The 69,839-nt window shown below is 40.4% G+C and overlaps 7 protein-coding genes across 9 annotated transcripts in view; 5 read left to right on the top strand and 2 right to left on the bottom strand.

Moving 5' to 3' along the window:
* RpS16 (ribosomal protein S16) overlaps positions 1 to 1,674 on the top strand; it is a 1,909-nt gene extending 235 nt beyond the window's left edge. Inside the window, exons 3-5 of the mRNA XM_064686535.1 lie at positions 186 to 317; positions 494 to 608; positions 1,419 to 1,674. Of these exons, the coding sequence (XP_064542605.1) occupies positions 186 to 317; positions 494 to 608; positions 1,419 to 1,564 (393 nt within the window). The 3' untranslated portion in view covers positions 1,565 to 1,674. The remainder of the gene's footprint in view (positions 1 to 185; positions 318 to 493; positions 609 to 1,418) is intronic.
* A 2,339-nt stretch (positions 1,675 to 4,013) lies between these two features.
* SMC2 (structural maintenance of chromosomes 2) lies at positions 4,014 to 8,203 on the top strand. Its single transcript, XM_064686706.1, has 8 exons — positions 4,014 to 4,269; positions 4,328 to 4,639; positions 4,703 to 5,432; positions 5,494 to 5,921; positions 5,988 to 6,134; positions 6,276 to 6,398; positions 6,457 to 6,650; positions 6,721 to 8,203. Exons 1-8 carry the CDS (start codon positions 4,102 to 4,104, stop codon positions 8,150 to 8,152), a joined length of 3,534 nt encoding a protein of 1,177 aa, XP_064542776.1. The 5' UTR covers positions 4,014 to 4,101; the 3' UTR covers positions 8,153 to 8,203.
* A 754-nt stretch (positions 8,204 to 8,957) lies between these two features.
* LOC135431866 (TPR-containing protein DDB_G0280363) lies at positions 8,958 to 11,875 on the top strand. 2 transcript variants are annotated; one of them, XM_064687213.1, is made up of 3 exons: positions 8,958 to 9,177; positions 9,911 to 10,066; positions 10,122 to 11,875. In XM_064687213.1, the coding sequence occupies exons 1-3, from the start codon at positions 9,175 to 9,177 to the stop codon at positions 11,427 to 11,429; spliced, it is 1,467 nt and encodes a 488-aa protein (XP_064543283.1). In that variant the 5' UTR covers positions 8,958 to 9,174; the 3' UTR covers positions 11,430 to 11,875. The 2 variants fall into 2 exon arrangements, with proteins under 2 accessions (XP_064543283.1, XP_064543282.1); XM_064687212.1 differs by lacking the exon at positions 8,958 to 9,177 and adding an exon at positions 9,462 to 9,613.
* Positions 11,876 to 12,949: 1,074 nt separating this feature from the next.
* NaPi-T (Na[+]-dependent inorganic phosphate cotransporter) lies at positions 12,950 to 16,425 on the top strand. The gene is made up of 7 exons (XM_064687372.1): positions 12,950 to 13,135; positions 13,432 to 13,688; positions 14,212 to 14,457; positions 14,852 to 15,307; positions 15,375 to 15,507; positions 15,565 to 15,806; positions 15,877 to 16,425. The coding sequence occupies exons 1-7, from the start codon at positions 13,129 to 13,131 to the stop codon at positions 16,126 to 16,128; spliced, it is 1,593 nt and encodes a 530-aa protein (XP_064543442.1). The 5' UTR covers positions 12,950 to 13,128; the 3' UTR covers positions 16,129 to 16,425.
* A 15,839-nt stretch (positions 16,426 to 32,264) lies between these two features.
* On the bottom strand, positions 32,265 to 33,352 carry LOC135431617 (uncharacterized). Of its 2 annotated transcripts, XM_064686837.1 has the most exons (3): positions 33,170 to 33,352; positions 32,818 to 33,100; positions 32,557 to 32,752 (listed from the first exon to the last, which is right to left on the bottom strand). In XM_064686837.1, exons 1-3 carry the CDS (start codon positions 33,191 to 33,193, stop codon positions 32,703 to 32,705), a joined length of 357 nt encoding a protein of 118 aa, XP_064542907.1. In that variant the 5' UTR covers positions 33,194 to 33,352; the 3' UTR covers positions 32,557 to 32,702. The 2 variants fall into 2 exon arrangements, with proteins under 2 accessions (XP_064542906.1, XP_064542907.1); XM_064686836.1 differs by having other exon boundaries at positions 32,265 to 33,100; positions 33,170 to 33,350.
* A 20,550-nt stretch (positions 33,353 to 53,902) lies between these two features.
* On the top strand, positions 53,903 to 56,192 carry Pgm2b (Phosphoglucomutase 2b). Its single transcript, XM_064687562.1, has 2 exons — positions 53,903 to 54,893; positions 55,042 to 56,192. Exons 1-2 carry the CDS (start codon positions 53,975 to 53,977, stop codon positions 55,986 to 55,988), a joined length of 1,866 nt encoding a protein of 621 aa, XP_064543632.1. The 5' UTR covers positions 53,903 to 53,974; the 3' UTR covers positions 55,989 to 56,192.
* An 8,999-nt stretch (positions 56,193 to 65,191) lies between these two features.
* Positions 65,192 to 67,775, bottom strand: hui (hase und igel). The gene is made up of 3 exons (XM_064687291.1): positions 67,532 to 67,775; positions 65,583 to 65,826; positions 65,192 to 65,518 (listed from the first exon to the last, which is right to left on the bottom strand). The coding sequence occupies exons 1-3, from the start codon at positions 67,596 to 67,598 to the stop codon at positions 65,269 to 65,271; spliced, it is 561 nt and encodes a 186-aa protein (XP_064543361.1). The 5' UTR covers positions 67,599 to 67,775; the 3' UTR covers positions 65,192 to 65,268.
* Positions 67,776 to 69,839: the final 2,064 nt, after the last annotated feature.

Genomic DNA, 69,839 nt, shown 5'->3' with positions numbered 1-69,839 from the left:
TGTGTAAAAATGACAATTTAAAACATTAAATTCATTGCACGTGTGCAAGAATCACCGACCAACAGAAGCCGACGCTCGTCCGCGCGACATTGCTGAGGTTATGTTTGTGTGATGATTTTTGTGTTGCTCACGTTTGCAAAATAAAAAAAATTGAGAAATTAATTAATTGTGGCATTCTGTTGCAGAAAACCGCCACTGCTGTCGCTTACTGCAAGCGTGGCAGCGGCCTCCTCAAGGTGAACGGACGCCCTCTGGACCAGATTGAGCCCAAAGTGCTGCAGTACAAACTGCAGGAGCCACTCCTGTTGCTCGGCAAGGTGAGAGCCCTCAAATGGCACATCTTTTTTGATATGCTTTACAATGATGATAACAATTATCCCGAACTTGAAGACCAATGAGAATACACTTGTCCCTGATTGCTTTAATGGCCAATCGCTAATATCTTTAGTTGCGTGAACAAATCCAAATAATTATAATATTGTCTATCTTGCAGGAGAAGTTCGCCGGTGTTGACATCCGCGTGCGCGTCAGCGGTGGTGGTCATGTCGCCCAGATCTACGCCATCCGCCAGGCAATTTCCAAGGCCCTAGTTGCCTTCTATCAGAAATGTGAGTATTGCGAACTGCTGAACTGGGAATGGGAATGGGAGTAAGATTGTGTGTGCCCTCAATAGGTTTTTGCTTAAAAGAGTTTTGTCTTTCTTGCAAATAATTCAATGAGGGCCAGAGAAACCAACATTATGAGCATATACCAACCAAGCTGGATGCATTTACAAGCACAGATTGGGTGATGCGGCAAAAACATTAGATACACTTAGTTTATGGCAGCTTTTTAGCAGCACCTTCTACCAGATTTTCGCTGGAATCATCTACCATGTCCAGTGAAAGACAAGTGCAAGGGAGAGCAAGTGAATGTGGCAATCAAATCGAGTGATTTGTGCAATTTATGTTGCCATTGCTATTTGAGGCTTCATCGACAATCCAGTAAATGAATCTGTTTTGCATGTATGGTAATGGGAGTAGGAATGTGTATGCCCCCAATAGGTTTTTGCTTAAAAGACTTTTATCTTTCTTGCAAATAATTCAATGAGGGCCAGAGAAACCTCCATTATGAGCATATACCAACCAAGCTGGATGCGTTTACAAGCACAGATTGGGTGATGCGGCAAAAACATTGGATAAAGTTAGTAATTAGCAGCACCTTCTACCAGATTTTCGCTGGAATCATCTACCATGTCCAGTGAAAGACAAGTGCAAGGGAGAACAAGTGAATGTGGCAATCAAAGCGAGTGATTTGTGCAATTTAAGTTGCCATTGCTATTTGAGGCTTCATCGACAATCCAGCAATTGAATCTGTTTTGCATTTATGTTTAAAATCAACCTTCTAATTATTGTTTGCCTTGTATATTTTCATTTCAGACGTCGATGAGGCCTCCAAGAAGGAGATCAAAGACATTCTGGTCCAGTACGACAGAACCCTTCTGGTTGGCGACCCACGTCGCTGCGAGCCCAAGAAGTTCGGTGGTCCCGGTGCCCGTGCTCGTTACCAGAAGTCGTACCGTTAAGCTTTTTGCTGATTTTCAATTTGGATTAGATATTTTGTACAACTTGAAAATATTTGCGCGTTTTCTCTTCAATTCGAGAAGCATGTGAATAAACGGAATAATTAACTTTATGTACCACAAACGAATAGTTATTTGGGATTGAAATAAATAAAACAAGTTCGTAGGGTTGATAAAACAAAATAAGATCAAATCAAGCTGAAGATCAAATAGAATAGTTAGTTAAACCGAAAAGTCAGTTATTTTACGCTTTCATTGAAATTACAGATAAATGTATACTCTGTTAGTAAATTAACATAATTAGTTAAAATTTAAATATCATGGAGTTTTTTTTTGTTTTTAGGCATGTATTAAGTAAAACCAATGACTCGAGAAAAAACAATTTTGATGTTCTGAGTATTCCACATTCTCTGTTTTACGAATTTCATTCGCTTTAGTTCGTAAAATTGATTTTACTCAATCAAGTAATATATTTAATTTTAAAACTGACAAATAGTTCTGTGTCGGGGATTGGCAGCACCGTCAGCTGATCACCTTGCAAACAGTGAATGGCTAATGGAAGAAGAAGCACGCACATCCATTTAAAGAAATAATATTCGCTGTAGAAGAACATAGTTTTGCCGGTTGGCAGTGCTGTCAGCTGATCACCTCGAAAACAGTGAACGGCTAATGGAAGAAGAAGCACTCTCGTACATTTAAAGAAACAATATTCGCGGCAAGTTTCTAGTTTCTTTAATCGAAATCTATTTGCCAGTGCATGTTACCAGCTGAAAAATCAATTTTGTTAATACAAAATGGACAAATGCAACGAATGTAAAATGTCTGCATGTGCATTTTTAACAATAATACAAGATCAAGAAAAATTAATGTCCTGGTTGGGCGACCACGGACTTATTTTGAAATGCAAAATCTGTCCTGGCTGTGGCGAGCCCTGCAAGTGTGTCCCATATAAGGGCGACCTTTATTTTCGGTGCAGGTTGACGCACACTTTTGAAAAAAACAAGAAAAAAATTACAAAAAAATGTAATTTTTTAGAAAGTGTGCGGGCGAACACGTTCTTCGCGGGATCGCATCTAAGTATCAGGAACATTTGCCTTATTGTATATTTCGAACTCATTGGAGTTGAAGCCATTACTGCGTTTTTAAAAAATGAGCTCTCATTGACATACGAAACAATTGTGAATTGGCGTAATTATTTGCGCGAAGTGTTCCAGGATTGGGCTGCGGAGTTAAGTCTTGGAAAGCTTGGCGGAGAGGGCAAGACAGTAAGAATTGACGAAAGCCTTGTAACTAAAAGGAAAAATAATTGCGGACGCATCATTCAAGGCCAATGGATTTTTAGTGTTTACGAAAGGGATACCAAAAGGATATGCATTGTCCCAGCCGAAAACCGCACTAAAAGCACGCTACTTCAGATAATAAAAGAGAAGATCGAGGATGGCTCAACAATCATTTCCGACTGTTGGTCTTCATACCGCTGTCTAGGCGATGAAGAATTCGAGCACCTGGCTGTTAATCATTCCATGAACTTTATGGACCCAATTACAAAAGGGCGCTCCAAAAAACATTCAACGGGTTACCTAGCAACATCCTTTTTTAAATCGCATTATCCCAACCATATAGAGAGATTTCACAATGCTTTTGCAGCCATTGCAAGGCTTTACAATCCCCATTGTGGCAGCCAAAGCATCAATCTAAACTGCAAATATGGCGAGGTATTAAAATTTATTTTCTAGAAAATACTTATTAAACCATTTTTTTTATCTTACAGTATGAAGACGAACTAGAAGATCTCTGTTAAAAATTAGACCATCATTTTGGTAAGTTCCATTGAAATCTCGCATAGCATCTTAATTACATTTTGTTCAATTTGAGTCTTGACGCCAAGTGATATTTTTTTTTAATTTTATCTTTTATATCCCTCCGCATGCTATCAATATTTTGCGTATGCGCTGTTGTTATATGGGCCAAAAACATTTATTACATTAGTTAATTAATAACATTAATAATGTAAATTTTTTTTATTATTTATTAGTTTTGAAATGTATTATATAGCTACATTTAATGGCTTAAATAAATTGCTAAATATTCCATTTAAAGTTACAATTACACTTATATTTAATAATTGAAAACTAAATACTGCGAATGCAAACAGTATTTTTGTATTTTAGTTTCATACCACCGCTAAATCGGCAACTTTTAATTACTTAAATTTAATAAAATACACAATAAAGTTACGTTTCTCCACCGGAAATGGATTCCTGAGAAGAAAAAAACTACGCGTAAATTTAAAAAATTATGTGTTGTGACCAAAACGAAGAATTTCCGCAATATGAACGTTAATCGAAATAAAAGTCAAATATTATCGATAATACGGTAGTAACGACAAATCGTCCATATTATATCGATAGCATTTGTGCGTTTGTCATCTCTAGCGTCGGCATCGCAATTCAGAAAAAACGGCGGCACAAGCGCCTTTTAATTTTGTATGTGAATCAGAGAGTTAGAAAAAAGCCAATTTAGATTGTAGCATATAAAAAATGTATGTAAAAAAGTTGGTGCTTGATGGATTCAAGTCCTATGGAAGGCGCACTGAAATCGAAGGATTCGATCGAGAGTTTACGGCCATCACAGGTCTAAACGGTTCAGGCAAATCAAACATTCTCGACTCGATATGTTTTGTGCTTGGCATCAGTAATTTGCAAAATGTAAGTCAGTTATGGCTATGAATAGTTTATTTATTTATTCAATGTTTCTGTGATTCAGGTGCGTGCGTCTGCGCTGCAGGATTTGGTGTACAAAAACGGTCAGGCCGGCATAACAAAGGCAACGGTCACAATTGTATTCGACAATACGAATGCGCAGCAGTGCCCGCCAGGATACGAAAAGTGTCGCGAGATCTCCGTGACTCGTCAGGTTGTTGTCGGTGGTAAGAACAAGTTCCTCATCAATGGAAAGCTTGTGCAGAACAAGAAAGTTCAGGACTTTTTCTGCTCGATGCAGTTGAACGTCAACAATCCGAATTTTCTAATTATGCAGGGAAAAATTCAGCAAGTGCTAAACATGAAGCCCAAGGAGGTAAGTAAAAATACCATTTAAACATTAATAAGGTACGTTTACACACACCTTTGGTATTTGCAGGTGTTGTCAATGGTTGAGGAAGCGGCCGGCACAAGCTTATACAAGACGAAACGCGATGCGACCAAGACGTTGATTGAAAAGAAGGAGGGCAAGGTGCGGGAAACCTCTGCCTTACTGGAGGAGGAAGTGCTTCCGAAACTGGACAAGCTGCGTAAGGAGCGCACAGCGTACCAGGAGTACCAGAAAACATGTCGCGATATTGAATTCCTCACGCACATCCACATTTCGGCCAGATATCTGAAACTACGTGACGCCCTCCAGTCAGTAGAGGCCAGCGAGCAAAAGATAGAGAACCGCATTGCCAATTGCCGCGAAACTCACGCCAATAACCTGGAGGAAGTTGAGCGTATTGAAGTTACGGTCAAAGAAATACAACATAAGATAGACGCTGAAATGGGAGGCAGTCTTAAGTCCCTCGAGGCCGAACTTGCAGCCAAGCGTGCCGCCGAGGCAACCGCCTCGGGCAGTCTTAAGGCTGCACAGGGCACAATTGAGCAGGATGAAAAGAAAATACGTATGGCCAGTAAAAACATCTTGGACGATGAGCGCGCGCTGCTCAAGAAACAGGAAGCCATGTCAAAGGTTCAGGGCGAGTTCCAGAGCCTTAAAGACGCCGATGCAACGGACGCTAAAGCCTATGAGGATGCACAGCGGAAATTTGAGGCCGTATCGCAGGGTCTGTCTACCAACGAGGATGGACAAGCCTGTACACTGCAGGAACAGCTAATCGGTAAGTTGCCAAGCAACCCAGTTTGGTAAGTTAGTTGGTTAATTTTGGACTTTACCCATAGCTGCCAAGCAACAACTGAGCGAGGCACAGACCACAATTAAAACATCGGAGATGGAACTGCGCCACACGCGCAGCTTGCTTAATCAAAAGCAGGGCGAGACGCAGACCAACGATGCAGCCTACATCAAGGACAAGCGACTGCACGACCAGCTTGAGGCTGAAATCAAGAACTTGGAGCGTCAGTTGCAGGGCCTCAACTACGAGGGCGGACAGTTCGAACAGCTCAAGGAACGCAGGCAACAATTGCACAACCAGGTGCGCGAACATAAGCGCGAACTTGACCGTCGCAGCGGGTCCCGCTTCGAGCTTCAGTACCATGATCCGGAGCCGAATTTTGAGCGGCACAAGGTGCGCGGAATGGTGGGAAAGCTGTTTAAGGTCTCTGATATGCAAAACTCCATGGCCCTCATGATGGCAGCTGGCGGTCACGTAAGTGCCCAATCACACATTTTTCAAAAGTTGGCTCATTTCTTTTATGCTAACCCATATTTGCAGTTGTATAGCTTTGTAACGGACGATGATGTGACAAGCAAGAAGATCCTTCAGAAAGGAAATTTGCAGCGACGTGTCACAATGATACCTATCAACAAGATCAAGTCCTACCCTCTGAGCCAAAAAGTTGTCGACTACGCCAAGTCAACCGTAAGTTCATCTTAAGAAAACTGATTGCGTTAGATAGCCAGCCTTACATATCGTACTTTTGTCTATGTATTGCTGTTTTAGTGGACTGTTTTGTTAATTAATTTAGTACACATTTTAACTAATCATGCAATTTGCTTGCAGTACGGCGCAGACAATGTGGAATCTGCCTTGTCGCTGATTGAATTCGACCGATACTTCGACCCGGTGATGAAGTTTGTCTTTGGCGGAACACTGATCTGCAAAGATTTGGATGTTGCCAAGGGGGTAAGCGCAATGTTATGCCACAATGTGGACATTAACTGATTATTCTTCCTTCCAATAGCTAAGCGCAGATAGAAACATTGGAGGTCGCTGTGTAACGCTAGAAGGCGATGTGGTAGATTCAAATGGTACCTTGTCTGGTGGCTCAGCACCGAAAGGCGCGAATATACTTGAAGAACTGAACTGCATTAGGAGTTTGGAGAAGGAAGTAAAACAAAAGATGAATGAGCTAACCCAGGTGGAGCAAGAATTGACGTTAGTATTGGGTGTTCATAGAAAATTAATCGAAGATTATTAAGTCATCTTTTGTTTCTCCCATTTATAGTGCTATTGAGAATGTAGCGCACAGCCACAATAAGCTAAAGGAGGCACTTGACCTGCGCCAGCATGAGCTGTCCATGTGCAAGAGCCGTTTGGCGCATACAACATTCCAGCAGAACCAGGAGGAAATCGAAGAAATGAAGGAGAAGGTGAAAAGCTTAGAGCAGCAAAATGCAGAGGCGCGTGAAAAACAAAAGAGCTCACAGGCCAAAGTAAAGGATGTAGAGGCAAAGTTATCCGATGCGAAGGGCTATCGAGAGCGCGAGCTTAAGGCGGTCAGCAACGAAATGAAGGTAGCCAAGCAGAGAGCCGAGAAGTCACGCGCTAACTGGAAAAAGCGTGAGCAGGAGTTTGAGACGCTGCAGCTGGAAATCACAGAGCTACAGAAGAGCATTGACACCGCCAAGCAACAGCACCAAGAGATGGTGGACAATCTTGAAAGGTACAAGGCTGAGCTCGATGCTCTGCAGAAAAATAGCTCGACTGCGGCCACGGATGTCGCCGAGCTAGAGAGAGAAATTAAAAGGCAAAAGGATAATCTGAACACTAAGAATAAGGAAATGCGTACGCTTTTAGGCAAAAAGGATAAAATGCTAAAACACAATCAAGAACTTGAACTGGAGGTGAAGAAGAAGGAAAACGAAAAGAACAAAATAAGTGGAGAGGCAAAAGATGCTAAGAAACGCATGGATGCCCTGGAGGTTAAGTACCCCTGGATACCAGAGGAGAAAAACTGCTTTGGCATGAAGAACACGCGCTATGACTACAGCAAAGAGGATCCCGTTGAGGCCGGCAACAAATTGGTGAAAATGCAGGAAAAGAAGGAGAAAATGGAACGCACGCTCAATATGAATGCAATGCAGACACTGGAACGCGAGGAGGAGAACTATAATGAGACGGTGCGCCGACGTCAAATTGTTGCATTGGACAAGGAGAAAATCAAGAAGATTATTGTTAAAATGGACGAGGAGGAGCAGGACCAGGTAAAACGGGCCTGGGAGGCGGTAACTGAAAACTTTAGCAGTATATTCAGCACCCTGCTGCCAGGCGCCCAAGCTCTACTCAATCCTGTCAAGACAAACGGCGTACTTAGTGGCCTCGAGATAAAGGTCGGCTTCAACGGTGTCTTTAAGGAAAGCCTGGGGGAGTTGTCTGGTGGTCAAAAGTCACTGGTAGCTTTATCACTAGTGCTAGCCATGCTGAAGTTCTCCCCGGCTCCGCTCTATATCCTCGACGAGGTGGATGCTGCGTTGGATATGTCTCACACTCAAAATATTGGCAGCATGCTGAAGCAGCACTTCAGAGACTCACAGTTTCTCATCGTCTCCCTGAAAGATGGCCTCTTCAATCACGCCAATGTGCTGTTCCGTACGCAATTCTTGGAAGGCGTCTCCACCATTACGCGAACTGTTGGCCGATCAGTTGCGAAGCGTTAAATATGTCCACATAGTTATTAGCCTTTACGAATAAAATCATCTACGCAAACATTTAAGGTTACGAACTATTTTATTGTGAACAGTTTTTTCGCACAAAATGGCGATTTAAGTTTTACCCATGTTCTCTAATTAGAGGAAAAGAATTTAAAAATTGATGTTTCGTCATTTGTATAAAATAAATGTAATTATAGTAATTTTTTACTGGGAGTTTTTATTGAAACTTAAAAAAGTGGTGGTACAGGAATTAAGAAATTAAATATTTCTGAATTAAATTGCTGATATTATATATTTTTGCTTAATACATTTTTAATTGTAATGTGTTTTATAATTTTAAATTATAAAACAAGATTTTGTATATCGGTCATGCTGGCAGTTATTTTGTTTTCTAAATTCACAATAGACAAGTTTTTGTTCACTTCATAAATTTGTTGCATCAAATATCTTAATTTTAAATTTTTGCATTGCATTTTCATTATTTATTGGATTTCTTAATACAAATATTGCGTACAGGGTAAGAAAGATTTTTTGTTGTAATTTTTAGCATTTGTCTACATTTGCGATATATTTAATGTTAGGTTATGGGAGACTGTGTCCATTTTTAAGCTGATCTTAACAGAGTAGTTATGTTATGTAGCTTAACAGAGAAACAGTAAATTTCCAATAGGGCTGGTTGGCTGGCCCAAACGTCAAACTGACGTTTGGTCACAGCGACAAAGAGAACGACACTGACAGTCGCTGGCTGTAGGTTGCATGCGCACTGGAGAGACAGAGACAGAACGTTGGTGAGACCGTCGACGAGACGAACGCACCGCGCAAACCCACACAGGCACACACACAGATAGCAACAACACGCACACACACTCAGGCAAGCGAGCAGAGCAGCGACTACGACAATGTTGGAGGAGTGCAGCTGTGAAAAATTAAACAAAAGTGCTAAATTTGATTATTAAATTCTCAGCGGCAGCGGAAACAAAACATTCAACATTTCCACCCAACGCAGATTCCTGAAAAAGCTCGTCAACATGGTAAGAAGGCACCGAGCGGTGCTTGCCTTGGATTCACAATCAAAATCTCAATCAAATCGCTTGTCTGTGCACAGTATCCAGTGTTTGTGTGCGTGTGTGTCAGTGTGTGTGTGTGTGTGTCTATGGTACAAAATTCTATAAATTGTATATGCTGCCGTCTAGCGCCCGACAAGACAGGTGGGGGGTCACCGTCGGGACCCTCGTAACGATTCCCTTGCTTAGTCTTTTTATTTTTTATTTGTTTAATATCAGTTATTCTAGGGAACAAGCACAATTGATTATTGCCAGTTACCAGTTTTAATTTGGTCGTGTTCCCACCATGACAAAATCCCAGTGCCGGCTCCAATGACCTTATCTCGGCCAAGCTGAGGGCTTCACCAACCAGGAACTGCAACAGGGGTTTGGCCTTGCTTAACAAATGCAATTTATTGTTTATGTAATTTAAGCTTTAATAATGTACAATAGCTTGTCTTGATTACTAGAGCAGTATTTGCATATTATTTCAAATTACTTTTGATCAAGAATTGCATTTTGGAACTTGTCGTTACTTCTGTCAATTGCCAGAGTTGCCATATAGCACTTAATAACAACCGTTCTTTTGCTATAATATAAATGTTCCTATAAAATATATCACAATATCTGGAGTAATTGATCAATGGAGTGCAATATATGTGTTCACCTTTTAATATATTTCGTTCCAAATCTCAAGAGGGTCTATATATTTTTCTTTAAGGATCGAGTCACAAAACCGCAGAAGAAAATGCTAATCACATTGCTGCGCGAGACGAAATACATGGAAGGCAAGAAAGAAAAGGAATGGTATTGGGAGAAGATCCAGGCGGCGCTAAACACTATCGGGCCCAAAAAGACCATCATTCAGTGGAAAAAGGTGCGTATCTCTGTGAAGAAAAGCGAGATCGTTTCACTAGTTAAATCTCTTTCAGTGCTGGCGCGACATGCGCTTGACGACGAGAAAGAAACTGGCCGAGCTGAAGCGCTGCCAACTGTCTGGCGGGTCGCCACCACCGGGCATTGAGTTGAACCAGGAGGATAACGATATCATTGACATTGTGGGCACTGAGTACTTTTACGAGGAAATGAACGGCGAGCTTAAGCCGGAAAACTTTATGACCGGCTTCGACTACGTACCGGAGCACTTTTGCGATGCCATACTGACGGCTGCTGCGGGCCAGCAGCAACAGCACATGCAACACCCAAAGGACCCACAGTCGCACAGTGGCCAGCAGCCGCAGGATCATCATACCAATGATGGGGAGACTAACGATGCGCCGGGCTCCTCGAACGGTGGCTCGTACCAGGGTCAGAACGTGAGTCAGCTGCAGTCGCACAACGGTGGCGGCGGAGAACATGGTAATGGCAATAGCACGCAGCCGCATCCCGGCATGCCGCAGCATCCCGCCTTTCATGGGGGCTTGCATCCGCATTTGCTACGACGCCAACACACAAGCGCCGCTCTGCAGCGGGAGACGCCGTTCGAGGAGAAGCTATTGCAGTTCATGCAGGATGCGTTTCCTAAAAAGAGCAAAAAGCGCAAGCAGCGTGATCCGGACAAGCTTTTTCTGCTATCGCTCTATGAGGAGATCAAACGGGTGCCGGAGGAAATACGCCTGGACGTGAAGTCTGAGCTGATGCAGATCTTAAAGAAATACCAGAAGAAGTCACCAGTTAAGGCGGAGAAATCGTCAGCTTCGACGTCCTCGGCCGCCAAACAGAGCAGCAACAGCAGCAGCAGCTCCGCCTCGGCTCATCTCTCACATAGCATGTTTCAGCTTCAGAAGAAATATGAGAAGGGCGAAAAGGAACCGTCGCCGCAGTCGCAGGGAGATCCGGTGCCACTGCATGCGCCGCAGCAGCTACCACTGTTCCAGCTTCACAAAAAGTACGAAGAGACCGAGAAGGTGCATCAGCAGCAAAGCGAACAGCGCAAGCTTGAGGCTGCCCACCAGCAGCAGCACGCCGCCCATCAGCAGCCGCCACCGCCGCCCAATGAGCAGCATTTGCATCATCCGCAGATGGCGCACAATATAATGTTTCCGCTGGCGCAGCTGCGCAACGAGCAACCGCCGGGGCAGCATCATTCTCACAATCCACACCAGCAGCAACAGCAGCATCCCCACCAGCAACAGCAGCAGCCCCAGCAGCATCACCCGCCAACGATCTTTGGCACCGCTGCTAGTGCAGCCGCCATGAGCGCTGACCGCCCACCGATGTCGTACGAGAACGTTGGGTGAATGTTGAGCCGTCTGTGGGAAGCCACTTGTGGAGCGCGCCCTTCGACGGTGTCCCCCACGACGGCAGACGCGCCCAACTGTTAGCAACAAGCAACTAGCAACTGTTAGCCATCCGGCCCAGCTCATTGTGCCGGTTCAGCTCGACGACAGGGTCTGGTCAGGGTGTCTCTCTCGCCACTAAATGCCGGAACTGTGTGCAAAATTGTTTCAAACACTAGGTTTTACTCGTACTTCTAATCCTTACGCTAGCTTACTGTGTAACCATGAAATGATCTTCATGTAAATGCCATTGGGGTCGATCCCAATGGCTTATCATCAATAATTGTGTATATACTTGAAAATATATACACACATATTAGAATTACATATTGAAATTGTGACTTTATTTTCAATTACAACAAATGAATTTAATATATGTATACAAAATGCGAATTCACCAACTTAAATTGTGTTCTAACCAATTAATTTTAATTACTAATATAGGATTAGTTAATTACTGGTCGAGGGCTGATTTATACATTGCTATTACCCTGTAGGTTATCATATTATAAAACTGAGACTGACTTATTGGTGATTAACGCACAACCCAACCCGTTAGAGCTAGGTAGCTGCATTTTTCACATCTATTAAGTTTTTCAATCTCCCCAAGCTTATTTTTAAAGCTCGTCATATAAATAAGTAATTGCCAATCTCAACGATTGTAAGCAAGCAGTATTGGGAATGTTCGGAAAATTCTTTTGTTTTTCATCCCGTTTGCTTCCAGCGCATTTTCAAAGATTTCTGTGAACATTCATTAGAGAACTACTATGACGAATTGTATTTGATATATTTTAGAGTATATAAATGATATATTTTAGAGTATATAAGCTTTTAATCTGTTATCATTTAGGATAATTCAATTGGATGAGAAAATGTTTCCAAGTATTATCGCAACGCTCAGTTGTTTTCAAGATCAAATTATAAGATCTTATAATAAGTATATACATTTAATTAGGAAATTAACAAAATCCAGAAAGACAAACGAATTATTTTTAGGCATACGTAATCCGAGACGTATCTATGCCCTAAGTTAGAAAGAAAGAGTTCTCTCTCTCTCTATAATGTTTCTTTCTAAATGTTTCTATTTTATTTAGCCTGTATTTGTTGCAGTTATACTCTGTTCTTCTGGTCCTCGTTTTTTGTTTACACTTCTTCGGATTGAAAGTACTTCAAAAATACAAACTGATTGTTGACTTACCATCGAACCACACACAACTTCTGTCTGGATGCGTCTTAAGATAATATTGTTTGGATATGTGAATAAGCCGAGCTATAAAAGATTTGTCAAAAAGACACCCAAAGTGGTTAGTCCGAGAATTTATCTGCGCTCTCCGGCACACGAGCGCACGATATGGCATCGCATCGCGTATCTCTGGCTCATATAATAAACGAGATTACGATCGTGATTAGCAGAGCTCGGAGCTGTGGCATACGGCGGCGAGATGTGCACTTATCAGTTGCGTGGAATGTGCGGATGGATGTGCGGGTGGCTGTCTCTTCGAGTTACCTGTGAGGCGACAACTGTTGGCAGTTGGCAGTCTAGTCCGATCGCGGGCCACAGTGAGAGTGAACGTGAGGACACCTTGGCGAACGGACGGATCTCGCAAGGACCTCGAAAGTTATTTTCTGTTGAGTAAATTTGATCAATAAATCTGACAAAATGGCAGGTAAGATACAATTTAAAGCCAAGCGCTTAATGTTGAAGTGTAAATGTTGCCTCGATCAAGTTCAGCGTTTAACCAAAGTTTTGGGATCTGGTTCAAGATCCAACAGCTATAACCACAAATTGCCTTCGCTCTGCCGATTGCAAATGCAGTTCGGTTCACATTACATGTGTTGTCGCAACAACTTGCGGCAGTATAAAGCATAAAGCTATGTCAATGGGCTAATCTGGGCTAATATGAAAGGCGCCTCTTTGTCCGCATCCCAATTGATAATTGATAAGCTTCTTGATCACTTTCAGTCGAGGCGCGCACTGTGCTCTGGTATATGACTTTCATAGGATTCATTGTCAACTATATGCTGCGAATCAATCTGAACATCACCATTGTGGACATGATTGCCGGCGTCGATGGACCACCCGCTGCACTCACCTCCAACCTGACCAATTCCACAAGCAACTCGGACCTGGCTTCCGCCTCACTTGTCGAATCCATTCAGAACGACAGCGCACGCACTCAGCGTTATTCGTGGGAGCGTCAGTTTCTCGATTGGGCAAATGTGAGTACGAGCCGAGCAGCTGCGGGTGAATGTGGCTGGGTGCATGATGCATAAGTGACTCATGCGGCACATGCATGATTTATTTCGGGAATTGATATGATTAACTTAGTTACGCTATTATATAATTCCAAATTGCACATTTAACGCAAAAGAACGGCTATCTGCGGCACGTTGATGCATTGATACCCTTTTATATATTGGAGAATCTTAGAGCACGTAATTGCTTAGTTTGGACAAGTTATCCTGAAAACAGAGAATTTAATTGATTTGTCATGTTATTTAAATTTAAATTTAACAATCAGCTATATGATAAATTGAGCTGAATCGTCCAGCTCTGACAAATGCAGTTCCATGACGTTAGCTTTAAAACTAGAAGATTAGTCTGCTAAGAATCAGACATGGCTATATCCTCTCGACTTTATGGGCACATAAAGCTTTCTCCTCTTGAAAGCTACACACTCGTGACAAAATATAATTCCATCTACGAAAGTTTTAAAAGAGTTCTTAATTTATCTTCTGATAGATTGAATACGAAAGGGATGGATTCCACTGGAACGAAAGAGAACAGAGCAACCTGCTGGGCTCGTTCTTCTGGGTGCATTGGGTTCTACAACTGCCCGGCGGCATTTTGGCACGTAAATATGGAACGAAGCTGGTTTTTGGACTGTCAAATGGTATTGGGGTATTCCTGTGCTTTCTGATACCGATTGTGTCCTACTGGAGTTATGGCGCACTACTTTGGCTGCGAGTGTTCCAGGGATTCGTAACTGTGAGTATTGATAAGAACAGGGAAATATATAAAAAATATTATATATAAACAAAAGAATTTGAACCAAATGGTTCCAATAATAAATAATAAAAAATAAATAATAAATAATAAATAATAAAAAATAAATAATAAATATTGAATAATAAAGAATAAATAATAAATAATAAAAAATAAATAATAAATAATAAAGAATAAATAATAAATAATAAAGATAATAAAGAGATAAATAATAAAGAATGAAGAATAAATAATACAAAATAAATAATAAATAATAAAGAATAAATAATAAATAATAGTTGTAGTTGTATTTATATTAAATTTATCGAATTTTAAGAGCTGCATCGAACACTGCTATTTAAGATTAACTCAACTTATTTGTGATTCACTTTTCCAGGGTTTGGCTTGGCCCTCGATGCATGTGATGACCGCCAAATGGATTCCGCCAAATGAGCGCAGCAAATTCGTGAGCGCCTATCTGGGCAGCTCTGTGGGCGTGGCGCTCTTCTATCCGATATTTGGCTATATCATCGCTTGGACCTCCTGGGAATGGGTCTACTATATTTGCGGCGTTTTCGGAATGCTGTGGTTCGTAGCATGGCAGTTCCTGGTCTATGACAGTCCCGCCCAGCATCCGCGAATCGAGCAGTCCGAGCAGCGTTACATTGAGAAGTCGCTGGGTGCATCGGTGCAGAGCAGCTCGCCGGGACCGACGCCCTGGCGGGAGATTGCCACCTCGAGACCGGTCTGGATGAATGTGGTGGCACAATGGGGCGGCATCTGGGGTCTGTTCACACTGATGACACACGGACCGACCTATTTCCGGCTGATCCATCACTGGAACATACGCGCAGTAGGCAACCTTCTGCAAAATTGGCATTTCACTTTCGGTAATCCATTTTATGACGCTTCTTTTGCAGACCGGCTTCCTGTCGGGAATGCCACATCTGATGCGCATGATCTTTGCCTACGTATTCTCCATGTTTGCCGACTACTTGCTGCGCACGGATCGTCTCAGCCGCACCAATGTCCGCAAGCTGGCAACAGGAGTTTGTGAGTAGTTGGAGCTATTATTTTGTGGCTTAAGCTGAAGGTTTCTATTGCTCGCAGGCTGTGGCGTGAAGGGTGTCGTGGTGCTGGCGCTGGCCTACTTTGGCTATAATGCAACAGCTGCCATTGTCCTGGTGGCCGTGGCCACAATGTTTCACGGCGCGGTCTCCTCCGGCCCGCTTGCCTCGATGGTGGATTTGTCACCCAACTACGCGGGCATAGTGCTCGGCGTCAGTGGCATGATCGGCGGCATGCCGGGCTTCATTTCGCCATTCATAGTGGGAATATTAACCCAGGGCAATGTAAGTGACGCCTCCTCATTAGGCTGTCCATCAGGCACACATTTAAATCCTTCTGTTCTGTCTGTTGCAGCAAACAATTGAGGCCTGGAAGAACGTGTTCATGCTCACGGCGGCTATGCTGATTGGCAGCGGCATCGTGTACGTCCTGTTCTCGGAGTCCACGCTGCAGCCCTGGAACAGTGGCTGCCATGCGCTGCCCGATGCCGGGCTCAAGGAGCTGCAGACGTTCGAGGAGAAGCTGCCCTTGCAGGCCAGTGCAGAAGACGATCCCAATGCGAAGGCCGCGCTCGCAGTCAAGACCAGCGAGGCGTCTGATAAATGATAAGCGCGCTGCGTGTCACTTTTATTGCCATAAGTCCATTTTAGTTATAGCCCCCTATTGTGTGCCCAATTGTGTGAGAAACGGCCAAAGGCAAAGCAAAGTTATCAGAACTCATTTCTATTTGCACACATATTTTGACGGCTAGTGCTAAATTTAAATTAAATTTAAGTAATACACATACACATATGTCTGCTGTCTGCAGCACTCCATAAATTTATTCGCAAACAGGCTCACGATCATTCCATAAACCTGCGAGTGTTTTGTTAAATAAAATGTGGGAACTAAATATACACAAAAGGCTTTAACCGCAACATATTTTATTATCACATATAAAGACCCGTGCACGCAATGTTGGGGAAGCTGCGAATTTGTTTTGCGAATTCGTATACTTGACATCATAAGTGCAAAGATAAGCTAAAGTAAATATTTTGATGTGGCTCCTCAAGCAGATAAACGACCCTACTTATCATATATACGTTGAATTGTGCGAATTGACAAGTGAGAAACAAAAATGATTTAATTGCCAAAAGAAATTTTATTTTGTAATAGTAAAGATTTAGTGAGTAGTAGGCCTTAACAGTAAGCGGGCTCTAGTGGGAAGTAACCCGATACCCTGATACCCGGAATCCTGAGCCGAATCCTGAGCCGAGTTACCTTACAAACATTTGGGCTTCGTATATTCGTATACTTGACATCATAAGTGTGCATAAACCTTACTAAGTATATATATTTTTTACTTTGAATTGTGTCAATCGACAGTGAGAAACAAGAATGATTTAATTGCCAAAAGAAATTTTATTTTGTAATAATACAGACTTAATAAGTTATAGGCTATAGAGAAAGTTTACAAATAAGTTAATAAAACTGTAAGAGGGCTCTAGTAGGAAGTGACAGAAGGAGACATCTCTTACCCCAAAAATTATATATATTCTTGTGTGTTTCTATGCAAAGCAGTCTCTCAGTTTTAAATTTATCCTCTTGAAACATTGAAACATTAGGTCCGTCTTTATTTTGCAGGCAGTACCGAAGGAGGAACCAGCCGGATCGGAGTACTTGGCTTTTACGAGCTTTACTAATACAAGGGTATCAAATATTTGGTGTGCTGAAGGTAGTCATACTTTATAGTTTTTGAGTTAACTTTAGAAAATATAAACATGTTAAGAAATTTAATTCTTTTGTCTAAGAAATTCTTTCAAATATTTAGATTATAGAAAAGTATTTTAAAATAAATTAACATTTTAATTAAGTATAGCTATTCTTTTGAAAGATATAAATTTTTTTTCCAAAACAAATAACTTTTTGGTATTAACATAAATTGAGGACTAACTTAATTGAAACTGTGGATGCGGATGCATAGCCGCGGGATAAACATTTTTCAACATTATCTATTTGATCCGCACATAAAACTGTTTGGCTAGACTTATTGACTTAAATTTCAATAATAATAGTTCTCACAATTGCAATCTATTCGCTGTTGAAAAAGTTAACATAGGAACTATATTTCAAGTATGTTGATTTACATTCTATTTAAAAATATTTAAAGTTTATTACACAAATTCAGATATTTTACCAAAGACAATATAAACACAAGCTTGTCCCTTTTATTCGATGTTAGGCACAATAATTTATTGGTTGATTGCATAAGTCTGAGCTGAACAGATTCAAGAGGTGCATGCGTCCGTCTGAAGACCCCAATGAACTCCAGTTAATAATTGTAATTTAAATCAAAGCTGATTGAAGCGTAAAATCGTTTTTGCCCTTACACGATGCACAGACGCATTCGCATTACGATACTCAGCTGGCCGCTCTCATTACTCATACCACAAGGTGTACAATTGGATGCGGATGCCAGGGCCTGGCCGACGGTGCGGAGAGTCGTCCTTTTGACATTGGCAGTTGGCAGTTGGCAGTTGGCAGTTGTTTGGTGATTCGAAGTCATCTTGGTTTTTTCTCGCATTCATTTCATTGGCGTCCATTTCGGATTGCACTCCAGGGAGTCGTAGATGCCACTGCGCCCAGTCAGTGGGCCACTTCACGCACTGCCCTTTACGGCGCCTCATCCAGTTTTGGGCACTCGCCTAATCCAGTCAATGTCTTGTCACTTGATCCGCCAGCCCGGGCAGCTAAGTCAAAAAACTGATAGAGATTAATTGGTTTCCCGTTACACGATTCGTTTCCAGCATTCATAATGGGCTGCAAAACGAAGGTGCCATCAGCCGACAGACGAATGCCGGCTCCAATAATGCGATTATTTCACATCATCAAGCGGCTCGCTTAGAGGGCGAAATCCGAACTGGAAATTGAAAAAAAAACACAGGGTTCCAGTTTTTCAACTGTAACTGTGCATGTAACTGTGAATGTAACTGTGAATGTAACTGTGCATGTAACTGTAGCTACCACTCTCATAATCTGATCGTCTTTAAATTTCCATTCCGTTATTTATTCATATAGGAAATTATCGCTTATTTAATCGCATATTCGAATGCCAGCGAGCTCTCGCCAATCCTCATTGAATGTGAAGTGTGCTTAGCGTATTTCCTCCCCCTCTCGCCATTTTGCATTGTACTTACTCGCATTTCCGTTGCCATTTCGTTTATCAGCCGACGTGTTTTCCAAGCCAATTCTTAAGAGACACCGTTGTTCCCCTTACCGTTGCCGTTGCCGTTACCGTTGCTGTAAACAACGGTTATCTGCAGGGCCTTCAAACAAAGAGCCAAACAAAGAGCCCGCTAAACCGCTAAGCGCGACTTCAGAAGAGCCTGACAACAACAATAACAAGCGACTACATTAAACAAAAAAAATAACATAAACAAAAAAAAAAGGAAAACAAAAAAATTTTGCGTTCGTATAATAAATGTAGCACGGATTTGCGAAATTCCGCTGGAGCCAAAGTCGGGGACTGAACTGAGAAAAAAAAAATTCCCTGGCAGGCAGGAAGTAAATTCAATCGTAAACAACGCAATCAAAAATTCATTCAAACGAAGCATTAACGCTTATTCCGTTTAGCCAGCCCCCCTGAAGTCGCTGCTGGTGTGGGAGGGTGTGGGAAGGGTGTATGGGGGTGTAAGGGGGTGTGGCCCGGGATTGGGCTCGTTTGTCTCGCGCTGTCTCATTGTCAAAATGCAACAGGGCGGGTGCTCGAAAAGCCAAAAAGCGTGCAGTTGCCAGGGCGGGGTTTATACCCTTACCAACTTGACACAAGCAAACGGGTATATAAAACTAAATAAATCAAAATATTAAAAAATAATTTAGGCATTTGTTTTGTTTAAAAGAATATTCTTTTAAGGTATAAAAATATTAATTAAATAACATAGGCTTTTGTTTTGTTATATTCCTTATTGGTATAAAAATATTAATCAAATTATTAAGGTTTTTGTTCTGATTAATAAAAAATTTTTTTAATGTTTACAAATATTAATAAAATTAATTTATGCTTTTGTTGTGTTTAAAAGAATATACTTTTAATGTTTAAAAATATTAATAAAATAATTTAGTTTTGTATAAAATAAGGTTTACAAAGTATTCTTTTAATATTTCAAAATATTGATAAAATAATTTAGTCATTTGTTTTGTTTAAAAGAGTATTCTTTTTAAGGTGCTGGATTTCTGTTTTGTTATTAGTTCAAAATTTTAGGTCCGGGTATCTTAGAGTCGGTAAGCCCTAAAATATTTTGCATGCATATATTTTTTTTAATTTTCAATGTTTTTTTTTGCGCCACTTAGGCAGGTACATTTGTTATGTGGGCACGAGCGACTCGCGAGTATTTTTTTGTAGTTCCGGGCACGTCGGTTCATAATTTTCCATTTCCATTCAAAGGCCACGTTAAATGAAACCACGCAGAGCCGCGAATAAATTGTGCACTGTGCGCCCCGCGAGTACGGATGAATATGTGCGAGGATGCGTGGGGCTGGGCGCTCAGGATTGTTTGTACTGCATACCTGTTTGCATGGGAAATTCAGGGGCACGTGTGCACACTCACATGTGCGTGTGTGTGTGTGTGTGTGTGTGGATAACGGGACCGGCGGCATTCTGTAACAATGCTCGTGGCGTATAAGTATCTGTGGCAATAAATTTAATTTGCCCAGCAAAAACATCGCAAATCCATTTTTTATGCCATAAATTCCTTAGTTCCCATGTGCATTGGGCTTGCAACGGGATTAATGGATGTGCGAACATGCATATAAAGTCGAAGGTAGGCAAAAAAGGGAAAGGTATACCCGAATACCTGTTTAAAAGTCTCCACTTTGGAGATCATTTTAGACTTGTTCAAATAGAAAATGATTTTTAAGCGAGTCTGAAAATTTACTCGTCTATTAAAAAGGTCAAACCAAGTATTAACATTTTTGAGCTATACTCCATTAGGTGGTGAAAAAATATCTAACTTATATAGTGCTACGGCCTCCATAGGTAGACCACTTCTACCCTTCTCCAAGCCCCGATGCCACGCCCATCACTTTCTACAAATCTTAAAAGTCGGGGATTTCACCAATTACAGTTGGAGAGTCACTGTTTTGGTCACTGTTTGGTAACAGTCTTAGAGTCAGCAACAAAAAAATCAAGAAAACTATTTTTGGTTGATTTGAACATAAACATTCTCTTTTATTAAATAAAACAACTATAGTTAAGATATAATAATTAAATAGTTGTAGATATCAGTTACAAGTTCACAAATCAGAATGTTTTAGTTTCGCATGTGTCATTCAGTTATTGAAAGACCATATAGAGAACTAGCGGGTATAACCCGGCCTTGCCCGTGGCACGTATGTTATAAAATCAAAAAAGCTTTGAAAATGATTTTAAAACTGATCGGACGGGAATCAAACAACTTTTATGCAAATCGGAAAACTCTTAAAATTCACCAAAAAAATCTTAAAAATGCATTTTCCACCGAAGGAGTTTAGATTTTGCGAGAAATGTGAAACACTTCTCTAATGATTTTTCTTATAGATCTTTGGAAATAAGTTTGAACACAAAACGTCATCCACCAAATCTTCGACCCCCATTTGCACCAAGGAGGGATGGATTTTTCAAAAAGTGTGAAACACCCCTCAAATGAATTTGAATATATGTAGATCTTTGAAAATTAGTTTGGGGCCGATCGGATGGTAAACAAAAAACTTTCATACAACCGTTTTCCGCCAATTTACCACTCTTGCGGGTGGAATTTCGCAAATCGCTGAAATAAGTATTTATTAAGTTCTTATGTAGAGCTTTAAAAATAAGTTTGAAGCAAATCGGACACAACTTAAAACGCCGCCCAAAAAATCTTTAAATCGCATTCCCCCCGAAGAAGTTTGAATTCTGCGAAAAGTGAGAAACACGTCTCAAATGATTTTTCATATAGATCACTGGAAATGAATTTGAGCGCAAAACGTCACCCACCTAATCTTTGACCTCCATTTCCACCAAGGAGGAATGGATTTTCCTAAAAGTGTGAAACACCCCTCAAATGAATTTGAACAAAGATCTTTGAAAATAAGTTTGAGGCCAATCCGATGGTAAACAAAAAAGTTACATACAAACGTTTTTCTCGATTTTTCCACACTTGCGGGTGGAATTTCCCGAAACCCCGTCTTAACGTGCACCTACATCACTTAAGGTAGCTACAGTGAAAATTTCAGCTTCCTAGCTCTTACGGTTTGGGCTGTGCGTTGATCACCAATCAGTCAGTCAGTCAGTCAGTCAGTCAGTCAGTCAGTCAGTCAGTCAGTCAGTCAGTCAGTCAGTCAGGACAAACAGTTTTATATATAGAGATTATATTCTATAACATTGAGAGTTACTTTTTATACCCAATTTTGAGTTATAATTATATTGTAAAATCAAATTTCGCCTGTAAGTGTGGAAAAATCGAGAATATCACGTTATTATGAAACTATTTTTGTTAGTTCCTCACTTTTTGGAAAATCCATCCGTCCTTGGTGAATGATACTCTTGGGTGGTAAATGCGGGTCAAATTATTAATGAACGAAAGATTACTTTTCGGTTTCAAGCTTCTCTCCACTCGACTAACATGGATGGAAGCCGTTGAATCCAACTATTGGTTCTTTATTCGATGGAAAGATATTTTCAAATAGAAGTGAAGTTCAAGATAGTACGGGCAGAGTTCAATTTTCCACGAGAGGAAACTGGGGGAAAAAGTAATATTTATAAAATTTATAGCACAAAACTCGCTAGATTTATTATATGGATTACAGTTAAGGATCATATATTGTTCATATATTAAACTCGTGCAGAGGACTGATACCACTTCAGACCTTTAATCAAATATTTTTAAAGTCTATAAGGCGCATTAGATTATTATACATATACATATACTCTATATACTCTACAATATTATTTAAGTAAAATCAAGAGAGAAGAAATGTACGGGTTGGAGAAGCGGGTTTGGTTTGTTTTTCGGATCATTGAGTGCTCTGAAATGCTGACTTTTGAAATGTGGACTTGTTCATTAGGTATCATCAAATATTCAGGTATGGGCAGCATATATAATCTTTAATTTAGCCAGCGTACTTAAGGTGCACATCTGTCTTGACGCCCTTACACGGAGCAGGACCTGGCTGGGTCCCATTTAATGAAAGTACCCACTCCAGAAGACAAACGCCCACTCAATCATAAATATTATTAATAATGTGTGCGGTTGCGGTTTGTGAGTTTTGTGGCTTTTCTGAGTTTCGTGGGTTTTCTGCGTTTTGTGTGTGTGTTTTGCTCTCTTTGCACTGCGAGAGCCTTCGGGCTAACTAACTTATTTAGTTTAGTTTGCAGCGAGAACTAAACTTCAGTTGCCAAAACTTGCTCCACGGCCAACTTTGTGGGGTCTGTTTGAATTGGCGAAACGAACAAGTTTTTGGAGAATTTGTGAACCAATATTTGATATGTGAGTATATACTATACACAAAGCTAATAGATACACACTTGCACTCTGGTGCTGTCATCTTTATGCCATATCTGTCTGGCTCATATTCGAGTCTTAAATATGAAAGCCACTTTGCACTTTGCTCCAGTCGAGCCCAAATTAAAGTTGTCACATTAGGCAAATGAACGAGCCGCCTGCAAATTCATCCACTCGCACACTCGTGGGATTGGTTGTGGGGTCTGGGCGTGGGTGTAGGTTTGTGTGTGTGCCAGTTAAAAGCATCGCTCCGCGTTTTAATCTTGAAGAAATAACTTTGGCGTTGGCGATGATAAATCATAAACAGCCCCAAACCGGCATAGAAGACGCTCAGTTGGCCCCGCTCCGGCTGGGCCTCGCAGCAGGACACGTCGCCAGGACGTGGTCGCCAGGACTCACGGACCGAGAGCAGCAATATGTGAATATGTTATTTGTTTTGGGAATTGTGAAAATCTCAACAGGTCCCCGCACTTTGCATATTATTTTTAATACGAGTTCAACAACAAGTCGTGCGCATTCAGCCAACTCCGTCTCCGACTCCGGCTCCAGTTTCAACTCCATCTTTGGTTTTCGAGCTTAAATTTGGGGTCCTGTCGGGTCAGCTTGGTAATTACCAGTGCCCGCTTCTGTTGCGGCTCCGGTTCTCGTGGCTTGCCACTACACGAACCCACAAAGTTGGTTCGTCCTGTTTGCCTAGACATTCCTCGAGCGGGCCACATTCCACAGCGCGGGGCACTCATCATCTGCGCAAATATTTGTACACTCATATCCTCATGATGTTGGCTCTTTGAAATTAAAAGAAAACGCCGAGAGACTGTGGAAACTCACAGCCTTTAATGCGTATTGTTATGCAGACACAATTTGCATTCACTACTTTTTTGATTCCCATACTGATTGCTTTCGGTTGTCATTAGCAGGTGAAAGTAAAGGAGTACATAGGTTGTCAGAGTCTTCCTTAGGTTGGTGTAGGTTGTGAAATCAACAGTGTCTGGCATATTCGACTTTTTAGTACACTTCTCAATTCAGCTGAAAGACAAGCTAAGGCTAATTCTTCTCCTCATTTAATTTAAATTTTTTCTTTTAAACTTTGGTGGGATTAGGAATATGCGATAACTATTCTAATAAATTTAAAAATCTGAATTCATATTAATGTTTTTAATTGTTGTCGCAAAGGACACTTTGTTATTTTTTATTAAACAGCTGCACGTACGATATAGCCATGCCTGTTTGACTTTTTATCCTTTATCCTGACTGTTTCTGTCCAATCTAGTCTCTCAGTTTTAAGGCTATTGTTGCATTTGTTGCAGGTAGCACAAAAGTGCACATAAACTTTGGTATTTACACAAGTTTGGGTGCCACATTTAAACGCTGCAAAATATCATAAAGATCGGACTCTAAGCACCGATGCTATTCAAGAATGCATTTCCCATGTGGACCGAACGGAGCATCAAGCGACGTGTGTGTGTGTGTGTGTATGTGTGTTTGCATGTTTGTATGTCTGTAACAAAAAGCTAGTATGTCTGACAGTAGCACGTCGCTGGGTTTGTTGCATCCTAGTCGGCCACTCTCGAATACAGCACTTTTACTTGTTCTGGTTCTATTTCAAAACACACTTCCACTTTGAGCAAAATATTAAAATCAGACTTGTGCTCCTATAGGAAATCAATATTGAGTATACGAATTAGCAAATATATCTTATATCTTAACAACATTTGATAACTACACCAAATAGCCCCAATTACATTAAATGGGGCTTATCCATGGTTATTTCCCTTTTCATATATGAGTGCAACACGGAAAGATCAAAATTTCTTGGTTTGATCTAAATTTGTAGATATAAATTATTTAGTTTAAGTCCATTAGAATAACTGACTTCCATGCTGATAAATTTCGCAGTTGGGCAGCTGGATTGCGTTGCATCGAGATTGCCTTTTATGCGTCCGGTGCATTATTCATGAGTGCATGCAAATTGAATAGCAAGTGGAACACGTAAATTTCGTTCAACACACACACACATTCACACACACACACTCACTAAGAGCTAGAGCTGTGGGCGGGGGCAACATGTTGTGCTCCATTGTCTTGTTGGGCTGTCAATGCGGATTACTCGACCAGAGTCGGGGCAACACATTCCACATTCCACATTCCACGGCCTCTCCGTGAGTTTACCTTTAGGAAAGCATATGCACAAGTTCAATTCCCCCGATGAACATTCATTCTGATTATGCACACCACACACACACACATATCTATATGTGTGTGTCTTTTACCCGTACACACATATGCAGATATGAAAAGTGTATTTTCCGCAGTCAAAGATCCGAGTAGTTCTGGTTTCTGGGGCAGCATCTTCGGCCGTATCCGGGCGCAGCAAAAACAAGAGCCAAACTGCGAAGATTCAATTAACCGTCGCACAAAACCCACAATTCAAATGTTGACGGCACATTTCGGCTTTATTAAATTATCATTCGATTATGCCATTATGTTTTCGATTGCACTGGGATTCGTATTGGTATTCGTATTGGTATTGGTATTGGACCAGGACTGGGACCGGCAATGCCAATTGCAATTGCCATTGAAGGGCTGGAGCATGATGTCGCTGCTTTTACTTAATGGCACATCCGGCGGAAGTTTAATGATACTTTGCCTCCGGCTAGGGTTGTTGCCAACTTGGCGAAAACTCAAGGAACCCCTTTTCCGCACATCTTCCGACCCTTTCTTTAAACTGTAGATACATGTGTGCCCCGGTTTTAATGCTGCGAAAATTGCTTTGTGATGAAAGTATCTGGCGCATTCCATATGAAATATGTACACCCATATCCATTAAATGTAACTGTTATGATCTCACGTACTGCCATTTTGGGAATTTTAAATATGAAAACTGCTTAAATTGTCCTCAAAATGGGCATTCAAAACGAGCAAAAAGCGCAACAGACATCGCGCATTAGAACAGGTGTGGATAGGAATGGAAATACATATATTTGTATCTGAAAGATGTTGATGTTGTCGGAATTTTTAAAACACAATTTTACAGATTTCCTTGAAGGTTAACTAGTTTTAAAGTAATTATTTACCCATACTACTAATATATAACTTAAGTTAAAGAGTTTATATTGCCTTAATATCATTTTTAATATTAGTTACATGGATGTATTTGAAGAAATTAAATTGAAGAATATAATATATATAATATAATATATATATAATAAATATGAAATTGTTTTTTTATTACTGTTTGAAATCTTGAAGATCGTTTTAAATTATTTTTATATTATTTTAAAAACGTCGTGTGCTGTTCTTTGCTTTATTGTAATTATTTTATTCTTAATTTTAATTTGTTTGTTTTTATTTATTTATTTATTTATTAATTGCATTGCTGATAGCAATTTATCAGTTTATCTTAAATAAAATAATATTATCTATTTTTATTTTTTTGTCCCTTTTTATACCATTAGTGAAGTTAGTTACACTAATAAAGTTATTTTCCAACTTTCTAATTTTTTTAAAACCTCAATTCTCAACCAGATGATAATACGATTTTAATCGAATTTTAGATTGTTTCTATGGATTTTTCCTATGTGTGCTATATGAGATTAAAGGAATTTGATATTCGTTAGGAGAATATAGCAATTATAGCAACTTGGCTGTTGATCAAGAATATAATTACTTTATGGGACCAGAGATTATTCCTTTTTCCCGTTATTTAAGTTACTTTTGGATATGTTTTATAGCTGCTCAAAACAATTTGTTGCAAAACTGCAAATTCTCCAGTTTCCATATCAAGTTGCCATTGTCACATATTTTTTTTGGTTTATTTCCTGTTGTGGATCGGCAATTCAGCCCCAGCTTCAATTGCACCAATTTGCCAATGAATGGCCACTTCTAACTTCCCTTTCCGTGCTCAAACTTCATCCGCAACCCTTTTCAGGGCTGTGTCCAGCATCGGAGTCGGCTTCGGCGTCGGCGTCGACGCTGACGTCCATCACTTTGTATACCTTTGGGTGTTGGCCAACGCCAATCAAGCGCAAAACCATTTTTGACATGGTTCGACATGCGAACGGCTGGACAATAGGACAACGAGGCGAGCTGCCAACTGGTTGGCCAACCAAAACCAGCCAGGCATAGCATAGCAGGAGCAGTAGCAGGAGCAACAAGGACTTGCCATCTGGCTGCCTGGACAATGACAATTCAATTACAGAAATGAAAATAGCGCCAGGCATAAAAATCAAATAAAAGCAGCATAAAGTCCGGATAAGCAAATAAAATCAGTGGGCAATGTGCCGGCCGGGCCGTGCTCAGCCCCGGCAAAAATGGTTGACCACTTTTCGGCCGACGTTTTGTTTTTGATTAAGTTCCCTCTCCTGCTGATTGGGTGAACCTGGCGCTTGGTTTTGCGGTCAATTGCCAATTGGCGCCATACGCACGTAGAGCACGTTGCGCCCCCTTCTAACCTGGCCGTCAGGGTCGCGCATAAAGTTCCCACGCACAACCTGGGAGTGGGGGGCTGTGTCATTGCCAATGGGCGAACGGAAGTGAAAATCGACAGAAAAGCAAATTAATTTGGCTAAAAGTGCATGCAATGGTCATTTCACAGATCCTTCGACTATGACTCCGGCTCCGGCTCCCGCTCCGGCTCTGGCTCTGTGGTTGTGGCTATTGCGGTTGACACCTAATACAAGCTCATCTGGCTAAAAACAGCCGACTTGTGGCTTTAAGTCACGACTAAACCGAACAAACCGAACGGGGGGCGTTTGTTATTGAAAATTCATAGCCAAAAATTTATTCATGGCCTGTCCCTGGCTCTTGGGGCATTAATATTTAAGCAGCCCCGTCCGACTGTGACTCCTGTCCGGGTCACCTTTGCGGAGCCGTCACAAACTTTCTGCGGCCACCGAGCTGTCAGTAACAACGTCTCGAGGACATGAGGGCGCACTTTTTACGGCTTTAAGTTTTGCGCTGCCTATTTTCTCTGTTACAGTGGTTTTCATATTTCAAAGCGAATAAATACGTGCTTATATAACTCTAGCAAATTAAAATTGGAAAAATGAATCCAGCTTAGATAAATTCAAAATGTTTGGTATTCAAGTAAAACATATACACTAGCGTCTTTTAACACCCGGCTATGCCCGGCCAGGGTTTTTTTCTTAATGTTTTCCAAACGTTTTCATAAACTCCGTGCACATACAGTATAATTTTTTCTCGGTGGAAAATGCGGAAATTGTCACTTCAGTTTCCTTCTGTGTTGGGAAATTCGACCTACAAGTGTGCAAAAATTACAGAAAACGGTTGTATGAAATTTGTTTGGTTGTCATTCGGCCCTAACCTCATTTTTTAATATCTTTAATGATTTTCTTTCACTCTTTTTGGCAAATCCATTCCCCCTTGGTGGAAATGGAGAGCAAAGGCTTTTGTGAAAGTTCATTTGAACATGTTTAACACGTTTCTCAAAAACCACGCCGTTTGGGTGAAAAATACGTATCAACGAAAGTTTATCATTCGGCTTCGCATCACAAGACTTGGTAAGGCCGGAAAATATCAGCTTCTAATTTGTATTGGAAAGTTGTCTTAGATTATATGGCACGTGTTCGTTTTTTTACAAAAATTTTATAATTTTCTCAATATTATCTTTTAATAGGTTGTTGGTAAGGTGAGTTGAATGCCATGGAGGATTTGTGATATGTTTTCGATTGAATCAATACGAGCCTCGTCACACTGTGCAGTCCGACCCTTCCTTCTGCCATCGTGGTTGGAGTCGTCTTTTAACCCGTCTGACGCTCGCATAATGTCGCAAAATGTTCAAACTACACATTAATTTTTGATAAAATGGCTTTCGACTCACTGGAAAATTGTCTCAGTGCCATTGCCAGTTGGGTCAATTGCAGTATGTCTGGTTATTTTTGGGGGTTTCCACTTAAAGGCGAAATAAAACGATATTGGAAACGGGTCTCAGCACGGCGGAGTCCACATATTTTCACATTTAACATTTAATTTCAACTGTCTTATAAGTTTCGTACTTGGTTAAGGGTTCTCGATCTCACGACATTATTCGACTGAATCAAATTTGGCTGTATTATGTGTTTATTAATGCAATTTTTCGAGTTTTTCATGGCATTTGAAGGTATTTGGGCAAGGCTTTTGGCCTGGAGCTGTGGCTGTGGTTGTGGCAGGTGGCCATTCGGCTAACAAAAATTCATTTATTTTCATTTATTGTTTCACATTTCCCACAGGACGACGGGAGTTGCAATTACCGCAGTGCTGGAAAAACAGCAAAGAGCACAAGAAATCTACCCAAAATCAAAATGGGGGCGAAAAAAAACTGTGTCCGCGATGCGATGCGTCGCGTCGCGTCGCACAGAGAAAAGTTTCCGTTTTTTTCCTCGGTCGTTTTTCTCGAGAGTGAATTTTATTTACTTTTTACTGCCCAGGAGTGTTCATAATTTTGTTGACTTGTCGTGTAGATTGTAATTTTTACTGCAGGACAAGCGCAAATACATAATTGAATAACAGCAGCCGCGGTCCAAAAGCAAACCCCAAGCTAAATTTCTTTACGGGTTTTGTCATGTTCGTCTGCATAGAAAGGGTGCAGGGCCAGTGTTGGCAGTCGCCGCAAAAGTTTTAATTCAATTTTTTCTGCGTTGTTAACTTGAGACGCAGTCGCTGAAGTTGATTAATTTCGCATTTTTACGCTTGATTATAAGCATAGCCGGGACCTTCGTGAAGGAACTTTCCTCAATTTTGCCTCCTTCACGCACTTGCTGCCAAGTCTTGTGCTTAACTTTCCAGCACGCGAATCTTTTTTCGTGACTAAAATATGGCGTTGAATCCTTTGGGAAATTTCGATATCACACTTTGTTCGTCATGCCTGCGTGTGTGTGCGTGTGTGTGTGTGTGTGTGTTTGCACACAAGCAATTCGTGCTGCCAGAGTTCATTACACATTCGCCCACACACATACAAAGCTAACATACACGCACACACATACATAAAATGAAACAGAATGAAATGTCGAAATGAGCAAAAGTAATGAGAAATGCTCGGGGACGAGCGAAAAAAGGCCCAAGACATGATTAACCCAAACAGGGAGCAGCCAGACAGGGACGGAGACAGAGACAAAGTACATTACACAGCCAAGCACGGCTCCCATATTCCCTTCCCCTCTCTCTCTCTCTCTCTCACCAACTTTCTGTGCGGTTTGCACTCCCACAAAATCATAATTATTACGAGAGCATCAATTTTTAGTAGATGGGGTCGTGATTTCCTGGTCGTTACGTTTCGAGCCAGGCTTCTTGTGGGCGGCACGCCGCAATTAATAATTGGCGGGGGGTGAAGTGTGTCGATAAAATTGCACGTGTGATTTCCAATTAAAGCAAATTACTAGCTCTTCTTCGTGTGCCCTAGACAGAATATATTTCAATGCGAAAAGTCATTTATAATATCTATCGAATCACAGGAGAAGTATTAGAAAAGTGCTCCCTTATCTAATCAATTTATAATTATACCTAACTTCCCGTCGTTAAGAGTATATATTCTGTGTAAATACAATATAATATGCATATACAGTATATATTATATTGTATATTGTCTTTATGTATGTAGTCGAAAGTATCTTTAAGAGCCTTACTGTCATTTATCAGGTTCGATGAGTCATTAATAATAATATTTTTAGTAATTAGTGAAGTGAGTGACTATAGAAATATATAGAATTTTCTTTAATTTACCCGTACTATTTACCCTATACCTATTAACCCTACTTCTAAGGTTATATTTTACATAGACATATGAAAGTGCGCTTGAAGTCCATCGGATTTAAAACAAAAAGTCGAAATCAATGTTTTTCGGCAATTTTAGTCTCGTGGTCAGATGCATTAGGCTGAAAGAGCCATTCAAGAGGGGGGAATTTTACGAAATGTGTGAAACATTTTCACAAGAATCCTGAGGATGAGTATAAGCCTGTGAACCACGTCTCAAATAAATTTGAACGAAGCTCATGGGCATTCAGTTTGGGGCCGATCGGATGGTCAACATTAAAGTTCCATAAAATTCCATAAATTTCCATAAATTTCCCAGAAGTCAGACAAAATTTTAAATTCGTAATTCTTAAGGCCAGTGTTTTCAGAACACATTCCATTTCTTTGAAGTCCATATCTGTTAATTTACAAAAGTTTTGTAGTTATAAAATAATAAATTTTATTTATCATATAATTATAGCAAAAAAAGTCTCTTAAGTTTTTCAATGAATTCTTTTTCCTAAATTTCTTTGAACGAGCTGTACTTGGCTGATCTGCAAACTGCGCTAAGGAGCGAAAGAACTTAATAATTTTTAAATATAGCTAAATTTTAGCTATTAAATAGCTAAAAAGGTAATAAGGTTTGGACTGTGAGTTAATATAGAAGTCGATCGGGACAAACAGTTATATGGAGACTTGCGGTTCTTAAAGCCGCTAACTAACACTAAATTATAAATATCAGATGAAATAAACATTTGTTATGTATTTTTTTTATTTTCAGCGTTTCGAGATAAAGACGATAGATTTTATTCGTTTTCTTTTTCTGGACATGCAGCTATCACTATGTTTTCTATTCTTTCGCTTTGCCAGTGTGTAAATGGATACGATCTTAACACGAACGTGTGTAAAAAAAAAAGAAACAGCTTAAGTATAACGCTCTTGTGTGTTAAAGCTTCTAATTCTGAGCATTTGGAGAAAGTTGGCGAACCGTAACAGAACTGCAAAATCGGTGAAGATTCGTAATACCTAAGAAAGCAGATCATTAATTTGCGTTGCAGAACAGAAGAAGCGGCACCAGAAGAATGTGGCACCAAAGATTTGACGATGAAACGCAAAAGAGGCTGACAATAAATCAAATTGTATCCATTGTTGTGGAAGCTATCCACATGGTCAAAGGTATGTGTAAATGTGAGCATACTTATGCATATACTCGAATGTGTCGGTTAATTATTCAACATATCATTCGATATGATCCCAAATTTGCATATGACAAACAACAAATCAGCAACAATGGTGTTCTATGTAATTACGACAGCAAATGAAGAATCGTCGACAATTAACAGATTTTGATGATGAATCACCTGGTGGTAGGTGGCAGGGGGCAGGGGGCTAAGATGGATTTTTCTTTATGGTCTGGCTGTCAACAGTTGCCAGAGTCAAACGAAGGCCAAAAGCCCCACCAAGCTCAACCCACAGCTCAGCTGGAGGGGATCAGAGATCAGCGATCATCAGACTAGATGGTTGCGATATAAAGCAGTTTCGGTTTATTTGGCAAGCAAGATACTTGTGCATGTAGTACATGGGTTGGGCACTTCAGAGATACGTAGTACATAATGGGTTTGGGTAATTGTAGTTATTGTGGTAATTAGCAATTATAATTACGGTGAATAATTTAATTTAACTTAGCATACAAAGCGCGCGTGCAAATCACAAAGCAGTAAAGCTACCGACTACCGACTGCCCTCCACCTCGGTCGTCGGCTGGGGCCTGGTCTCGAAACGCTGGGTCCGGGTTATGGGCTCCGCCTTGCTCTTGATCAAATACTTGGCGAACTCGGCGGGCGAGCGGAAGGACTTGATGGGAAACTTGCCGAAGCGGCCGTTCGTCTTGGACACCACATAGTAGATGGGATAGGGACCGGGCGTCATCTGGACGGGCAGCGCCTCCATGGGACTGGCGCTAGGCTCGAGCGGGAAGTGCAGCTGCTTCTGCTGCTTTATTTTCAGCTTCTGCTTGGGAAAGGCTTTTAGTTCGGGCGTGTACGAGAATTTCAAGGCGGGCTGCGATGCTTCACCAGTGGCGATCCTCGCGGGACGCATGCGCTTCGAGTCCACATACAGACGCTGGCGTGGTCGTTGCGCGCCCGGACGCAGCGTTTGGATCTGGAAGAGCTCCGAGTTCGTTTGGCTGCCCGTGCGGTCCTGCTTCAAGGGCAGCTCCAGCGGACTGACCCGTATGACCTTTTGCGTTTTGTTCTCAATCTCAATCACATCCTCCTTGATGACCTCCTCGGGCTGCTCGGGCTGCTCGGCCCAGCTGATGCCCAGCATCAGCGCGCCCAGCGTCACGACCAGCAACTAAAAGAGTCCAAGCAAAAGACAATTCCCAATTAAGACACCCCACCAAATGGGCATCAATCAAATTACCAAATGTCGTCGAGTGCCAAACATCTTGTAAGCCACAAATAGAATAATATGTAGATAGCGCTAAAAGCGTTTGCTGCTTCTTGTTCCGTGCCTGGTTCTGGTTATGCTTCCAGCTGCGATCTGCTCCCACTCCGGGCTTGCGACTTTAGTTAAATGCTGCCGTTTGACGACTGAGCTCCGATCGTTGCTGCCAGCGGCGCTGTAAGCTTCTCAGCAGTAGTTGTTCTTGCCCTTCCCTTCCCCTGTCTGTCTCTCTCTATCTCTCGCCCCCTTTCCCGCTGATATACATATTCTCCTAATGAAGTGGCCTTTTGTTGTTCGCGCTTCGCTTCTAGAGATTTGTTATGTGGCAGCAGCCACAACAAATTATGAGCCAAATTCATGTAGAGGCAAAGATTATAAGTTTCGCATTCACCTGTTCAACGCGTTCTCGCGAGTCTAACAACTTGATCATTAAATTTGCGACGCTTGTCTAAAAATGCGCTACCGATCGATAACAGACATGACGTATTTAGTTTATTTTTAGCAAGTTCTACTTCCTCAATTCCCCATTCATAGGCATAGGTATTTCCAATACAACAAGAAAGTTATATGGACTTTTGTATGCGTAATATATACGTAATTATATACGTATTATAACGTATTTATAGCTTCAACCTCCATAGTCCTCGCACGATTTGGAAGGTGTCTAAGCCTCTTTTCCGGAAAGGATGTTAACTATGTTAATTGCGATTTCTTTTTGTAGTTATCTTACAATAAAAGAATTTCCAATAAGAAAAGTTTTAAATTTAGAATAACATACAATTATATTTTATTTAAAGCAATATTGAACAGAAGAAAGACTTTCTATTTGCAATCTTGACCTATTTATATAATCATGTTGGCAATCAAATATTCATTAGAATTTATTAATTTTTATCAGCTTAGTCCCATACTAGTTTATTGTAATGATTTCTTTACTGAACATCATATTGTTATACATCTATGCATTATGATTAGGAGAGTTTTGTAAATTAAATTAAAAGTTAACTGCAAGAAGTTTGGCTTACTACAATTCGTTAATAATTGATTAATAATTGATTTCGAATCGGATGAAGAAAGCAAAATATTTGGATTTTAACTAAAAATTAATCAATAGAAAAATTATATCAAACATACATTAAATATGCATTAAAGAGCATCTAATATTCGGTATATTGCTAAACCTTTTTTCACTATTTGTTTTTTGTTTTTTGTCATCCCAAAGGCAACGATCGCTCGCACAGTGGGTCACAGAGTAAAACAAAGAAAAGCCAAAGCCATCTTCAACAACATTAACAACAACAACAACATTAACAACAACAACGACAACAACAACTGTTGCCAGAGCAGAACTAACAGTTGGCAGATACATAACTTGATCATTTTATAGTATAAATTGTGATTACCTCATTGATTAATTTGTTTGTTTCGCGGCGACCTCAGTCGGAGACTTTGTCTCCGTCATGCCTCTGCCCCTCCGTCTGCCCCTCCGTCTGCCCCCTCCCCTCTGATTCTGTGGCTTCGCCTTGCTTTTTGTTAGATTTTTTAGATACTTGGTCGATTATTTGATTTCAAGCACCATTAAGTATGCATTACTAATTATTGTAATGGAATTATTTATGATTATTGGCGAAGTCAACTGCGATTTGGCATGCACATTGTTGGCCAACAGCTCGTGAACACAAAACAAAAAAAATGTATAAAAATAGAATAATAATATAAGGAAAATACTTCCCCATGGGCTGTACACAATTCCAACGAAAATCACCTTTAAGATAATTCAATTGTATTTCTATTTGTTTATTGTTGCTCATAGTCTATTTGCTCCTACGGAAATGGCAATTAAAGTGTTTGCATCGCAGCTTAAATTTAATATTTGCTTTTATAGTAAGAGATTATCTTAAGCTAAGCTTAGCCGAGCTTAAGCATCTTTAATAACTAATTAGACATGGATTATAATTCTGACTTATTATAGTCATTAGCTTGTCTGGTTTAATGTACTTAAAATCTAAATATTCCAGCAAAGTCTGAGATATTTGAACTGTTCTGCTTGAAATTTGGTAATATTAAAAAAAAACAGCTAATATTAGTTGGTTTACTTGAATGGAAGTGGAAAATTAACATTATAGCTACTTTTCGAGTCCAGTAAGAAACTAAAATGTTTAGATCCTCACGCCTTATACAAGTTTTATCTTTTAACATACTTAGCTTTAATTATTATTTGACTGTCACTATAAAAATTGTTTGCAAGCAATTTAAATCTTTGTTTATAAGTTTTATTTCAAGTGACAAATTGACAAAAACTACTCGACAAAATATTGAAACGCAGTTGCCAGTTTCATACAATTTGTAAGGTTTCTCACTATTCTTGACTTTTTTGTCGAAACGTTAGTACTTTTGTTTATTTATTTATTTTTATTGTTGTATGCTTAAAATTCATTTTAACTTTTGCAAATACGACGTTTGTATAAACTTAGTAAATGCATTTATCAAGTTCTATTAGGCGTATCAGGTTTTTTTCGGAGTAAATTAAATTGTTTAATATATTACAAAATCTATACTCTTTACTTAATGAGTTTAATGAGTTCACGGAAATTATATATTAGGAATATCTGATTGACAGCACAATAATAATACGATTTTTATTGTACCTAGACATTTTCAACATATTCATTCCCCAAGCTTATACAAATAGTAGCTAAGTCATGATCCTGAAAAAAACATTGGTTATAATTAGTTGTTTGTTTAAGCTGCAAATATTTATATTCTTTTTCTTGTGATTGCATTTTTGTTTGGCATATTTATCTAATTATTTGGCATAATAATATATAGATTAATGGATTTAAAATTACCTAATCTGATATTGATGATAGTCGCTGGCGATTAAATAACTTCATTAATCAATCTCCACCAGATCAGACTGATGGAACGAGTCTTGAGCGCATAAAAAAATCCTCAGCTCATTAAGCAGTGAATAAGTATTTTAATTTGAATGGTGGGAACAAATATTTGTATATATTGAATGCATATCTGTTTCGAATGCTTTTTGCGCGCTGCCAACGCAAAAAATTCACTTTGTGCTTGCATCGATGACAAAAACAATTTATTGCCCATGAAGGATACGGAGACAAAAAATAGGAATCAGTTTGCCAAATAGGAAGAATGTAAGTTAAGTAACCAAAGCGTTGCAACCTCCGCTGTCTGTTCCAGACAGTAATAAAATGTCAAGACAATAAGGATGTGAAGAGAAAGGGAAAGGAAGGGGAGGGGAGGAGCAGCCACTTCCATTTGCATGGCCATCTCCATCATCGGCAGCTCCATTGTCGCGCCATCGATTGTTATTCAAAGCAGCCATAATCTGTGCCAAGGAGATGGCTGTAAGATGCTTGGCTGGCGAGGCTGGCGAGATGGGCCAAAAAGGGTTGGGCTGGGTGGTGCCTGGTGAGTTGCTTTGGCTTTAGTTGCAGGCAAGTGTTCGGGGAATTGAGAAACGACTCAACAGGTTTTAGCTTTTAAGCCCTTTTGTCGAGCTGCGCCCAGCTCTAGTCAATGTCAATTCTGTAATCGCTAATGGATTATTTAAAGTGCACCGAGCTGCGACTTTAAAGTGAGCCACTTTTTTTTGAGGCAGCACCTTGCCCGGGGCTACTGTAATTAGATTGTAAAAAAGGTAACGTGGACAATGATGTGGGTTTTCGGGCCCCTGCCCTGTGCACGGCCAGAGGTCAACACAAATGGCTGGCTGATGGTGACCACAAAATAAGTCTCCGGCTTTGGTCCTTTCCTGCGGCTAATGTACGCCAAATCCGCCGCATTTGTTTTACGTGTGTGTAAAATGTTACTTTTTTTTCCAGCTAGGCCATAAATTACATATTAGCCATAAGGATCTCTATAATTTACGAGCGGGTTGAACATGACACTGGGTCCAATAATTACACACACAACCCGAACTTGTACGAACGCAAACTTCTAATGTGTCTACTCTTAAAACTGAGATAAAGCTGCCGACACTTGGCTGACTCAGTTTTTTTTTCCCCGACTGCGCCAACTGGGGTTAGGGCACCTTCTTGGGGTGGAAAGTTCAAGTGCTCAAGTGGCGTTGGCTTATTGTCTCATCAGATGTCAGTAAGGTTCTCCGGCTTTTATTACATGACAATTACCACAATCACAGACATATGCGAGCCACATTCCCGCCGAGCTATGTAATCGTAAAAAAGAATGAAACAGCACTTTAGGTGGCAAATAACCGTTATGTGGAAAACCCCAAGATACCAAAAAAAAAAAAAATCGTGTGCAGGTTATCAACATAGGGTCGCAATAGTGTCTATCTATTGCTTAGAATACAACGAGTAGGTTTTTGTAATCCAATCGAAATTCAGTTTACCTTTATGTGCACAAATGTGTCGTCAACTATTTATTTACCTCTACTTTAAACGGATATACAACGAATTCTTAAACTAAAACTACTTCAAAGAAGAAATTCGAATATATATTTCTCTATTGAACTGACCGAAATGCATTTACTCAAAAAATGGTTTGCTTTACTCACCTGAGGCTAGCCTAATATTACAGTAGAATGAGCAATTTGACCCTCACAATATTATTATCTGACCTTATGCAGTATTTATAAGAAGTTTACCTCTTAATTAAAAATAAACAAAGAAAGAGTTTCTTGGGTTTGAAACAAAATTGGATACACTTGAATTAAACCTGAATTCATGATTGGGGAAAGCAAGCTTCACGAACCGAAGCCAAGAGCGAGGCATTGGTTCGAGCTTTAAGCCGATATAGTGACAATATTTTGGCAATATACAATTTATACAGCCAAGTTTAAGGACGTAGATTTTTATTTCGTACATACAGTTTATACTTTACATCTTTTCTCACCTCACCTTTAAGGTAAGAGCTCTTCGATTTGGCATTCACACACATTTGGGTCCCATATTTATAAGCTTTGTGTATATAAAATATATTAGCTGAAGATTTCGGAATCTACCTGTTCTGTATCTGGAAACTATATTTAGAACTGTATATAGTATATATCAATCATAATCAGAAGAACTAATGACGAACAGCAATGAAATAACCAAATCTAGTTAGCTGTTTTATTTGCAATCATTCAACAGTTCAATAAAGTTCTACATCTGAAGTTATAAATATTAATATACATAAAAAAAAGCAGTGCAGTGAGACCACATGCTTTTTGGTCCAAATTTAGATATATATCATTCCAAAATCGGAGATTATTTGGCCGAGATATTCCAAAAAATCTTCAAAAAATGTTGACTTTACAAACGAATCGTTTTTTGCTCAACAGCTTTTTTTATCCCATCGATTTGTAATTTGTTTGAATGCCAATTGATAGTAAGGATCCGTACAAATTCAAAAAGGTATAACATTTCAAAATCAGACGATATTTACCCGAGATATTAAACAAAAGTCATAAAAAATGTTTTGATTTTCGAACCAACCCTGATTTTGAGAAAAAACGTGATATTACCCCTTGATTTTTTGTTGATTTGTGTCAAAATTTATATTTGCATTTTGCCAATCGTTAGAACTGATCCATATGAGTCCAAAATGGCATTCTAAAATCGAATATTATTTGGCCGAGCTATTTCAAAAAATTATCAAAAAAGGTTGAGTTCACAAACGAATTGTTTTATCATCTTGGGTAAGGCTGCGGGCAATGCAGCAAATGATTACTTATATACATCAGAAGTTCAGCAATCAGGATTGTGGTAATGATTGCGAATGATAACATACGGAAACTTGTTGCAATATCATATATATTACATTTTTCAATTTTGCTTGGAACACAATGAAATTTATGAGTTTTGAGTTTGGTTTGAAAAACGAAGTGACTTGTCATGGAACAGCTCTATTTATAACGAATGCTCCAATTCGATCTTTATAATATGGTTGTCTGATGTTAACGAGACTTAGCTTGAATATAGCGAGCAATATGAAGATTGTAATTGGTTAGTTTTTTCAAGATATATTGAAAAATCAGTTGGTTTTTAAAACAATTTTTTGACCGATTCTTTCTATTCCGGCAAGTGTACGGGTTGCAAGAAAAAAAGTCGGCTCAACCCGAAAATTACATTTACATTTAATATATACATTTGCAAAACTCTTTTGTATACGTTTTACTTAATAAATGTAAGCAATATTTTTGGGCTAATATATAATATTTTCGATTGAACGTTAAAGGTATTAATAAAAAAAATAATGAAACCTTTATGTTATGAGTTTGGCCAAAGTATCTGTGAAAATATACAGATTTTGTTAAGTCGACGCAAGTTTCCTTAAAATTTAAAAATCTCCGAGTCAATAGTATAAATAACCACATCATTTAACACTTATGATTTTTTGTAAAAGCACAATTTATTATTATACTTACAATAAAAAGATGATAGATATTTTGCGTTCCCACGAAAATTATACATAGCTGATTAATCGGAAATAATTATTATTAAAAAGGGTATTTAATTCTTTAGTCTTATAAAAGTATCAGAATAATATCTAAACAGAACTACAGATGTTTTATACAAATATTTTGGTATTAAGGATTAAGAGCTTATGAAATTTTGCTTAATACTTATATAATTATTTGTATTGCCATGCAATGGATTCAATTTAAAAGAGTTTTGCAGAAGTATGCGTGTTTTATAATGTGGAAATGTGCAGCCAGAGTAGCCAGCGGAAAATAAATATTTGGCTGGCAGCATAATAAATTCATTGCAAAAATGCTTTTGTTAGCCATTAAAATATTTAAAGGCGCATGGAGTGGGCGCTCCTGCACTTGCCTCCTGTACGGCTGCTGGGCTGCCTCGAGCTGAGCACCTAATGTCGACATCGGCAGAGGCCGCCGCGGCCGCCTCTGCGAAATGCCACCAATGCGACGTTGGCTCCGCCCCGAAATGTGTGTGGCGCTCACTTGGAAGTTAGACGGCGACGCCAACTGCGCAGCTGCAGAAATTTGGTCTCGTCCAGTTGGCGCAATGAGGTCGAGAGGGGGCGCTGCCGATGCCAATGCGGACCGAGTGTGACTCTTGCAGACCAGCTCCAAAGTCGTTCAAGACTGTTTCGTTCCCAAACTGTTCCAGACACGTTATGAAAGTCCATTTGGAGCAGTTAGGAGACACAAACCGGAGCGCAGAAAGGGGAGACGACACGAGAGTGTGTGTGTGGGGGGGGGCTGTCATTTGGATTCTTATGTAATATACATATGTTATGGTAGGGAACTACAAATAAATGGACAGCATTGTATGGAATACAGCTAGCTGATTTTAAACAGAGATTCATAGCTGGGGCCTCGAGCTGACTTGTTCTTCGACTTCAGAGGTAAAACAACCTGCTCCTATTTATGGGGAGGCAGTTAGTCAGGCCGATATGGATTTAAGGGATTCACTACTGGAAAGAACGGTGTCCATAGAAAGCTGGTCTGTTCCCTCGGTTTGAGTTTCCTCTTTTTGCAATCAGTTTAGGGATTATCGATTATACATACTCAAACCAAAAGGTCTTTTGTACTTTTATCCCAATTGTAGGGTACTCTACGATCCGCCTTGTTCCACGCGCAGAACTGCATTCTGGCCGTTGCATTTCCATTTGCCGTCTGTGCTGTCACCCATTTGCATCCAGAGCACGTCGAGCCAATTAGCACTAATGCAAGGCTCATAATTTCACACCTTACGGCAGTAAAAGCGGCCGCCCGCCTCCGACGACGGGTCTAACCAGAAATGAGGGATCGCGATGCGGTCGCCAGTCAGCCAGAAGTGTGGAGACAAGCAAATGAGGCGCCTGGAAAACCAGTTCCTGTCTGGGAGGCGGGGTCGGGGTCGGGGTCGGGGTAGAGGAATGGGTCAACGTCACATGTACGCATGCAAATGAGAAGCTTATGGAGCTCTGGCAAATGGAGCACGTCAATGCTGCAATGCGGTCTCTGTCAGTCTGTCGGTCTGTCGGTCTGTGCCGTGGTCCAGAAACAGGGTTTTTATGGACTCACCTTGCGCATGGACATGTGTGAGCGTGCGAGTGTGTTCTGTGGCTTTCGGACTCTGCCACATTGTGTTTGGCTGTTTGCAAGGTGTTGATTATGCCTTTGATATGCAAATGAACCGGTTTTACAGTCAGGCGAATGGTCGAACTCGTCCCGTCCCGCCCGCAGCGACCTGGAACGTACCCGTTCTCGGGCTCTCGGGCTAACAAATGGCGCTAATGATGGCTGAGCAGCCCAAGATGACGATGACACCGCTCTGGCATCATGATAGTCGTCCACGCACTCGTATGACCTCCTAAGGACTTGTAAGCTCTACCGTAAAAAGGGTTTTAAGCACTTGCCGATTACGTGACGGTTCCAACTCCAGCTCCATATCTATTTTCATCCCCAATTAGACTCATTAGGCAAACAAGCATTACATTGGCCAGCAGGTCACCGAAGGTGCGAAGCGTGGGCCGCACCAGGATCTGACTCTTCGGACTGATTTACGACACAAATTACGGGCTTAAATGGACAAACATGCGTAGTTTTAATCATAGGCGTCCATTAACGCCCTCTGAAACTATGATAATGCACGACCCGCTCCCAACTGGGCATAAACAATGTGACATAAATTAATTAACTTTTTCTCACGTTCGCCTTCACGGCTTGTTGGCCAGCCTATTTATGCAAAACTATTTCCAGGACACGCGCCCCTTGCCACCAGCCAGTTTTTAGTGGCGCCTCGAATTGTCCAACGGGGTGAAGTTTCGGCACATAATTGTAAAGTATTATAAAGCACACATCTTCATTTGCTCATTGCTAATGAAGAAATCGTGTATTTAGTTGGTGCAAATAATTATTATTATTATCATGCATACACAGACATGAGTGTAATAGTATCAAGGAAGAGCGCTCTAGTGGGAATTACTCTGTGCACAGAACTGACACAACGATTTTGTAAGTTGCATAAAAAGAATTATTTGCCTAACTATTATTTATAAAATACCCAAAAAGCACTTTTTGCTTGGTTAAAGTGGGAGAGTACACAGGGATCTAGAGAATTTATCATTGTGTCTTCCTAATTATTCAATACATTATACATACATTATGAAAATCAAATGCCTAGTTAGACAACACAATATTCTATTATTATTTATGAAAATACAATAACTAGGAAAAAGGAAAGAAAGTAGTAGTTAATAAAATAAAGAAAAGTATACTATATATATAGAGTGTTAAGTAGATAGGGTAAGGAGATAGTACTGGGGAAATAGACGACCAGGTGGGGGAAAATTTATGACCTGTCCGGCAAGTCCGGTCAGTGAGTTCCCGATTTTATTAGGGATAGAGCAAGTTTAGTGGAGAAAACGGAATAAAAACTATTGTAATTGTTAAATAATATGCGAAAAGAATTGTGCATACCGTAATCATTTATTGTGCTTCTGTAAATATCCAGCATTATCTCTCTTATTGTTGTTACATATTATCTAGCCACATTCCCAATTTCGGTGCTTAGACCTCTTTTAAACCCTTTTAGTTATATAGTTGGTAGGATCGGCTCGTTCTGCTTGTTACACAAATTTATACAACTAATTACACATTTTTATTAAATACAGATAAAAGAAAGTCAACACTTAGCTCCGAAGGGCCTAAACATACTGAGATGCAAAAATAAGATACTCCTCGTGCATAGATGGAGAATTATCTTAATCGAATCATGCCAGCGTCTATCCTATACATATATTAATAATAATAATTATTACAATTATAAACAATTTTATTATATTTTAGGCTTAGAAAAGGAAAACGAATCGTTAAAGTTTTTATCACTTGAATTTCAAGTTACTTTTGAGATTTGGGTCAGGCATCTTTGTCTTATGATCCAATTGTTGCCAAGCTACTTTGACTATTATTTTGTCTTGGCGGCACTTGAAATGCAAATAAAAATTTGTCAAATAACAAACAAGTTGGGGGGGGGGGGGACCTTGGGCCGGTAAATCGCCCTCGCGGGAAATTATAAATATTTGCCCTAAAAAATATGTGCACGCAAAATATTTAAAAAGTTGCGCCTAATTGTAAACGGGCGCTGCCAGCGATAGATGACACTTTATGGGTATTCGGGGGCAAGGACTTGGCCCAGGTTGGGTGCGCATATTAAACACCAAAAACAGAGAGCGTAAATTTTACACTACAATTGTGAGGGCATGAAATTGAATTAAAACGGGCACAATAGTACTGGGAGGGGGGATGGAGCTGTGCGGCAGTGTGGACCTCGAAATGTGGCCGCGCCTGGGGCGACGGAACACGGGACTTAACTGGCATTAATTATGACAGAGGGCGCCGGACGAGCAATGGGACACAGACGGTCCGCACGGCACCTGCATATGTCCACATCCGGGCAGGCGTGGGAGGCGGGCCGGTCTGCACGGCCAGTGCAATGTCAAGGCAGGTGCGTGCTTCGGCAAAATTTAATTGACCAGCAGCAACAGTGCAAACCAACAAAGCCAAGGACTTGCCACAACTGACACACTGGCGATCCTTGCTGAGTCCGTAGTCGGAGTCACAGTAGGAATTGCACGCATTACGTTCACGTTAATTCCATTTGTTGTTTTTGTTGTCGTTGTTGTTGTTATTTGGTGCCTTTACGTTTTGGGGCCCCACCTGGGAGAGCACATTAAATAATTACCGCAAATGGGCTTGGCGATAATTTTTGCACCAACCAACCAAAACCCGCGGCCGTGGAGCAAAAAAATTTTAATTGTAATTGCGAAAACAATAAACAAATGTGCCACGCACAGAGTCCCCTGTCCCCCTAACTGGACACAACTCTTGCGCGCAGTGCATCCATAAATACACGCGGGAAATGCCCTTCGGAATCATATGTATTAAACAACTGCAAGAGCGGCAACCCACTGCTCGACTAAGGAATACCCTAGCTTCATTATACTACTCATATAAATAGATTAGATTAATACAAACTAAAAATATAATTTGACAATTTTCTTTTTTTTGGTTGATATCAAATAATAACAACATCCATCAAATGTTGAAGGGCTTAAAGCTATTTTTTTTCTTATAATATTTATTATTTTTTTTTAATATTGCTTCAACAAATTGATAGATCTTATCTATCTTGGTGCATAAATATCTTGGTAATGTATTATAATTGTAGATAAAAGCTGAATGATAAAATGACACATGGTCTAGATTTTTATTTGCTAAGAGTTCTTTGATTTACCATCGGGAAACAATATATGGCTTTGTTATCATTTTCATTTTTAATTATTTTTGCGTAAAATATATTGATAGCCGAAGAGTTTTATAATTCACGGCCGCAGAACGAGATAATGTTTGTTTGTTCGAAAGATCTTTCTTGTCTTTTCCGTTGACATTGACATATGAATGTGAATGTGAATGTGAATATGAGCTGTGAATAAGTGTCTGAGTGTTTATGTATAGAATATTTGAATACACCCATGTACTAGTACGAAAGTTACATTAGCTAAATAAATACATGAGTACATAAGTATCTGTGTGCCTATGTGTGAATGTATGTGTGCATTGTTGATATTTGCGTGGGAACATCACGTTCTGTTTGGGCAGCTGTTCGATATTTAATTACATAATTTCATTTTATTTAATTGTTATTTAATTTCACTATATTAATGACAATATGAAAATAATTCATCTTTCGATGAATAAACCTGCTCAGGCATTAACTTATCGACCCATAAGAAAGTGTCCACAAATTGTTTGAGATGAGCTGAAGAACAGCATGCCCTTTTGGCATATATTGCTGGGTGCATGCTACAATTCGCATTTTATTTAATTATTGCCGAGGGCAGCGCTTTATTCGATATTCGTCTGTAAAAATGCAGGCAGAGTGCATTTAATTTGCATAAACCATTGCATACCTTTGGGCGCACTCGACGAGCTTTAAATGAACCGATTTAAAGCCAATGCGAGGCTCATTTCACCTCAATGCCAATGAGGTGTCAACGCCAGATGCTGCTCTTCGGTCCCAGGTGCGCGCTTCTTCTCGTCTCAAAGACCGCTCCCAGGACGGTCATTTCGAGCGGACTATTTAAAAATGCATGTTCAAGTCGGAGTTCTCCCCGAATCAACCCGTTTCGGTTGCCGTTGCCGTTTCATCATTTGGCAATTAGTTAATTTTTGGGGCGGCATTGAAAAATGTTCCAAATTAAAACAAACAGTTGTCGCTGTCAAATCGAGACCGGCCCAGCGCGGTTACTTTGTGTAGTAGCTCATTGGACAAGTATCTTTTAATTTCTTATTAGCGGCATATTATCCCCGCGGACATTTCGGCCATTAATATGCAGAGCCGTGTTGGCGTCAGTCTTGCCATTAATTTTAATGAGTCAACAAGAAGAACAGCAGCAGCAGCAGCCACGGGCCGAGACATTGGCTGCTTGGGGCGAAAGGATTAGGCCGGCCGTCTTGGCTCTCGGTTAATTACTTAATAATTTGGGCAGGTGTTATTTTTGGAAAGCCAATTTACAGAGTCGCCTTCTGCCATATTAAACTCTCGCCGTTGAAATCTGAGCGCAAGGCTTGGCCAAGTAATTACAAGGGGATCAAGCTGGCAAAGTATGCTAAAATAAAACTTTGTGACGTAACCAAAAACAAGCAAATTTTAATCCGACTACGAATATTTAGTTGTTTTTTTATGAAAGCTAGCTGCTTAGTTGAAGATGTAAAAGAAAACATCCGCCTATATCCAATATTTATTTATATTCTATACAATCAAGTGCATCGCATTTATGGCTGTAATCTTCACCTTTGGATTTGGTTTGGAGCCTGGAATTCCACATCATTAAATTCAAATTTAACAAGTAAGAGGTTTCAGTCGGGAGCTCCCGACTAGGGGATAGCCTGAACCCTCTTTTTTCAACAGGCGATAGGTATAAAATGAAAAATACTTGAAATATATATACTATTCTAGAAGCTACATGTCAAGTTTGGCTTTTATTATTTACCAACATTGCTCAAAAACAGGATTTCGATATCGATTTTTATCGATTACTTGGAAACGGGGAAAGTTATCGAATATCGGAAACAAAATCGATCTGCGCGAGCATTAGGAGGACCAACAGCTAAAATTTCTTATAGGTTCCGATATCCTTGCGTTCATACATACGGATGGACGGACAGACAGACAGACGTACATGGCTAGATCGACTCGGCTATTGATGCTGATCAATAATATATATACTTTATGGGGTCGGAGATGCTTCCTTCTGCCTGTTACATACATTTGCACAAAAATTCATAATCCCCTTTTTACTCATTTTCAATGGGTTCAGGGTATAAAAAAATATAAAATTAACCTCATATGAATGAAGTATTTATCTTAATCTAAACTTATTAATTTTACAATCAATGAATTACAAATATTTGTGGCGAGCTGGCTTCGCAGAAATATAAACTTCCAAGTTATTTGTCTTTGTCAAATTTGTTTAGACCAGTTTTTAATTTGACAATATCAAGAAAAGCTTGTACAATATATTCTAGATCGATTGTTTGTGTTTATGGATGTAGAATAGTAAACCAAAAATTTGCATTTTATTATGATTCGGTTCAAGTTAAGGTAGCATTAGTTAAATTCATTTAAATTTAAATTGCCTTCGATCGCGTTAGATATATTCAAAAATACTTTACATAAAAAAGAGAGCTGAAAGAGTACTAAAAATGGTAAAAACAATTATCGACTATGAAGTTGTAAATTTGCCTTATCTGAAAAGTTATTCGGCTTTGTCTCATTAAAAATTGGACAATTGTCCAAGTTAAGCGTCAATTGTGTGACTTCTCAAAGAGAGATTCCAATGTGGTTAACTCATTGCATGGAACTCAATTTGCTTGCTGGACACGCACCAAGCCGGCCATGCCTGCAGAATGGCCCGAGGATCGACGGGGCGACGCGACGGGTGTAAGCCAATTGCACATTAATCCGTAATTTGCTCTTTGACGGCGGGGCGGCTAATAATTTTTAATAGGATTCGAATGCCATATATGGTCATACTTGCCACTCGTTTTTAGGCTGATTGCTGGGGCTCAGCCCCAGGCCCCAGGCTGTGCGGACCCTCGTTGATCCCGCAAAGTCACAAGCATCGAGCCTCAGGCTGACTTTTGGCTCTGTCATTGGCTCTGATGGAATGCCATTGGAAAATGCGCAGCACGTGCAGCGGGAAGGCGACTTTGGCAGCATGTGAATGTGTCCGGAGTCCGGATCCATAGAGAACCGTTTAGTAGCAGCTACTTAGTTGGAGTCTGTAATGTCTTGGTAATTTATTGGCTTTAATTGTGTGCACTTAGCTGCAGTAATTAACAGTTAGTTGGCGACACTTTTAATTGAGTTTCAGCCCTTTTAATTTATGAACTGCCCGGCCATATTCGGCCTATGTTGAAACATTTAATCAATGTTCGAATATCTCAAATCTGTGAGCTAACCAAAGTTGTTCTGCGCTGAGTTCTGCTGGGTTCTGTTCAGTTCAGTTCAGTTCTCTTATAAATATTTATGAATGTTCAGCGGGGCAGACCTAATGACAAAGTGATAAGGACAATTAAGGAGAAAGCAGCTGCGGGAGAGAGAAGGGGCTGCCGCTGACGGTCTGCAGGCCACAAATAAAATGTGTCAACGCGTTTTGTGGGCATTCCTCAGGCGATCAGAGTTGTAAACACAAACAAACTGCTGTAAAATATTACTGCATCTTTGATCACTTGTCATCCGCGATGATGATGGACGATCTCTGCGAACAGCCAACGACTGTGTCCGCGGCCTATGAGTGCGCCCAGCTCGGGCTCCGTCCAGCCAACATCTACAACATCTACAGCTCGTCTTCGTTGCATTCCGCGAAACCTGTTGACAACACTTGCGACAAGCGAAACGATCTCGCTTTTTGTGTACCCTTCAAAGACAAATAAAAAACGTGCTGACCAAGGTGTCGATATCGCACAATGGTTTTAATGATGGGATCTTGGCCGTCTGCACCAAGAGCACGGCATCCTGGAGCGGGAACGGGAACGGGAGCGGGAACGGGAGCGGGAACGGGACAGAAACGAGAACCGACCAAGAAACGAGAGCCGAACCAAGCAAAAAAGTGAAACGTGGCTTGTAGCAGCAAATCGCTGAGATGCCATCGCTGATAATCAATAATTTTATATTTTTGCCACATCGCTGCCAGTCAGCCTCGTCCCCGTCCCCGTCCCCGTCCTCGTCCTCGTCTGCGTCGGCATTGTCTTCTCTCAAAGAAGTCTGACGCAGATCAAGTGGAATAGCCACCCTTCCCTAATTCAAGTTGGCTAAAAACAGACCGTGAAATCAAAAACACTATTCCACACTTTTAGAGCCAACTTTGATATCAGTACAATAATAACGACATTTCGTTACGCCCGCCCACAATTATTAAACTTGTCGCCATATAAGGCCAACTCTTCTTCTAACCAATCCGCCAGATAATCAATTTGGTTAATCCATATAAATAAACTGACTGAATAGTTGGAGAACAAAGCGCAGCCCAAGCTGGGTTTTCTTAACTGTAGTTAGCTATTGCACATTAGGTGAATAAATCCACCTGCAGGTGTGAAAAATGGGTGTAAAATGGCTTTTTAAAGTTTTATCTTTTATTTGATCCACTTAGGTAGATTTGCTTTGGACGAGCTGTAAATTCATTACGTTCCGCTTATTTTGGAAGGTCTGTGAGTTATGAAAAACTACCCAAGATTTCGGAAAATGCGTGAAAACTGATTTAACCCGAGACTTTTCAAATTTCAACTTAAGCAGATTTTTGGTGGAATTAATTTCATTCGAAACTGATGAACCAACCTTTTAGCCGATAAGGTCTAATGTACCTTAAAAAGTAATTAATAAATTTTTTACAGATTATTTCAAAAACATTTCAAATACTCTTGGAAAATTGAGGTAAAGATTTGTCGATTAGTTTTTGAAAAAATCACCCTATGGATAAACAATATTTTGTATGGCAAAAGTTAAATTTTCGTCAAACTTTTATTTGAAGCTGAATCTTGCACAGGTTGTAACTACCTGAGTAATTAGATGAGTATGCCCTTTGGCCCTATTTAAATGGGTATAGGGAATATAAAATTCATAATAATTTTTCGTGTTTGGATATATATAAATGAAAGTTTTAGTTTTCCCATTTATCGAGCTAAATAATAAATGCTTTGCGGATTTGAGAGAAAGAAGGACTTTGTGCTCTAGGAAATTAAGTTAAAGCCTTTGGGTTTGGATTACCTCAACTGACACTTATAGGCATTTGAATGAGAATATATTGCAGCAGTTTTTCAGATATTCCTATTGATATATCTGAAGTTAGTTCGTATGCAAAGTGAGCTGACAGCCAAGCTGAATGGCTGCCAAAAGCCATTTACGGGTTGGTGCAATCACGTGGCTGTAGTGCCAGTTGTAGGTCGGTCTCCTGTGGCTCCGCACACTTAACCCTAACTTCACGCGCTCCCCCCCCAATCCCCCCCTATCCCCCTTGATGGCTGTGCTGCTGAAGGGTTACTCGAAAGTGCAAATTCGTGCACGCGCGACAGCCACATTTCCAATTGGCATCCGAATCCACTTTGAGCTGCTGACACGTTTCTGATTTGTATTTTATTTTTTATTAATGCGCAGAAATCCGACAATTTTTGCGGACAAAAATGCCAACAATTCTATCAAAGTTCGAATGCGGGGCTGTGGCCTAACCCTTTGATGCGGATGTGTGTCCATGTCATTTTGCCATGTCACATCACGCAGCTTCCATCCGTTCGAACATGGAAATCACATTGGCAAACTCCGGCTGATTAGATACACATCTCTGAGAGGTAGGCCTCAAACTGGAATCCATTGGCAGTTTTGTTCGGCTTCATTCCCATTGCCAGACAACGGGCAATTAGAAGTCAGCCAGGTCTGAGCCCACTTCTAATGGTGATTGCCAAACCGCTTATGAGCTGCTATAATCTTCGCATGGTCCTGTTTCCGGCCTGCAGTCGCAATCAAAGCTCGCCCGTTTCCAATTAAACACACGAGTGGATGCAGAGGAAGACCTTGTCCTAGAGTGCTTGGGACCCAAGCCAAGTGTCTGTCGCTGTTGCGGAATGAAATCAAAAGTGTTTCCCGTTGATTGCGTAGGTTTGTTTTCCGAAAGGGGGAGGGGCTGGGGGCCCCTGGGGGGGGGGGCTGCAACACAGGCGACTGAGCCGCAGACGTGGAGGAAATTTGATGTGCAATAAAAATGTTGGTTCTTTAAATTTGCCATATAAGATTTTTGCGAATGTGTAGCACGATGCAAGGCAATAAATAAACTTAAAGATACCCTACATTTGAAGCTAGAATTAAATATTATTCTCACCCTATTGCTCAAATTTTTAAAAGCAAAGCTTAAATTTAAAGTAACTCTTAAAATATTTGCTATCAATTATTTCCGACTGCATTTTAATTTTTTTTACCAAAATGTAACAGACGCAGCACACTAGTTGTGCTTGTTTTCTAGGGTATAAAAAGGGAAAACCTTTATGAAAATTTCTCAAATTGGATTTCTGACCCTTTGGCCAGCGATGTGTGAAGGTCCTTGGGCAATGCGACTGGGCATTTGTATTTGCATCTAATACATAAACATAATGCGTTAATTTAAAAGTATATTCCAGTCGCTAGCAAGACGGTCAAAGATGGCATGCATGGAAAAAAAACCAAAGAGAGAGAGGAAGAGAGGGAGAGAGAGAGAGAGTGAGAGCTCACGAAAAAATATGCAAACATTTTGTTGGGCGGTAATCAAATTTGCGATGTGCTTTCTTCCTCTTGCTCCTGTATACAGTCGGCTTTCGCTTTGGTAAAATAAAAATGTAAAAAAATGAATTGCTGCGACTGCTGCTCAGGTTTCCCCAAAGGACATGTTTTGGCAAGACCACAGGACATGAGCGATACAAATAAACAAATGATGTAAATTTCATTTTCACATTTTGCCATTCTGAGTGGGCACGGTGGGCGGGGGCGGGGGCGGGGGCGACACCAGAGAAAATAATGCCCCCCCCCCCCCTCCGTCTGCACTCAAATTGAAAATATGAAAAGCCACATAAACAAATTACGGAAATTTATTTTGCGGACCAAGGTGATTTCTTAGCCTCAGCCTCAGCACCAGCACCAGCCCCAGAATCAGCAAATAAAACTATCCCCTAAAACTGAAATACTGACAGCTGAGAACGGCGCAGAGAACTTTTGATTAATACCCTATCGAATTAGATTTAGCAAAGTTCAGGTCTGGCCATTTGCATGTATTTCGCATTTGTCATCTGCCTTGCGAGGAGGCTCTCTGCTTAAATGTCCCCGGTCTAGACATTAAAAACCACTTTTCAGCTCAGAGAATTTTGTGGGCTGTCTTTGTAAAAAAGTGCCAAAATATTTTTTCAAACTGACGCATAAAATGTCAATGTCAATTTGGCAATCTGGCAGATGAAATGAATGATTTGGTTTTCATTTAATGGAATCTAGCAGGCAGGCGCTTTTCAAATTGACTGGTTCAATGACAGACGGACAGTTCTGAATGACGGAGAGATTTTTAAAAATATATACAAATTATTGAAAGGCATTTCTTGAAGGCGCAACTTTAAGTCGACGCGACTATTTCGAAATTAGCATTTTAATAGGTTTGATAGCATTAGCCATTTAAATTGACAGCCACACTAGATACCCTGCCCTCCCCTCCCCTCCCCTCTCCCTCTCCCTCCCCTTCCCCTTCCCCTCCCCACCCACACATGCGCTAGTTGACTGGCGCAGAGGGCACTCGGGGGTGCCATAAAAAATTCACACAACGCCAATTTTGCAGTTGGCTTGGCCCAAAACAATACGAATCTCTGTAATCTAGAGTCTCAGTTTCAGTTTCAGGCACAGATCACAACGATTAAAATTATGCAAACACATTATGGCGCAAGTGCGCAAGGATGCGCAAAGCCGGAGAACATGGGCCGTAAACACCCAATATTTGTTGCCGCAAGAAAAGATTTTATGGCACAGGCAAACAAATTCCCAACCTATTTTCTATGCAAATTGGAAAATTACGCAAGGCACCAACAATAGATAAACCCATAAAGCAGTTAAGGAAAAGTAACCTAAGAACTGCTGCGAAATATGTCTCGACGGGTAGATACCCTGCATGGATAAGGTCGAGGATATGGGAAAACAAAGCTGTGGCTTCTGTTATATAAAATTTCTTTTGTGAAAGGTTCGAGTTAATTGATGTCTTTTAATGCGAGAGGCTCTCCCCGACTGGGAACAGAACTAAGATATCATAATTAACTTTACACCCACGAAAACATTTTACTTCCCCATTTCACAGCCCCTGTCTATAGGAAATCCATCCATCAACTTTATATAAGAGTATTTATCATATAATGCAGAGCGGGGTGATCTACTCCAGAATTTGATCATTCTGTATCTCGTATAATCTAGTCGTATTTAACCTTATCTGAAAAAAGATACTTATAGAAAAACGAGGTAACTTATTGTCGATTTGAAATGTACTTGATTCTAAAGACATTAAAGGGATCTATATCTCCGAGATGAACAAAGAAGTAAAACCTTTACACAATTTCAAGCATAGTTCGATTTTGAGTCTCAGCTTAAAGTCATATTGTAGGTGTTGGAAAGAAAAGCCATTTTCTGTGTTGAGAAAATAAGAATGAGAGGTCGATTGGAATGCTTCAGCGGGCAAATGCGTGTGGGTGTACCTATACACACCTGTATGGTTGTGTATGTGTGTGTGTGTGTGTGTGTCTATCCGACTGCCTATTCGAGTGTCCATTTTTAATTAACACTTTGACAATTTGACGCGAAATGCATTTTGTGTGCTCCAACTAATTCCGTGTGCAAGCGACTGTGACTCCGACTGCGACTGCGACTGCGACTGTGACTGCATTCCGATGAGTTAGGGCTCTGCTGCAGCCAGAATGTTTAGAATGCAACGGACGTGTTTGTGTGCGTGCCCCCATGGAGTGAGTGGGAGGCAGATGCGACAGCGAGTGCAACAGGATCAGGGCTACAGTGGCAGCCATTGAGTGGGCCCGGGGTTCGTCTGATGCCTCGTCGAGGGGGGTCGCCGGCCCCCAGGCCGAGCTCTGCCTGCCTGATAAATGTTGCATGCGCCTGTGTAACCCAATTACCGTTGCAAATTACTCACACTTTGACATTTGATGGGGAATTCCAAGTTTGTAGCACGTAACATGGCCAGTTAATAGGCTGGCCTGGGGTGGCTCTAGACTCGTTTTGCATAATTGATGACAAATTGAAATCATGTTAATGTTTCTCCATTTCCATCCGTTTCCATCCGCATAAATATCTGTGTGTGTATGTGCAAAGAAAAAATGTAGAAATTTATGGCATGCAACTCCTTCGATTTGGCCATTTATCTAGCTGCAGCTGCAGTCTCTGAAATGCCTTTGCCAATTGTCGTGGCTGGCCATAAATTCATCAAGCAGCCAAAATCAAATTGCCAATGGATCAATTTGTGGTTGTCCGTTTTTAGCCCAACGACGGTGTCTCCCAAGGGCCGTATTTGGTGGTCGTAAATCGAAATGAGCTCCACATAAATTTTCAATTGGTCAACTCGGAGAATGCAAATGCCGTGTGGCTTTGTGACTTTGAGCAAAATAAAAAAGCTAATGCGCGTATGTTTGGAATTGTTTTGGGGGAGTTTGAGCCCTTGAGCTCAGTTGAGTCAGTCAGAGCTCTCAGATTTTCAATTTGTCAATTTTCTAGTTTTTTTATTTATCAAAATTGTATAATGCTAGCACCACATCTTCCAACCACGGGAGCAGAGCTGCTCGCCACTTTAGAGCTGTCGGGCGAAGCAGATCTTGACCAGCAGATCACAAACTGGATCTTGTGGGACAAGAACGAGGCGACGACGCAGCAGGTGGTGGAAGCCATCAAGGACAAGGACTGGCAGGCGCTGCGCATCCGGCTCTGTCATCACAACAACTTCAGCACCGGAGGCCTCAGATCCGGAATGCGAGCGGGCTTCGATTCCATCAACGATCTTGTCACAATCCAGGTGGCCCAGGGCCTAAGCAACTATCTCCAGGAACTGTATCCCAGTGTACAGAAACGCGAGGCCCAAGGCGTGGTCATCGGGTACGATATGCGCTACAACGGCAAACGCTTTGCCCAGCTCATAGCTGCGGTCCTGCTGAACGGTAACTTTCGGGTTTACCTGTTCAGTCGTATGGTGCCTACTCCGTTTGTGCCCTTCGCCGTGGTGAACTTGCACTGCCTAGCCGGAGTCGTTGTGACAGCATCGCACAATCCGAAAACCGATAATGGCTTCAAGGTCTACTGGTTAAATGGGGCTCCCTTTTTGACGCCGCATGATAAGAACCTACAAACTGCAATGCTTAACAACTTGCAGCCTCTTGCATCGTCTTGGGAACTCTCCGTACTTGATGACCACCCGCTCTTGGAAGATCCCTACCGGGAAATCTACGCAGCTTACTATGAGCAAATGAAGAGCCTGCTACCATATACATATCTTGAGACCAACGAGTGCAGTCAGTTGCGCTTCATCTACACGCCCCTCCACGGCGTGGGCTTCCACTATATCCGCGAGGCCTTCTACCAGGCGCGACTTAAGCCTGTCATTGCTGTGGCACAGCAGAAGGATCCAGATCCGGATATTCCCACCGTTGACTTCCCAAATCCCATAGGTAAGAAATACACAACATTTCGAGCACGTGAGTAGACACCCTACCTAAAGTATTCTTCCACATAGAAATAGTTTCTAAAAAAGAGTCGAAAGATTGTTTCGAGTACATTTATAAACATTAATTAATGAATTGTTTATTTTCCTTAAAGAGGGCAAGGATTGTCTAAATTTAGCCATTAAAAAAGCGGAGGAAGAGCACTGCACTATTATTCTGGCTAACGATCCGGATGTGGACCGCCTGGCAGTAGTTGAACTGGATCCCAAGGGTCGTTGGAAGAAATTTAATGGCGATGAGCTGGGCGCATTGCTTGGCTGGTGGGCATTGGAGAGCTATAAAACTAGATCTCCCAAGCCGAACGTGTCCAACTGCGTTATGATCTCCAGCTTGGGAAGCTCAAAAATCCTTGCAGCGATGGCCAGAATCGAGGGCTTTGTACATGTCGAGACTCTGGTGGGCTATAAATGGATGGGCAACAAGGCCTTGGAGCTCGAGGCACTTGGCAAAACTGTACTCTTTGCCTTCGAGCAGCCCATAGGGTTTATGTTCTCTCTAAATGTGCCCGATAAGGATGGGATTAGTGCGGCCTGCCAAGTGGCCACGATGGCCTGCTATTTGCGCAGCACCCGCAATGTGACGCTTATCGAGAAGTTGCGCGAGATCTACGATACGTATGGCTACCACGCGACCATCGTCAATTCGCTTACCTACCAAAATCCGGAACAGATCAATCAGATCTGTGATCGGCTGCGTCGCTTCGAGGATGATCTGCTGGGCACCTATCCCAAGTGCATCATAAATGGCGAATTCGAGGTAACCAACGTGAGGGACCTGACTTTGGGATTGGACACCTCGTTTCCCGATCGCAAGCCGCGTCTGCCGGTCAGCCCGAACAAGCAGGTGCTAACATTTACATTCGATAATGGAATGACGATCACATTCCGAGCCAGCGGCAACGAGCCCAAGCTGCGTTACAGCGCCGAAATCTTCGGCCTGCCCGAGGAAAAGGAGTGGGACGAGCTCAACGATACGCTGCGTCGCATGACTGAAGCGGTTGTAACTGAGTTCATTCGGCCAGCTGACTATGGCTTGGTATAGCTTTCAGCTATTCGAATCATTTGACATTTCTCATAAATTGCATCCAGTAAATCGTTCAAATATTGTAATACATCTGCATGCTTGAATATATATATATGGATGTATATCGCTATTGTGTGTAAGGTATTTATCGCGGGCAGGATCTCGGAATCATGATGTTTATTTGGCCTTACACAATTTAATAAAGTTTCCCTATTATATTAATTGTTCGTTAACTTTGTTACAGTAGGCTGGTTTTTTTTTTTTTTACAAAGTTATGCATGAAATGTCTCCTAAAAGGAGACATCTCCGACCCGACCTTCCTAGGTCCGACCTTCTTTTGCAGGCAGTACATATAATTTGCAGGATCGGGCCACAATATCATATAGCTGCCATAGGGACGATCTGTCGAAAATTGAGTTCTTGTATGAGAAGCGTATTTGCCTATTAAGATATCTTGACCCAATAACCAACTCTCTTCGGTCGCGTTAAGGTTAAAAACCTGCTAATTAATAAAAACGTATTTATGATTAACGCCTTTCTATGCAATTCTCATGAATTCAATTAAGACCTACGGGTTTTCATGTTTGTTGACTTCACACTTTTCACTCTATCCGCCTCTATTTTCCATCATTTTATTGCTCTTTCATTCGCCGATAATCCGCTGTGTCTTCTTAAGTGGTGTGTATGTATAAAAGTCTGCCTCCCTCCTGCCAAGAGTATTTAAACTTATGAGTAGGTACTAATTTGCATATTTATATATGAGTAACAAAGGATTTTATAGTATGTTTGACGCTAAGAAGGATTCGAATATTACTCACATGATAAACTATGCGGTTCTGTATGTAACCGTAAAGTCGTATCAAGATGCCGCTGGTTAAAGGAACAAACGTCGACAGCTCATTAAAGTGTCAGAATAGCGAGCTGGGGCCACAGAAGGCCAATTATGCGTACGGGGCAATTGCCCTGTGTGGCATTGTGCGAGAGAAGAGACAGAGAGAGAGAGAGGGGGGGGGGGGTGCAGTGGGGCAGGGTCGCAACGGGGGTGTCGCTCACGGGCGCAACGAGATGCGATATGTGTGTTTGCCTTTGAGCAAACATATCTGTGCGAAAGTATCTGCCAAGACAAACACTGAAATTTTATAGTTCGTTTCCTAATTGCACTCTGGGGGAGTTTGAGTTTCTCTTTTATTTTTTGTGGCCCTGCTGCAGTCCTTGTCCAACAACGCGCGTTGTAATCGCTGGCAATTGTACGGAATCAGCAAGTCGGCAAAAATAATGAAAGCTGTGATTAAGACCCGGAGAAGGAAGAGAGAGAGAGACCTCTAGATCCAAGGAGTGATGCTCTTGTGCAACTGGCATCAAATTTATCGTCGAACAGGCGAACCGGCGGACAAAAAGGATTTCGACCTGTTTGGTTTTCAGGTCAAACGGAATATTTCAATAGCCCAAAATGGGGAAAGCATGTGTGGCACACAGGTGAACAGGTAAACATTCTGTGCTCCCAAAGGCCGCCGCCAAATTTCCAGTTCCAAGTCAAATTTTAGGCAGAACAAAGGTGAACTGAATGCGAGACAACCACGCGGCTATCCCATAAAGTAAACAGAGCCTGGCAACTGAGCTGGGCGCTGAGCAAGTGGAGCAAGAAACGGATGCCTTCGTCTCCTTTCAGCCATTCTGTCTTCTGTCAGCCATTAAATTTGCCCAAAATACAAAGTGGAAAAATATCCAACGCACACGAATTAAATATTAATCATTGTCGACGAGGCAGTCTTACTCCCACTCCCATTCCCACTCTCATTTCGGGAACCACTCCCATTTGAAATGTTTGTTTGCATGTGTGTAGCAGTTTTTGTGGGCGGGTTGCAGGTTTATTTGGTTAGTGAAGATACGCGAAGGTTAGTGCATTATTAAGCACTGTTTATGCGACATTAGGAACATAAAAGGCGGCGTAAATAACAAACGAGCTCAAAAAATATTCCAAATGAAATGAATGCCCCAGCTCCTCAGATGTGGACATTTTAAAATTTCAGCATCGAAAATTGAATGCGACATCCAGGCGCATCCTCTGCCCATCTTGTCTATGGACCAATTTCTTGATCCTCGTTGAAGTTGCATTACACTCCAATTGGAATCGAGCTGGGCCTTGGCTGCGCATATGTTGATGATATTTACGAGCATTCTGTAACAGTTGGGCCGCAAGAGAAACACTTCAACAATGAAACCGATTGGACAACACAACTCACCCCCGACTGCAGCACTGGAAGGGGGAGGGGGGAAGGGGGGGGACTGCAACAATGGCATCTTAAATTCGCATTTGAAATGAGGCGCTGCTAAATTGATTACGTGGCACTTGCTCACATCATCAATTTCAGTCCATATGCGCGAAATGCCAGCCAGATCCGGGTAAGGGCTGGTCCGGCCCAGCCTGGCCCGGCCTGGCCCTGACCACAGAGCACCATCATAACCCTGCCAACTCGCCCACCTCCATTGAATCCGGCTCGAGTTGTGAATGACATTTCAAAATTTGTGCGCAGCGTTAATTGCGAGCATTTGTTGGCTTTGGTTTGCGGTTGCAGTTTTTCAGTTGATTTCCTCTAATTGGGATAAGCATCGGTTAAGCATTTTGTTGTGCTGCGACAAACGGGGGATGTTATTGTGGCTCAAGCCTTCGAGGCAGCTACAATATAAGTTTACTTTAAAGTTGTTGGGCCTTAAATTATAGACAGCTCAAATGAATATAAGGTTGTTTTCCATTCATCTACACACATGGAGGTTATTTCAAATCTCAATTAATTCAGAAGTTCAATAAGATATCTTTATATATAAAGCTATTTGTCCTCACTGATTGTATTTACACAGAAGATTCTTTTTATGTCGAAAGTGGTTAAAAGACAGGCAGGGTTTTGTAAAACTCATCTTGAAGGCTGGAAATTGAGCATGAGAAAAAAATATAAATTCAAGATTGTATGAGTGAGTGATAAAATTCCTGTCCTTTCGCCCCATTCCATCTGAAGGCTCTACAATCAAAGTAAGGGTCAAATCGTTCAATACATATTTATAAATAGCATACATATTAATTTACCTTTCAAAAATATTAAATATTATATTATTATATACAAACTATAAAATTAGGTTTGGACAGTAGTATCTTAATGTTAAATGTAATAATGTAAGTTTAGTAATTAGCTAGAATAAAAAAGCTAAGCGTACTTTCTTTTAAACTGAATTCTTTACCTATATTTAACTTTTATAAGCAAAAGGGGTTCAATAAGGAGTATATTTCCAATGTGTGTATACTATACGAGAAGCACATCTTAGTGTTTTTAACTCTTATAATTTTCGAGTTATGCGTAAAACATAGAAAGGGGAAGAGATATCTAAATAGCAGTATATATCTAAAATATTTCTTGTTTTATAGGTGGCAGAAACAAAGACTTATTTACTTATTGACTTAATGCTGTAAGTAATATTTAACTTGGGTTTTTTTTCTTTTTATAATTTTTGGCATATTTAATCCTAGAGGTTCGGCTGATTTGTACTTAAAATAGGAAGATGGTTGATAAAAAAATCAATTTCAAACATGTTTTCATGTTTTTTGAAGTGCCTTTACAACGTAGAAACAAAATTGCCCTTTAATTAAATGTCAGTTTAGGAAATTCGAACGGGCTTTATAGTTAGTTAGTTTAGTCAAAGAAACTTAATTTTATTGGGCAGATCTTTCGATCTCCAATACGCGTTTCCATTACATTTAAATGGATTCGTGGCAGCTGCGAGGGTCTTTCTATGCAACGATTTGTTTTTGTTGTTGTTGTTGTTATTGGGCTATGCATTTATTATTATTGTTTTCACTTTTGTCGCATAAAAATGACAACAAATTAGTTTGACTGCCGCGCGGTTTCCCGCTGTGTTTTTCACAGTTCTGCTGTATTCATTTATTTTTGTTTTTTTTTGTAATTTTTTTTGCTGTTTTATGAGTGCACGTCCTTGAGTACCCGCCAATAAATTATGTGGATGATGCTGTTGTTGCTGTTGCAGAGTCGGAACTACCGATTCGGAAGGTATCATAGAACAACCCTCACTCCCCTCCCTCCCCGCACACTCGGCACCGTGACGAGGTGGGCCAGGGGAGTGGACCTTCAGAGGACGCTTCAGTCGACGTGTTTGATTAGCTTTATTAAATATGCAAACAATGAAATTTTGTTTTGTTTTTGTTAAAAAAAGTGGAAATTTTTTTGACGTTGAATTGCGAGCACAATTCAATTAAATGAGCGCAGAGAGGAAGGAGCAATTTATTTTTAATACCATTTCTGTTGCCTTCAGGACTATCTACCTCTGTCTCACAGCAGCCCCGCCCCACAGATTTGAAAAGGGCGAAACAAACGCTGGAAAAAATTAGAATGCATTTGAATTTTTTAATATTTATTTTGTTTTGCTTTCTAACCTTAAAGGTACCGTAATAAATAAAAATGTTGCCGACAAGTTTTTATGAGGACTCGCGCCCAGAATCCAACAGGGGAAATCGGAACTATGTAGACCTTTGATTATTTCCGATTTTTTACATATATGAATTCGTTTACTTCATTTTTTCAAAATTTGAAAAATATACTAATTTAATTATGTACAAATATTTTAATAAATGTAAAAATGTGAGCCAGAAAACAAATTTGATTTATGATGTAAAATATCGAATTATATATAATAATAATAATCTTAAAAAACTAATTTGCACCTGAATCGAAGCAGACTCTGGAAGATACTTTTTTATTGTATTCAAAGGCTATTTAACAGCTGCAGAACATTATTTTATTTATAAAGGAATTTATTTAAATATTAAAGCCCAATAATAAGCTCGAATACCAAATCTGCACCTAAGTCTGAACAAATTCTTGTCTGATAACCAAGGACAATCTGTGCAGACAATCAAAAATGGGCTGTGGCCATTAGTTTTTCTTATGCGCTTGCAAAGCTCCAAAGCACCAATAAGAACAAACTAAGGCAGCCGCTAAGAGCGCGTTTCACGCGTTAAGAGAACTGGCAGCAGCAAGAGAACATTCGCTTGGCGCGCACTGCTTTATCGACGCGCGCTCAGCTGGCGCAGTTTTGAAAGACGTAGACGTAGCCAAATTTGGTCAATGCCTTGGATCAACTTAAGCAGAAACCGATTCGAGCTCCGTTTCTTATAAGTAGTAAATAAAGCACAGCTTCGGGGATTAGTTCCTAAGGAATTTTATACGGCTCTTAACAACATTTATCTAAATATAATTAAAAAATGAAATCATTTTAGCTAAGAAGAGGTTAACTATAGATAATATCTGACAGGGCTTTTATTTTTAAATAATGACCACGATTCTCGCAATGCTGCAACATGTTGTCAAAGGGGCAAAGTCTCCAAAATGTGTCCAGAGTCATGAACTTGAAATTTGGTTTAATATTTCATATGTACTCGAATGTTTTTTTTTTGCCTTCTATTCCGCATTGTCAAGCATTTCGCTTGCCACAGAGCCACGCACGAGTAGGTGGATGAATGGGAATTCCCAGGGGCTGTCAAGGAAAATCCAAATACGAACTGGTATTGTTGTAGTACTGGTAGGTAGTATGTGCATATGTAGATATGGCTGCTGGATGTTGTTTATGATGCTGTACTTTGGGTCGGATTCCACCCTTTTGGGCAATTCGAAGGGCTGCACTTACCGATCCTTTCGCTGCCAAAAATAACAAATAACTAAATGTCAGAAAGTGCACATATTGTATAAAATGGTTCATTAACAACGTCAATTAAAGTTGGCGACCCAAAATAAATATTTTGTACAAAATTTGAAAAGCAAAAAACGACAAACGGAAACTAAGCGGAAATTCTCTCTGTAAAAAACTATTAAATATATAAGTTTTGATATTTTAATTACGCCTGAAAACTGTTTTTATCTTTGTTAATGATATATTTAATTGTTGCAAACAGTTTTAGTAAATTCTCTATTTTTTTTAGCCATAAGCTTTTTAATGTATTTACAAACATACAAATATATAATTTTCGTACAATTTTAAAATAAAGTAAATAAAAATAGAAAATAACCATTTGATCAATTAACAAGGATGGGATAGATTTATATATATTTTCTCCATGCTCATATATTTATCGGATTTAATGCGGGACAAGCCGCAAACTCTTTTTTTTAATGCACTCTAGTTAGATATTAAGCAATAATTATTATCTGATTTTAATATATGCATCTCAAAATGGAAAAGTTCTTTTATTAAATCCACGCCGCGTTTGGCTAAGTTGCCATGGTTGGCATTAATGGAAAATCAAATCAATAGATAAGGCCATCATTTTATTGGTTACTTATTAGTTCTATATTTAGAGTACTATCAAGTATCAGGAATGAATTTATAAATATTAAATATTTTTGACTGATAAGTAAATTTTATTATTATTATTAATAATTATTATTAATAATATAAACAATTAATAATAATTATTATAATTATATTTATTATAGAAAGATCGGTTGTGCTCGTTCTAGTGTGTGGATAGAGGCAAGTCTTAAGATTGAACTTTAGGTTCAGATCAAAATGAAGTTGACTGTCTAGCTTAAAGCATTTAGTTAGTATATTTTCCGTGGATTCTCCTGTTGACCCCCTTACTCCTTCCTTGGCTCTCATCAATTATTCGTGCATCGGCAGGACTTCAGCGCAGTCCCTGGATTTATTTCACTTTCAACTCGACTGGCAGAGCATTGTTTAACAATTAAGCGAACAAGTTGTTTAACTTTACCTAAACGATTTAAGTCAACAGTAAACGAAATGCATTTCCATTCCCCATAGTTGGCACTGCCGGTGGACGCCACTTGGACGCCCATCCTCGTCCTTGTCCTTGTGATGAGGCAGAATCTGAATCTGCCTGTGCTTCCGCTTCCGACGACAGAGTTTTTTATGCTTTCCTTTTTTTTTGTGTTTTTTCTTGTGTTCAGATCCAGGCAAACAGCTTCTGCTTCTGCTGCTGCAGATGCGCAGGCATCCATCCCGAGCAGCTCCGCTGAAATGGCAAAAATTTGTCAAGCGATTTTCGTTTGGGCTGTTGTCAACAGTTTGTTGATTTGCTTTGTTTTTGTCGCTGTTGTTTGCTTTACTAGCTCGCCGATTGCAACGAATTTAGTTTGATGGGCAGCCCCACCCCCCACGTGGAAGGAGTCTTGAGCGTGAGGCAACATTTGCAGGCCCCATTCCAGGCTGCCTTGCCGCCCACCCAGACTCGTCGAGATCACCATCAGCGAGCCAATAATTAAATTTGCGGGCATATCGGCGTCAGCTCAATGGAATTAACTGTTGTCAATTATCCATGTGAGGACCCGCCGCTGCTTTCATGCCTCTAAATAGCAAAAAGTGGCCGTCTTGCTCTCGGACGCCAATAAAATGTCACTTGGCCAGCGTCGCCAGCGGCAGCGGCAGAGGCAGCAGCAGAGGCAGCAGCAGAGGCAGCGGCATCGGCATTGGAATCGGCGCTCGTGTCCGGCGGCAGTCGGCGCTGGGTTTTGTGCACTGAATTTGGCATCGCCTGAGATGGGTATGGTGGTCGCGGTGGACCGATCGGACCGTGGCCACTCTCTGGCCAGGTGGCGTCTTCTGCGGTGGCCGGACCACACAAGTTGCTTAATTTGTTGCGCTCCATGCCCCAGCTACAAGTTGTCTCCGCTTGACTCCCCATCAATCAGAGAGTGGCCCGCTTTTTGTGCCACCGCCAATCTTGTTTCATAAAAATTCAGAACACGACTGCAGCTATGTGCTTTTTGCGTATGCCCCATGGCATGGAGCATTCGATGGGTTTTCTCCCCGGCCACAGTGGTCATGACAGTTCCATCAAATTGCGATCATTTGCCGCCTAGCGAGAAGCAGCGAGAAGCGAGCAGCGAGAAGCCGCCAGATGCAACTTACAAAAACAACCATTTATTCATATTTACATACGAAGTGTGCATATTCCAACTAAATCGAAGCGAATCTTTCATTTATGATGGAACTTACCAAATATTAATAGCCAGAAAATAAAGCTGGATTCCGATTAATAGGATTTGTTAGGATAAGATGTAAATGGATTCAACTGAAATTAAAAATAAATAAATTGTCATTCTTGTTGTAAAGTATAAAAGCGCGTACACGAGCCATATACGATGTTAGGTTTGATTTAAGGCATACGCTAGTAAATTCATTACACTTTCACAAATACGTGGAATAAATTATGATAAAAGTCGACGCACACATGCGCCACTCGGAACGAGTACTTGGAAGGCAGAAGGCAGAATTCGTCTAAACGAATTACCCGTAAACCCCAACATAATCAAGTAAATTAATAGCTGCGCCAACAGCCAACAGTCAGGAGTTGTGCCCCAAAACAGTTGCGGCAGCAGAGATCAAAGTAATTAATTATAATAATTAAAAACTTTTGAAAAGCCGTGCAGCAAGTCGACAGCCAGCGAAGTTGGCAAAAGTTTTGCAGCCTTTGCCAGGTCGCCCACGAAAGCTGGAAGGAGCGACAAAATCACTCGATACGCTTGCCGAAAAGGGTATGCTTACTTGAGTAAAGGGAAGGAAGGTGCATTTGAATACAAATTTGTGCAGGGTATTCTGAAGTCGAGCAGTCTAGCTGCTAACTTATTTTCAATGCGACTTTGGCCGTTATAGCTGCTAATACGCAAGCTGCTCGAGCCGGTGCCAAAGTGCGTGTACCTGTTGAGATTTGGCCAATTCCCCAAGCAAATAACATATTCATATCTTGTCGTGGCTGCTGCAACTTTTGATTTACACGCGTGTCCCCTAACCCATTCCCAAGCCCAACCCCAAGCCCAACCCCAAGCCCGAACCCGAACCCGAACCCATTAGGCAGCCTGACATCATAGTTTGCCATTTGTCATCGCGGCACTACTCGTTCCTTTAATCAGCGGCAACAGCCTCGGAGGTAGTTGCTCGGCAAGAGTTCCGCTTGGCTGAGCAAATTCACTGAAAGCATTTACCAACACTGCTCTCACGCACACACGCCCACTTACCATTGTTTGTGCGCACTGGAGCAGGCTGTGCACTTTTTGCGAAATTAAACACCGGGATGCAATCATCTAAGTGTCTGCCAGGCGGAGGCCTGGCGCAACCGCAGAGGCAGTGGGCGTGCCATAACGCCCACTTGAAACCAATTGAATGACCTTTAAGAAAAAAACAACTGTGCGGAACTGTGGCTGTAAATTTGAGTTCTTATTACACATCAATGGGCCACAGGCCATATTTCTAAATATAGGTGGGCTGTGAGCTGTTGCTCTTAATTACGGGGATAGACGATGTTCGTCTGGTTGTATCTCCATTGGCCATCGTTGCCGATGGTGCCATGAGTTTCGTGATATTTCTGGTTGCCAGCTGCGTCTGTGGAGCCCGTGTAGCTGATGACAACTCCTTGAGGCGTGCCGTAGCTCTGGCTACCCGTAGTCTGCGCTCCAAAGCTGCTGGCTGCCGGCTTGGCATAGCTCGACGCCGAATCCTCGCCGAAGCGTTGTCCTATTTCGACGACAGGTCTAAAATAGAGGGAAATACCGAAGTTAGTTTTATTCACTTTTAATTTGGGCAACTTCTACGCACTGTGCAATGTGTTGAATGGTTCCTCCGCTGTAAGTGGAGCCATCAGGATTGACCACCTGCTGGTTCGATGTAGTTATAACGTGGCCATTGCCCGATGAAGACGAGGATGATGACGATGAAGACGATGAGCTGAACACCTGACGGCGCAGACGCTTCAGCAGGTGAGCATTAACCGGATGCACATTCGACTGATGGCCCTCGGAGTCCAGGGTGAAGAACGCCCTGGGCACAAACTGACCGGCATCTGCAAAATGTGAATAGATTTAGTCTCAAGTTTAATGTTTACAATTACGTTTGTCATATATACTAAGGGAAACGGTTGATTAATAATACGATATCCGGGTTTTATCATTATATATCAATTTATATTTGTCATTATATTTCAATACATATAATGTATATATATATAAGCTATTTATCTATATCTCACTTCTTGCAAATAACAATTTTAAATTTTAATTTTTGTATATTTTACTAGCATAACCCGTGGCGTCTTTGTCCACAAGCATTTTGGATAAGCCGGGTAGTATTCCCCACGTGTCTATTTCTATACAAACCACCCCTGGCCCACCCCTCTCATGTAACAAAGTAACAAAGATAAAAAAAACAGTGGTTTTTTATTTTCCCTGTTTTGTTTTTATATATATACCTGGCATTGCCCGGGTTCAGTGAGGCTAAACGCTATTTTATATATAAAGATATATATTATTATTCAAAATCAATTATCTTAATTGTATAAATTTTTAACTATACGGTTAAATATGGATATTGATATTTTTATTATCAGTATAACTCTTATTTTTGTTATTATTATCATTAATACTATTTAGCTGGAATTTAGCTATTTAGCCAAAAGTCGACATTTCTACATATATTTTTAAAAACGAAAAAGTTGATTTATTTTGTCACACGTTACACATAGACAGAAAGGAAAAAAAAACCTGATAAAAAAAAATGAATACTTTATCGCAATGAAGATAGCTCGCTCAATGTAATACTCTATGATTTTGTTTTGATTTCAGCTCACAATAAAAATCGAATAATCTATATATGTAAAAGACTGAGTTTGACGATCATCGCACAGTCTTTTGGGTCGATCCATCAATCATAAAACACTGGGCAAAGTTTGGATGAGAACATAAATAACTCAGCTATATAGGTAAGTGTGCTTGGCGCGTTCGACATCAAGACTCTTTATATCTTAAGTGTCTGAGCAGCGGAATAACAGACGAAAAGTTGCCGGTTCGATTCTAATAACAGTCTTAAATTCTTATATTTATTTATTGAATTCACCAAGAAAAAGCAACTCCAAAGTAAACTTAAAAGCTAAGAAATTGAAAATGGATGCGTGTTAACCAAACTTGATTAAATTTTGTATATAATTTATTCACAGACAATGCTCTCATATGTATTCTGGCATAGTTCAATCAGCTTGGGCTACGATAAGCTTAACTAAGATAAAAGCTTAGGGTTCGAACCACCGACAAGACGGAAGGCAGTACATCTTCATAAGATTCATATTATGTCTCATTAGGTTTATTGCATTCTTATTTGTTAATTTCATATTTTTGTTTATATATAAGAGTCTCTTTAAACAACGCGTTCTGAGTTTCTAAAATGTTCTGCCCAATTGTACATTTGTACATTCATATATTATACACATACACATAATCGACTGTATATATTGTGCTAGGCGTAGCTTAAAATGCGTTTATCACATACACATATTAGCATACACGTCTTCAAAGGCGCAAATGATGAATAAAATAAAGACGAAGACGATAATAACAATCGTTAAGTTTGTTTTCTAATAACCAAAACGCGTTAACGCTAATAGACGATGATGTAATTGCGGCATTGAATCTTCAACTTTAGTATAATGTCTTCCAAAGTTCCAAGCTTGGATGACGCACAAGCTGCTCGCAGCGTCGGCTGGGTATCGTACTTACCGGAAGCTGCGTGAGCTACGGCGAGAAGGGCAAGGGCGACGGCGAGGGCGATGACAGCGTACTTCATGATTCTCAGCTTAATCCAACACAGAGCTATCGACGAATTCACAAGCACAGTCACAGATTAGTCAGCACAGATGATCGGCGAAGGCGAAGAGCGGCTACTCACAGAACGAAAGACTTAGGCGACGAACACGGAACGATAGGCAACAGTTAAAACTCCAAAACGACTAAACTTACGATGCCGATGCTGGCGGCTTTTATATGGAAATTTTAGCGCAAATAAAAAGAAGAAGAAGAAGCAGCAGCAGACAAAAGCCAGACCCAGCCTAAGCCCCGAAGCGTAAGCGAAAACAAAAGAACTCAAGCAATAAAATCAAGAAATCTTATGCGCCGCGTTCGGCTCACTCGAAAAACTGGAAAGCGTTTGATTTCTCTGCAGGAGAAAAGCATTAAGCTAAATTAACAATCGCTGATTCAGCGTAATTAAAATATGTATTTATATGGATATGGATGAGAAGAAGGCTTCTGTTTTGGGTTAAATTGAAAACATATTTTCAAAACAAAAACAAAAACAACATTTTTTGAAGGCAGACTAAAATCATAGACGCATATTCGCATGCTAATAAAGAAAACTTGCGGAACGAGATCGGGAATAGTAGGTGCCCGTTAATTTGGAATATTGGGGGATTTTGCCAAACCCGATTTGTTTGTTTTTGGCTTTAACTTTTTTGATGTTTTTTGTTTGTTTTCTTATTATTATTCAGCAAGCTTGCTCAGGGCTACATCGGCTGTTCATCCACGTGAGGCTCTCTCAGAGTACTGAGCATTGGGTTCGCGTTGAAAGCTTTTTTTTTTTTTTTTTGTATTTTGGCCAAGTGTGGACTCTTGTGGTTTGAGTGTTGAATTTATTTTCGCTGACCTTATTTGTGGACTTAACTTATTTTGCTGTTTCGGGCAATAACCTTTTCTTTTTTTTTGTATAAATATAAATGAATTGTTTGAAATGCCGTTAATACTTACTGTCTGGGAGTAAGTTATCCTAGATGGAAGATCGAAGATCTTATATGCTTTGGATTTCTTCAGAGTGTCGCGTGGAGCTAGATACCTCATTCAATATGCAACACTATATTTAAACCAGCTCTATTCCTAATTTGCTAATTTAATAAACTCGATTAACGCTGTTCGACGCACTAATTAACAAATCGATTTAAATGTTTGCGACATTAAACACCCGAATGATAATATTATGTGAATTTATAATTCGATTATTGTTGAATATCAATTTCTTATACAACATCAAATATACAAACTCGTGCAACGGTAAAGCTACTCCTTATAAAAACAAGTCAGAATGCTTTAGCCAAGAGTGCTCGACTAGGAGATACCTTATAACCATGACTCAAGTAACAGATTGCAATTTTAATTTAAAAAACTAAATAAATAAAATGAATTTGACTGTTGTACATAATATTTATGAATATTTGATTATTCTTAGTTCCTCATGAGCAAAATGTTTAATAATAACTTAATTTGTTAGCCATTAATCATTTGCAGCGTAACAATATTCACAGTAACTAATTAATTTGATTAAACATTTGCATAAATACGCACTAATACTAGCCAAAAATTACCCGGCACTGCAACAACAGAAACAAGAAAGAACGAATATTTACAAATTAATAATAATTTTTGATCGTTCATTTCTATTCCAGCTACATGGTATATTGTTTCGATCCAGCCGATATCTTCGATATCTACTGCCTGAAACAGAAAGATGAGCCTACGTCACGTTCTATAAAAATGCCTTTGTTATTAAGAGTATATATATATTTTATAGGATGCTTCATTTATCTGCTTTACAATTATCATGGGAAAATGTTCATTCGTCTACAAGGATACAACAAGTAAAAGCATTGCAGTCCGGTGTCCAATAACATATTAAAACAGCCTACTAGCAAATATTTTAAGAGATGTCAATTTTATGACCTCCAATTCAAATTTGTTATTTAGTTTATTTAGTTATCACACTACAGTTAGCGAGGGTATATAGGACTATATCCCAAGTTTCAAGACTTTAACTGCATTAGTGGCGAAAATAATTGCGTTCAAACGGACGGACATTGCACAAAACCTATTTTCCCTCTTCACTTTGTGAACGTCTATTTAAATTTGGCACTAGATCACACATTGTATTATGTGATAGGTATTTTGGTGTTCTGTCATTGCCGTTGAAAACACTTAGCTACTTGTAAGTAGATTCTGAGTATTAGATTGTCAAAGAACTAGTTAGCAATGTTAATTGCCT

The sequence above is a fragment of the Drosophila montana genome, unplaced genomic scaffold (assembly GCF_035044405.1).
Source record: "Drosophila montana isolate Dmon_TW-CO22-7 unplaced genomic scaffold, ASM3504440v1 contig_3200_1, whole genome shotgun sequence".
Classification (NCBI taxonomy): Eukaryota; Metazoa; Arthropoda; class Insecta; order Diptera; family Drosophilidae; genus Drosophila; species Drosophila montana.
Note: the sequence above shows the minus strand (reverse complement) of the source record. Positions and strands in the feature narration are given on the sequence as shown.

Bases quoted from the DNA above. Each gene is read 5' to 3' on its own strand.
- LOC135431617 (XM_064686836.1), bottom strand. From the start codon at position 33,193: ATGTTTGGCACTCGACGACATTTG. The intron at 33,101-33,169 runs GTAATTTGATTG...GGACTCTTTTAG, and splicing joins TTGGCACTCGACGACATTTG to TTGCTGGTCGTGACGCTGGG.
- LOC135431866 (XM_064687212.1), top strand. The intron at 10,067-10,121 runs GTGCGTATCTCT...AATCTCTTTCAG, and splicing joins CCATCATTCAGTGGAAAAAG to TGCTGGCGCGACATGCGCTT.
- SMC2 (XM_064686706.1), top strand. From the start codon at position 4,102: ATGTATGTAAAAAAGTTGGTGCTTGATGGATTCAAGTCCTATGGAAGG. The intron at 4,270-4,327 runs GTAAGTCAGTTA...TCTGTGATTCAG, and splicing joins GCATCAGTAATTTGCAAAAT to GTGCGTGCGTCTGCGCTGCA. The intron at 5,433-5,493 runs GTAAGTTGCCAA...CTTTACCCATAG, and splicing joins ACTGCAGGAACAGCTAATCG to CTGCCAAGCAACAACTGAGC.
- hui (XM_064687291.1), bottom strand. From the start codon at position 67,598: ATGAAGTACGCTGTCATCGCCCTCGCCGTCGCCCTTGCCCTTCTCGCC. The intron at 65,827-67,531 runs GTAAGTACGATA...CACATTTTGCAG, and splicing joins CGTAGCTCACGCAGCTTCCG to ATGCCGGTCAGTTTGTGCCC. The intron at 65,519-65,582 runs GTGCGTAGAAGT...CCTCTATTTTAG, and splicing joins ACCATTCAACACATTGCACA to ACCTGTCGTCGAAATAGGAC.
- NaPi-T (XM_064687372.1), top strand. The intron at 14,458-14,851 runs GTGAGTATTGAT...TCACTTTTCCAG, and splicing joins TGTTCCAGGGATTCGTAACT to GGTTTGGCTTGGCCCTCGAT. The intron at 15,807-15,876 runs GTAAGTGACGCC...TGTCTGTTGCAG, and splicing joins GAATATTAACCCAGGGCAAT to CAAACAATTGAGGCCTGGAA.
- Pgm2b (XM_064687562.1), top strand. From the start codon at position 53,975: ATGCTAGCACCACATCTTCCAACCACGGGAGCAGAGCTGCTCGCCACT. The intron at 54,894-55,041 runs GTAAGAAATACA...TTTTCCTTAAAG, and splicing joins TGACTTCCCAAATCCCATAG to AGGGCAAGGATTGTCTAAAT.